General features: G+C 40.6%; 1 long non-coding RNA gene and 1 pseudogene across 1 annotated transcript; one reads left to right on the forward strand and one right to left on the reverse strand.

Moving 5' to 3' along the window:
* Positions 1-29,707: 29,707 nt before the first annotated feature.
* LOC118997462 (enhancer of rudimentary homolog) lies at positions 29,708-30,189 on the reverse strand (annotated as a pseudogene).
* A 3,883-nt stretch (positions 30,190-34,072) lies between these two features.
* LOC118997422 (uncharacterized) lies at positions 34,073-36,241 on the forward strand. Its single transcript, XR_005068663.1, has 3 exons — positions 34,073-34,328; positions 34,585-34,668; positions 35,699-36,241. It is a non-coding gene; the product is annotated as an uncharacterized LOC118997422 (long non-coding RNA).
* Positions 36,242-72,089: the final 35,848 nt, after the last annotated feature.

The following is a 72,089-nucleotide window of genomic DNA, read 5'->3' on the forward strand; positions in this document are numbered from 1 at the left end:
TAAAATCTTTCATATTTTCTCAGGTAAAATTGAACTAGTGATTAAAGATTATGTATGAGAATGCACATCTCAACATTTTATAATAGTAAAAAACTGAAAATGGCCCTGGCTGGTGTAGCTCAGTGGATTGAGCGTGGGCCTGCGAACCAGACAATCCCGGTTCGATTCCCAGTCAGGGCACATGCTTGGGTTGCAGGCCAGTTTCCGGCAGGAGCCAGTTCCCTGCAGGGGATGCATGAGAAGCAACCATACATTGATGTTTCCTTCCTCTCTCCTTCCCTTCCCCTCCAAAGATAAACAAAAATATTTTTTAAAAAAACCTGAAAATGATCTTTCAAAATTTTTTCAATTATACTTTACACTCAATATTATTTTGTATTAGTGTCAAATATTTAGTAGCATAGTGGTTATACCCTAGTATACTTTACAAAGTGATCCCCCAATATTTTAAATACCTACCTGGCACCATACATGGTTATTACAATATTATTGACTATATTGCTTATGCCGTACACATATCTCTGTGACTATTTTGTGACTACCAGTTTGTACTTCTTAATCTTCACCTTTTTCACCTGGTCCCTAACCCCCTTCCCATCTGGCAACTGTCAGTCTGTGGAAATGATCTTGATGCCCATTAATGGGGGAATGGTTAAATAGACCACAGTATATACAGAGTACGGAATGCTGTGCAGTTATTGTTTATTTATATAGAAAGATGTCCAGAATAAATACTTAAAAGTAGTGATTTGGGAAGACAGCATGATGATTTCTTACAAAGCCAAATGTAGTCTTATGATCAAGTCCTTCTAGGTATTTACCGAAAGGAGTGAGAAACTTAACATGCATAGAAAAGCCTGCACATGAGTAGTTACAGCAGTTTTATTCACGATTGCCCGAAGTTGCATGCAGTCAGTCCTTCATTACGTGAGTGGGTAAGTAAAGTGGTGCAGCAATAAACAGAAATGAGCTATTGCATCAGGAAAAGACAGGGAAGAAATGGAGGAACTGTAAATGCATATTGCTAAGTGAGAGGTAGTCTGAAAGGTTATATGATGTATGATTCCAAATAAATGGCATTCTAGAAAAGGCAAAACCATGGAGACAGTAAATAGATCAGCGATTGCTGGGGACAGGGGGAAGTGAGGTCAGAGCCAGGCAGTGAAATGCTCTGTAAGGTACTTTAATGGTGGATACATAACGTTATGCATTTGGTAAAACCCACAGAAGAGGGAATTCCAATATGAACTTTAGCTAATAATAATACGTCAGTATTGGTTCAACAGTTGTAACAAAGGCACCACACCAATGAAAGATCTTAACTGCAAGGGGAATGGTTGGAGGTGGGGGAAGAGTTAGTGTATACGAGCTCTCTGTTCAATGTTTCTGTAAACTGCTCCAAGAAATGAAGTCTATTAGTTAAAAAATAGACTACAAAGAATGTGTATGCATGGTTATCTTTTTGTTGATGTGTGTGTGTTTGAGGGGGAGATGTGTAGAAATAAATTCAGAAGGATTATATCAAAATGTTAACAGTGGTGTCTACCAGTGACTGACTTTTGCTTAGTGGGTTATTGTTAAGCTGAGTTTTGCTTTTTAATTGATGCCTTCTGTACTATTTATTTTGCAGTTGTTTTAATAATGAAGAAGTATTTTTTACCAAACAGCAACAAAAAGAGAAAACCAGCAACAAAAAGGAAATAAAAATAAATAAAGTAAAATAAGCATATCCATAATCTCACCATCCAGAGATAATCACTATTAAGTTTTGGTATATATCCTTTCAGGCTAGTTATAATAAAATATGTAATGTGAAATATGTGTGTGTATACATATACATGTATATACACATATACACACACATACATATATATATATCACATGTAATTTTACAACACAATTAAACTTTGTATATAATTTTATTCCTCTTGCATTAAGCTTTCTAATCTACTATTAACATTTGCCCTGTTGTTAAAAACCTTTGAAAACATAGTTTAAAAATATGTATATGGTATGCCATTCTATGATATACTGTCACTGAATATTTAAGGTTTTATTCTTCAAATATCTTGATGTTATAAGCAACACTGTAGTGCACATCATAAATGAAAGTTTGTTTTATGTCCTTATTATTTCAGGACCAAGGATATTTCTAAGGTGATTCACAAGGAACACTTCAAACCATGGCAGACAAGGTAACCAAACCCTTAAATTAGGAAGGGTTTAAAAAATTTTTTATTCATTTATCTTTAGAGGGGAGGGGAAGGAGAGAAGGAGAGAAATATCAATGTATGGTTACCTCTCGTGCGTACCCTGCTGGGAACTGGTCTGCAACTCAGGCGTGTGCCCTGACTGGGAATCAAACCATGATCCTTTGGTTCGAAGGCCCGCGCTCAATCCACTGAGCTACACCAGCCAGGGCAAAATAGGAAGGGATTTTAAAAAACCATTTAACCTCAGTTCTGTTTGCAGCCAATGGGTTTAGAGTCAAGTTTTCCTCCTAACCTTAAAATTTCCAAATATAACTGATGCCTTTATGAAAAAAGTCCCCAAATGGAAATCTGAGTTTATAAGCATATTTATTAGAAGTGACTATTCAATTTACAAGTCAGGATACCAACATTTTTTAAAAGAATGATTGTACTTACCATTTTTGTGGGTGAGTAAGGAGGAAGAAGGGAAGTGGAGATCCTTGGAGGAATCTCATGGAAACTATGGCTCCTTAACTCAGAAAAGTGTTCATGTGCAGATACACAGATTTTTGCATACTGTGTTGGACATGATGATAGTCCATCAGAGAATCTTAGGTTAAGACCTCTTACTTAGCACTTGAACATGACTCTGAACTTTGGCTCACTCAGGCTCTTCAAACGGAATCACTTCCTATTTATATAAGATCTTACAAAACCTTTCCTATACAAAGTTTCATTCAAACACCCCCCCACACCTGCTGAAATAAACAGGGACATAATATTTTATTAGCTGAGAAAGTTAAGAGCTGAGAGGGAGGTTAAGTGATTTGTTGGAGGCCTCTCTCTCACAAAGTTTGACCTTAAATCTGATTCTCTTTCTCCTCCATTCTGGAGGACCACTCGTGCTGCAGGCTTTGGATTCTAGAGGGTAGTAAAATAGTATGTAGCTGGGCTTCATGGTGTCAAATTGTGGTGTCACTGTAGCACAATATTTTAGTCTATAAAGAGTTTGTACTCAATTGATGTTGGCTAATAGTATTTAAACTCCATTAAGCAGCAAATTCTGGTGTTGTTAAATACTATCATTACTTTACTTATCTCCATAATTCTATGGAAAGTCCAGATCTTAGTAATTATCTGGTTATTTTGATCAAGGCAAGTACCTGATAATTGATGCTTTAACTGGTCAGTTTTTCTCCCTGAGTTGTCAGACGGTGAAACCATGGAAAATTAAATAGCAACAGACATGAGATATGCATATTTAAAAATAGCTATATGTATTTTTATACCTTTATGATTAAGTTTTGTTCTCTTGTCAAGTATTATTTATGAAGAACATTGAGGGCAACTGGAGAGGAGAACTGTTGAGATCCATTCCTTTCAGTTGAGTCTAAGAGGCTCATGTTGTAATAATGTGCCTCTTGTCAGAAAATTTTTTTCATTAAAATATTTTTTTACTGAATTTAAACCATTATTTTCTTCAGTAAAATAAAGCAAGGGTATTTTTAAATACATTTGAGATCTTTGAGTTACTTACTGATATCAGAAAGGGCACACCTGATACACATTTATTCATCTTTTGAAAGTACATCAAGTTCTGTATTCCTGAGGGAATTGTTCCCCAGAAACCCAAGGAATGAGGGTATTTCTCACTTAATAATATTTTCTTGACTATTGTGCATTGAGCACCAACCCAATCTATACCCAAAGATTAATCTGGAGGAAGGGAGTGAGGCATAGACTATGCACAGGTAGAGGCGGGGGAGGTGGCGTCGGGCTGTTTGGGAATTAGAGCCTCTGGAAGGACGTGGAGGCTGCCCCTGAGGCTTCCTGTGCTTCCCATGCTCTGTGCTAAGTGCTCTACGTGTATGTTCTGATTATTCTTGTTAACAAGGCTACCAGGTGGCAGATATTACCCATACCTAAGAAATGAGGAAAGGGGCTCATAGAGGTTTAAGCAAGTTCTCACAATTGGTTAAAGGCAGAATGGAGATTGAACTCAGGGACATTTGGACCCCAAGCCTGTGTGCTTTAACCATGATGCGTGTGTACAAGGTGAGGTTATGATCGTTTTTCCCAATTGGTTTCTTGGTCAACTGCCCCAAATTTTTTTAACACAAGTAGCACATGCTCAGTTTATTTTTATTCAAAGATAAGAGCATATAGAGCGATATAGGTCCTTTTATGGCTTGTTGAAGTTTATCTATATTGAGTCCCTGTTGCACATCTGAATGACCTTATTAGTTGAAAGTAGCTCCTTAATTCCTGTATAGGGTCATAAGAATGTACTCTGTAAATTTCTAATTTTTCTTTTCTGGAAAAAGAAAAAGTGTGGTAATTTGCATTTGTGTCTCTATTCCTGTGCTTTTGGCAGTAGCCAGAGACCTCAGGTATTAACTCTAGTGAACTATTGCATAAGCATTAGTGAACTATTAGTTTTCTATATTGTATGGGAGGAAAAACTGAATCTGAGGGACAGAGCCTAAGGATGTGAGGGTTCAGCTGCAGTCTTGTATTCCTCTGGGCAAGGTCGCAGCAGTCTGAAGCTGTTTCAGATGGCACTCAGCTGCTCTTAGTTTGCTTGGCAATATTTGCCAAAGACCACAGGCAGAACAATATAGCCAGACTGAGTGGTTCCTTTTTTCTGCAGGAGAAAAAAATTCACAAAATCAGAAATTTTATGGAACTACTCCCATGTCCCATAACCATCAAATATTTGTTGAGTAGTAGATGCAGGAATACAATGATAAACTAGTCATTGCTCCTGCTTTTAAGGAGCCCACAGACGAGAAGGGAAGACCATATGTAAGTAAGTTGTAGTACAGGGCACCAGGGGTCGTATCACGGGGCCTTTGTGAGAGCACCCAGGAGAGGCCCTGATTTGACTGAAGGGGTCAGAGAAATTGTTCAGAAGAGGTAGCACCCGTTCTGAGTAGGACTGGCTACATAATTTGTGGGGTCCAGTGTAAAACCAAAATGCTGATCACTTATTCAAAATTGTTAAGAATTTCAACATGGCAACAACAGAGCATTAAATCAAGCAGAGGCACTTCTAATTGATTTTCCCCACTTAGTCTGTAATGCCCATAGTGGGAAAATGACAAAATGAACCCCATCTGGGCACTCAGGCCATTCGTTTCTTTTGAAATGTTACTGTTACACAAGCAACACCTTGTGGATCCAAGACAATATATTTAAATCAGTTTATGTGGCCATGACAATTTTTGGAAGAATCCTATTAGAATAGGTCATTAATGTTTAGTATTTATTCTTTTGATATCTAAATATAGCTTATTATATTCATGTAATATATAACATATTACATATATTGGTATATATTAATGATACATAATATAGTATAATATATAACAGCGTATACTTATTAGTATATACATGGTATAACAATATACATTATTTTGGGTATATTTATACATAAATTAATATATATATATATATAACCGTATTGTTTACATGGGGCAGATTTAAGATAAAAGAATTAGCAAAATATTATCTTTTCTTAAAAAATAATGGTGAGGTAAAGCAGTTTCTCCCTATAAAATTTGTATTTCTTTCAGTCACTTGCCAGTTTTTTTTTAATTGTCCTGATGGATTGGGTCCTTTACTAGGAACTGGGACAAAGAGGGGAGCGGGATGGAAATAGACTTGTCCTCTTGGAGGGAGAAGGCAGAAAGTAAACAATTAGGTAAATACAGAAGTGCAATACTAGGCCAACAGAACATTAACAAATGTATGAGAATGATGGTTAACTTATGGCTGTTTCAAGGAAGGGAAGTAACATTTAGTGAGCACCTAAGTTTCAGCTGGTTTATTTGTCATCTCATTTTGATCTTACAATAACCTTGTGAGTGGGTTCATTGAATAGAAGAAAAAATCCACAGAAGTCAAGGGACTTTTCCAAGATTATCCAGCTGGTAAATTGAAGAGTGAACTTTTTATTTTTATCTCTTTCTTCTTCTTTATGCCTAATGATGATTATTTTTTAGGTAGGAAAACCATGTATCCTTTTGTCTATAGAGAGAAAGTAGAACCACAGTTCTGTCACTTGATAGCATGTGATTTCTGGTAAGTCACTTACTGTCTCTAAGCCTCTGCTTTCTCATCTGCAAAAGGAGAGAGTGTCGGCTTTCAGGTTTTATGATCTCACATTTTGAATCAGTGGGGTCTGACTTAATGAGTTTTACTAGACACCAGTGCTAAACTCTGACGCCGATTCTCCCTGGTGCTGTGCACAGGGTTCATGCAACTCAGGCTGCTTCCTCAGGGAGTAGCTTGGAGGCCTTGGAGATCTAGAGGCCTGAGCCCCTGAGTCTGTTGAAGGATCTCCCTTTCTTCTGTGTCTCACCCTCAACATTTTTACAGGCTGGGGAAAAGTGAGCCTGTAGTACACTTGGCCCTTGAGGGTACAGGGGGTTCAAGGTGACTTTCAAGTCTCAACAAAGGCAGAAGCACCAGGGAGTTGTCATTTTCTTTTTCTTCAGCTCCCTGGATGTGTGTATCAGATTTTGGTACAAAATGACAGAGTACAGTCATTTTGGTACAGAGTACAGTTCAGAGGAGTAAAAAATGACTTTGGAAGAAACCCTGAAAGCGATTCAGTTTCAAGTCACAAGATCAATTATGCAAGGTTCTGAAACTATTGATACTGACTGTTACAACAGATCCATGGCACAGGTTCAGAAGGTGATTCAGGATGTCTCCTTCCTTGGACATTAAAGCTCATTACCTGAAAATTACTCAGCCTTGGCCCTTAGGGAAATGTTAAGTGCCCAGCCCCAGTGGCATAATCCTATTTGAAACACCAACTTTTCACGATGATGTACAATGTAGAAAGAGAAAGGGCACTTATCTGGGTTAGACCTCATCAATTTGATGATTTCCAAGGACAGATTTCTAGGTAAATATATGTCTGTCATATAAGGGATTTGTGGACTTTTAGCTGTGTGCTTAGAATAAAAATATCTAGGCAGCAGGTAGAAAAAGGGGAATAAATTCTCACTTTTTAATGTTCCTGCCTATAAACAGTCTGTGACAGAATGAACTTCATTTGCTGATAATTTCTATTCTTGCCTGCAAACTGGAAATATTAAATCCCACGTCACAGGGGCGTGATATGGGGAGCATGAGGTAATGTAACCAAAGGCTTCACCAGGTGTTTCGCACAGAGTAGGTGTGGAGTGGATGTCAGTTCTGCCCTCATACTCCGCTCATCACATACCTGTCTGATGTCTGCTCTGTGCCGGGCTCCGTGCCTCACAAACCATGGAGGGAGATGTGAGAACTTGCCCTCAACAAGCACGAGCTCTAGGAAGGAAGATTAGACGCATAGACAGACAACTACTTGTGAGGTTTGAGGGATCCCAAGAAATAGCACCCCTTTTCCTGGCTGAGTTGGGAACCAGGAGGTCGAGAGAGGGCCCCAGGGGTCTGGACTCCGGAGAATGTGGTATGAATCTGTTAGTCCAAGGCACCTGGTATTTCTTTAGTGAGCAAGGGGCGGATGTCCCCAGTTGCAGCCACTGGCAGCCTAATGAACCACAGTCCTGTGGCAGGAGAGCAGAATGGCGCAGGAGGCTGCCCGGCAGAGGGTGCAGTGGGAGGGGCTGCATTTAGTGGGCTCAGAGATGGGGGGAGGGGAGCATACCTGCCATGGAGCCTTCTCCCCATGGGAGCATGAGACAGGGGAAAGGAATAAGAAAAATTCTAATAAAGTTTGTTTTTTAGTTTCAATGAAATGACTAATTAATGCTACTAATGCCTCATGATTGGTTGATTTATCTGGTTCCCAATCCAGACTCTGAATGGAAATCACCTATGCAGATTTAAAGTTACCAATACCTGGCTCTACCTGTGGGGATTCTAAATTGGAGGATTTGGGATGGGATCGAGATAATCTCAGTTTTAAAAACCTTCTTCAGGTTATTCCGGTAGACATCCAGGGTTTTGACCCACACTGGTGAGCAATGGTGGGCTTGGTAAATCTTTTAAAAAATATTCTTTGCCAAAAATAGGTGAGAAGATCAAGGGAGTAGAGAGATAGACCGGTAAGTCCTTCTTCTTCTGTATAGTTTTCTTTTTTTGTAGAAATGCCCCCACAGATATATTTTTGCTTATCTTTGTTCTTTACTTTGTATGAGCAAAGCCAACATTTCAGAAGATGTTCTCCCTAAAAACAAATATGAATACAATAGATTTAGTTGCAGATTTACCTAGTTTTTAGTGAGTGCCTATCATGTGCTAAGTAATCTCATATATGGTTTTTCAGATGAGAGAGTTAGGCTGTAAGTGTAATAGGATTAATGAAGATGTTGTGATCTAGTGAGAATGTTTAGAGACCTAGTTAAGAAAAGTTTGTCTGCACATAATACTGAGTGCTGATGAAGACATGTATACACTACTGGAGACACTGAAAATTAATACAACCTTTTTTAAAAAGATTTTATTTATTTATTTTTAGAGAGAGGGGAAGGGAGGGAGAAAGAGGGAGAGAAACATCAATGTGTGGTTGCATCTTGCCCATCCCCCACCAGGGCCCAGTCTGCAACCCAGTCATGTGCCCTGACTGGGAGTTGAACCAATGACCCTTTGGTTTGCAGGCCGGTGCTCAATCCACTGAGCCACACCAGCCAGGGCTCTAGTACAACTTTTTAAAAAAATTAAATTTATTGGGGTAACACTGGTTAATAACATTATATAAATTTCAGGTGTACAACTTTGTAATACAACATCTGTATACTCCATTGTGTTGCTCACCACCCAAAGGCTAGTTTTCTTCCATCACCATGAATTTGACTTCCTTTACCCTATTTGTCTCCCTGCTCCGTCCTCCCCTTTGGTAACAATTATTCTTTGGTACTACTGTTTGAATACATATTTGCTTATGTATCTTAAACACTATATCCATGTAAATGTTCTTATCGTTTCACTCATTAACTCAATTTCTGGTAATTATCTTAAGGAAACACTTTTTCAAAGTGACATGCTATACATGGAAAGAGAATAATTGCTATGTTTTTAAATTATAGCAACATTTAGAAATTACAAAATATTAATTGTCAGGAAAATGATAAGTAAGCTATTGCATAATGAATAATGACTTAATTAAACATTTTACAGGCACTTAAAATGGATAATTATGAAGTCTGTGTAGCAACAGGTACAATGCTCGTGACTAAATGTGAAATGAGAAGTATGTGCTGGGACATCGTAGAAAAGTTGTTCACTAGCAGAGGAAGGGAGGGGATATGAAGACAGAAAGTGGTTTGTGTGTTGTAGGAGTAGAATTCGGAATTTCAGCATTTTTTTTTTCCTTTTTGAATGTGACTGATAGATATTGGTTGGGTTACCCAGCATCCCTTCCCACTCTGTATAGACCCAAGAGGAAAAAGAAACTCCGTAACTAGCCGATGAGCTGTGATGATGTATGCCTGGATTTTTAAGTGGCCTTGTGGGTTTTTTCTTCTTCTCTGCCAAATGTTGAAAACTTGCCTGCAGTAAGAAATAGCCAAAAGTTAGGGAGATAGATCAGGAGTCAGAGAGATGGAAGGATGGGTGGATGGATGGATGGATAGGTAGATTGATGAACCCACCTAGGCAATGTCCAAGACAAACCTCTACATTTGTCATTTATGTGAGCCCACAAAATTCCTTTCTTTATTTTTATTTAAAAAATTTTTAAGTACAGTTTTCTGTCTATTACTCCCATCTCAGCCCACGCCCCCAGTGCTCCCCACCTCCCTCCCATTTCCACCCCCCTTAGTTGTTGTCCATGTGTCCTTTATACTAGTTCCTCTAAATCCCTCCCCTCTCCCCTCTGGTCACTGTCCCCCTGTTCTCTATTTCAGTGTCTTTGTTTTTATTTTGCTTGCTTGTTTGTTTTGTTGTCTAGCTTCCTGTTAAAGGTGAGATCATATGGTATTTGTCTTTCAACACCTGGCTTATTTCACTCAGCACAATGCTTTCCAGTTCCATCCATGCTGTTGCAAAGGGTAGGAGCTCCTCCTTTCTTTCTGCTGCATAGAATTCCATTGTGTATATGTGCCATAATTTTTTGATCCATTCATTTACTGCTGGGCACCTAGGTTGCTTCCAACTCTTGGCTATGGTAAATTGTGCTGCTATGAACATTGGAGTGCGTAGGTTCTTTCCTTTCTTGTAATAGGAATTAGACCTATACCAGACCTCTTGTTAGTCAGTTGCAATTGAAGAAATTCTGACAATAGAACTGATTTAATTTTGTAAAGTTTTTATTCAATATTTGAATTTGCCAAGGTTGTTACTTGTTTGTTTTTAAGTACTCATAAATCTCCTTTACTTTTTTAGAAATTCACTGGAACATTTTGTACTTGTGTGTAAATCCTGCATTTATGAATCGTTTCTTGTTAAATTACCCATAGATATGTGCTCCCTGTTGAACTTCAACTTCCTCCCATGTCTCTTTCTCAGCTTTTCCTGTAGCATCAGCTTTATTAATTGTTTTCCTACATCCTGCTTTTGACAACAGCTCCCCTGAAAATGCTTTCAAAAGGGTGGGCTGAACCACAATGTGAATTCAGATCTGCACAAGGCAGGAATGGATGGGAAATTTTGAAATAATTCAACGTATTTAGCATGTACTATAGGCCATGTACTATACCCCCAGACACTGGGGCTTCTCAATGACAATAAAAGTGGACAGAGCCCCTGCCCTTAAGGTGTTTCTGCCTGTGGGTGCATGTGTATATTCACTGCAGGTACTGGGTGGGAGGGTCTAGTTTGGGAGTTTGTTTAGTACTTATTACTGATGTTCTTAATATCTCTGCACAAGGCAACAGGATAATAACCCACATTTACTGAGCTTTTACTCTGTGTCACACCTGTATGTGGGAGGGCTCTGCCCGCAGGGCCCCCCGGCCACCACAGATGAGAATAAGTCTACCAAGACATGATCTGCTTGGGGAGGACATGTGGCCAATCTCTCAAAGGAGAAGGGCCAAGAGCCTTTTCCTCAATGGGCTTTTATTGGGTTCATTTTGCACAGGAATACAGGTAAAGTTCATTAATCATTTGTCAGGCAGTAAGGGTCAAACAATAGATAACAAACAAAGAACAGAGAGGCCTTATTCTGAGTCGGGGTCTGTTAGCTAAGGGGCTACAAAACTTTGGGAAACAAAGGTGTAGCCTGTTTGGACTCTTATCATTTAATTGAGAGCATTCTTAGCAAAGCAGGTTTCACAGGACTTTATGTATTCTATCTTAGACCAGATCACCCTGGGGAACCTGCCCTTTCTAGCACAGGGCTGCACCATCCTCTGTCATTGTTTCAGGCTTAAGTCAGGCAGGGGAAGTAAGGCAGCCAAGAGATTAGGAGACTTCTCCCAGACAGAATGAGGACTCAGGCTATGTCAAAGCTGAGGGGCGAAGGACCATCTTTTGCTATAGCCTCCCAAGTCCTTCCCTGGGGGCCCCCATGATCATGCCTATCTTAGATCGTCACTCCCTTGAGGAATCTTACCTGTCATTGGTAACCGATCATGCACTGGGGGCCAGGCAGGGTGAAGAAAAAGAGGCAGAGGTGGCACCCTGGCCTAAGAATGCCAGGGAGAGATAAGCTTTGTCTCTTTAGTGGCTTATGGTCCAAAGGTTGCTCACTCAGCCTTAGCCATGGGGGGGTTGCAGCTACTGAAACCAGGCAGGGTGTTTCCCAACACCTATAGGCATCAGTTACTGTCTTCCCGATCTACTGAATAAGGAAACTGAGATGAAACGAGGATATTTAATGTGTCCAAGGGGCAGAGATGCATTTAACTTGAGGCAGTCTCCTCACCTCTGAACAATGCTGCTTATATAATACTGTAGGAAAAAAAAATCTGCTCTGAAATGCTGAATCTGATACTTAAATCAATTTTTTATTTTTTTGAAAAAGATTAATTGAATTAAATCTCGGTGGTGTGGTATACAGATATTGGGGCAGGATGAGATGAAGGGAAATTCCCTTCTCAACATGTTGTACTTTTAGCCATTCAACAGGTGTTTACTGACTTTATAATGCTGAGTAAGTTTCGTAGAAAGCGCTCGGTTTGGTAAAGATGGACAAAAACCAAATACTGTGAAAGCACTGAGGGGAGGAGTAGGGGAAGTGGGAAAAGTCATGAAATGGTTGACAAGTAAGCCGAGCATTGAAATGTGAGTAGGAATTCTTCAGTGGACACTTTAGGGATGGGGTGGGGGATGTGGAAGGGCAGGGGTGGTGCTGGAAGAAAGGCCTTCTGGGGAGGGTCTGCTTCTAAGTGCACTCAAGAGTGTTCTGCAACTGGCTCTAAGTGCAGGACTAGAAAGATAGGTGGAAACTGGGTAAGCTAAGGAAGAGCATTTGGACTTGTCTTTGAGGTGAGGGCTATGTAACCATTTTTACTGGTATACAGTAAAAGTAACTTAGATATGACTCATCAAATATGTAGTCATTTAATAATTTATACATGTTTATTTATATACATATGCTATAATACTAGTCTATTATATCTTTTACAGAATACACAGAGACTATATAGACAATATTTAAAGGTTGTCTATGTAATAGGTGGTCCCACAAAATTATTATTAAATATTAGAATGAGCAATGTGTTTGAAAATGTTATATAGTTTTGAAAACTTTGGTTTGATACTTTGTGATAGGATAATTTAAAGGATTGGTTATAAGTTCAGTTTATTTTGATTTCTATTATAATGAAAAGAAGATATTTCACAAAAAGGTTGAGTTTGTTGGCAGTATTAATCAAATCATTATGGTATTTTTTTTTCAGTCACAAGCGCAATGCTTAGGTTTTTCTTGAAATTTAGTTAATAACGTTCCATCTTCCCTGATGTTAATCATTCCTGTAAGCTGTTTGGAAGGTGTTGCATTTTTGTATTGTTAGCAGTTGGTTTATACCCATGGATAGTCTTTCTGTGGAATATGTAAAAATAGCCTAGGAAAATCTGTTTCTAAATACTTCTTTAATATTCAAATGGGGGATTTATTTTTTGTAATGATTCACATTCATATTATTTTCCTTTTTTCATGACTTTTTTCTTCTTCATTTTTTAACATTTAATTGTTGTTCAAGTACAGTTTTTGGTCTTTTACTCCCATCCCAGCCCACGCCCCCAGTGCTCCCCACCTCTTTCCCATTTCCACCCCTCTTTGTTGTCCATGTGTCCTTCATACTAGTTCCTCTAAATCCATCCCCTTTTTCCCCTAAAATTCCCTCTCCTCTCCCCTCTGGTCACTGTCCCCCTGTTCTCTATTTCAGTGTCTTTGTTTTTATTTTGCTTGCTTGTTTGTTTTGTTGTTTAGCTTCCTGTTAAAGGTGAGATCATATGGTATTTGTCTTTCAACACCTGGCTTATTTCACTCAGCATAATGCTTTCCAGTTCCATCCATGCTGTTGGCAAAGGGTAGGAGCTCCTTCTTTCTTTCTGCTGCATAGAATTCCATTGTGTATATGTGCCATAATTTTTTGATCCATTCATTTACTGCTGGGCACCTAGGTTGCTTCCAACTCTTGGCTATTGTAAATTGTGCTGCTATGAACATTGGGGCATACAAGTTATTTGGAACCCTAAATAATACAAGTTATTTAGGGTTCTTAGGATATAATCCCAGCAGTGGAATTGCTGGGTCAAAAGGCAGGTCCATTTTTAGTTTTCTGAGAAAATTCCATATTGTTTTCCACAGTGGTTGTATCAGTCTGCAATCCCACCAACAATGAATTAGGGTCCTCTCTTCTCCACAACTTCTCCAGCACTTGTTGTTTGTTGCTTTGTTTATGATGGCCATTGGTATCTCAGGGTGGTTTTAATTTGCATCTCTCTGATAGCTAGTGATATTGAGCATCTTTTCATGTGTCTCTGGATCCTTTGTATGTCCTCCTTGGAGAAATGTCTGTTCAGGTCTTTTGCTCACTTTTTAATTGGGTTGCTTGTCTTCTTGGAGTGGAGTCGTGTAAGTTTTTTGTATATTTTGGAGATTAAACCCTTGTCTGAGGTATCATTGGCAAATACGTTTTCCCATACAGTTGGTTCTCTTTTTATTTTAATTTTGTTTTCTTTAGCTGTGCAAAAGCTTTTAATTTTGATGAGATCCCATTTGTTTATTCTTTCCTTTATGTCCCTTGCTCTCGGGGACGTCTCAGTAAAAAAGTTTCTGTGTGAAATATCTGAGATTTTCTTGCCAGTGTTCTCCTCTAGGACTTTAATGGTGTCACGCTTATATTTAAGTCTTTTATCCACCTTGAATTTATTTTGGTGTATGGTGTAAGTTGGTGCTCGAGTTTCATTTTTTTGCATGTAGCTGTCCAATTCTCCCAACACCATTTGTTGAAGAGGCTATTATTAGTCCATTTTATGTTGCTGCCCCCTTTGTCGAATATTAATTGGCTGTAGAAATTTGGGTTTATTTCTAGGCTCTCTGTTCTGTTCCAGTGGTCTATGTGCCTGCTTTTATGCCAGTACCAGGCTGTTTTGATTACAGTGGCCTTGTAATACAGTTTGGTATCAGGTACTGTGATCCCTCTGACTTTGTTCTTCTTTCTCAAAATTGCAGTTGCTATTCGGGGGTGTTTGTGGATCCATATAAATTTTTGGAGTGTTTGTTCTATGTCTGTGAAGTATGTCATTGGTACTTTAATAGGTATTTCATTGAATCTGTAAATTGCTTTGGGTAGTATGGACATTTTGATGATGTTAATTCTTCCAATCCATGAACATGGTATATGTTTCCATTTATTTGTGTCTTCCTTGATTTCTTTCTTCAGTGTTGTGTAGTTTTCTGCATACAGGTCTTTTACGTCCTTGGTTAAGTTTATTCCTAGGTATTTTATTTTTCTTTTTGCTATATCAAATGGGATTTTTTCTTGATTTCTGCTTCTGCTTTTTCATTGTTGGTATACAAAAATGCCTTTGATTTCTGGATATTAACTTTGTATCCGGCTGTTTTGCTAAATTCCTTTATTAGGTTGAGCAGTTTTGGGGCAGAGTCTATAGAATTTTCCATGTACATTATCATGTCATCTGCAAACAATGACAGTTTCGTTTCCTCCTTTTTGATTTGGATGCCTTTTATTTCCTTTTCTTGTCTGATTGCTGTGGCTAAAACTTCCAGTACTATATTGAATAGAAGTGGTGAAAGTGGACAATCTTGTCTTGTTCCCAATCTTAGTGAAAAAGCTTTTAGTTTTTGTCCATTGAGTATGATGTTGGCTGTAGGTTTTTCATATATGGCCTTTATTATATTGAGGAATGCTCCCACTTTGCTGAGTACCTTTATCATAAATGGGTGTTGTACCTTATCAAAAGCTTTTTCTGCATCTATTGATATGATCATGTGGTTTTTGTCTTTGCTTTTGTTTATGTGATGTATTACATTTACTGATTTATGAATATTGAACCATCCTGCATCCCTGGGATGAATCCCACTTGGTCATGTTGAATGATCTTTTTAATGTATTGTTGGATGCGGTTTGCCAATACTTTATTGAGGATTTTAGCATCTATGTTCATCAGCCATATTGGCCTGAAGTTTTTTTTTTCTCTGTTGTGTCTCTGTCTGGTTTTGGGATTAGGATGATGCTGGCTTCATAAAAAGAGTTTGGGAGTCTTCCATCATTTTGGATTTTTTGGAATAGCCTGTGAAGAATAGGAGTTAGCTCTTCCTTAAATGCTTTGTAGAATTCTCCTGTGAAACCATCTGGTCCAGAGCTTTAGTGCTTCGGGAGATTTTTGATTATTGCTTCAAGTTCATTTGCTGTTATTGGTCTATTCAGGCTTTCTGCTTCTTCATTGAGTTTTAGAAGATTATATTTTTCTAGAAATTTGTCCATTTCACCTAAGTTTTCAAATTTCTTGGCATACAGTTATTCATAGTAATTTCTTACAACCCTTTGTATTTTTGTGGGGTCAGTTGTAATCTTGCCTCTTTCACTTCTGATTGTGTTTATTTGGGTTCTCTTTCTTTTTTTCTTGATGAGCCTGCTTAAAGGCTTGACTATTTTGTTTATCTTTTCAAAAAACCAGCTCCTGGATTCATTGATTTTTAGAATTGTGCTTTTAGTCTCTCTGTCATTTAATTCTGCTCTGATCTTCATTATTTCCTCCCTTCTACTTGCTCTAGGCTGTCTTTGTTGTTGTTCCTCGAGTTCTTGCAGGCATCGTGTTAGGTTGTTTGTTTGAAATGTTTCTGTCTTCTTTAGGTAAGCCTGTATTGCTATGAACTTCCCTCTCAGGACTGCCTTCGCTGTGTTCCATAAGTTTCTGATTGTTGTGAGTTCATTTTCATTTGTTTCCAGAAACTTTTTGATTTCTTCCCTAATTTCATTCTTGACCCATTTGTTGTTTAATAGCATACCATTCAGTCTCCATGATTTTGGGTGTTTTTGTTTTTTTCCTGTGGGGTTGGTTTCCAATTTCAGTCCCTTGTGGTCAGAGAAAATGCTTGGTATGATTTCAATTTTCTTGAATTTGTTGAGGCTCGTTGTGTGTCCTATCATGTGGTCTATCTTTGAAAATGTTCCATGTGCATTTGAAAAGAATGTGTATTTAGCTTCATTCTTACCTAAAGAAGGGCCCTATATATATCAGTTAAGTCCATTTCATATAGGGCATTGTTCAATGACACAATATCTTTGTTGATATTTTTTTGGAAGATCTGTCCATTTTTGACAGTGAGGTGTTAAAATCCCCAACTATAATTGTGTTGCTGTCAATATCTTTCTTGAATTCCTCTAAGATTTTCTTTAGGTATTTGGGTGCTCCTATGTTGGGTGCATATATATTTACAATGTTTATGTCTTCTTGGTGGATTCTTCCCTTGAGTATTATGAAGTGAACTTCTGGGTCTCTTTATATGGCCCTATTTTTGAAGTCTGTTTTGTCTGATATGAGTATTGCTACCCCGGCTTTTTTTCCTGGCTGTTTGCTTGGAAAATTTGTTTCCAGCCCCTCACTTTTAGTCTGTGTAGGTCTTTTGTCCTGAGGTGGGTCTCTTGTAGGCAGCAAATGTGTGGGTCATGCTTTCTTATCCATTCAGCTATTCTATGTGTTTTGATTGGGGCGTTTAATCCATTTACATTTAAAGCTATTATTGATAGGTACTTATTCATTGTCATTTTTATACCTGTGCTTCTCATTGTCTCTCTCTTTTCCTTCCTTTCCTTAAAGCAGACCTTTTAGTATTTTTTGCAGAGCTGGTTTGGTGGAGGTGTATTCTTTTAGACTTCTTTTGTCTTGGAAGCTCTTTATTTGGCCTTCTATCTTGATTGAGAGCCTTGCTGGATAAAGAAACCTTGGTTGAAGGTCTCTGGTTCTCATTACTTGGAATATATCTTGCCATTCTCTTCTTGCTTATAGTGTTTCCATCGAGAAGTCAGCTAACCTTATGGGGCTCCCTTGTATGTTACTTCCTTTTTCTCCCTTGCTGCCTTTAAGATTCTCTCTTTGTCTTGAAATTTTGCCATTTTAATGATGATGTGTCTTGAAGTGGGCCTCTTTGTCTTCCTGTTGATTGGGACTCTCTGTGATTCCTGGATTTGTGTGACTTTTTCTCTCATCCAATTAGGGAAGTTTTCCATCATTACTTTTTCAAATAGATTTTTTATCCCTTGCTCTTCTTCTTCTCCTTCTGGTATCCCTATTATTCGGATATTATTACATTTTATATTGTCTTGCATTTCTCTTAATCCCTCTTCATTTTTTCTGAGCCTCTTTTCCTTTTCTTGCTCTTTCTGGGAGTTTTTTTCTACTTTGTCCTCCAGCTCCCTGATCCGATATTCTGCTTCATCAATCCTGCTTTTGATTCCTTCCACTATGTTCTTCAGCTCCAAAATTGTATTCTTCATTTCATGTTGGCCCTTGCTAATAGTTTCTATTTCCTTTTTTGTGTTGATATAGTTTGCAGTGAGTTCATTGTAGCTCCCCTGTAATTTCTGGTAGCTCATTGTGAGCTCTTTGAACTTCCTGATAACCAGTGCTTTGAATTCAATATCTGATAGCTGTCTTGCCTCTAGTTCATCTAGCATTCTTTCTGAGGCTTCCTCCTTTCTCTTCATCGGGGGATTGATTCTTTGTCTTCCCATTGTTTGTGGTACTCTGCTTGTTAGCTTCAGCTTCTTAAATTGATTTGTTCTGGCTTCCTGGATTTATGGTGTGAACTTCTGTGGTATAATACCTCTGAGATTCAGTGGTGTAGTCTCCTTGATCTCCCCAGCTTGCTGGTCTTGGGCTGTCCTTTATGTTGGCTCTGAGTTTGTCTTTGGGCTTTTGTTGTTTCTGGGTCTTTTTTTTGTGGGTCCTTCCCACCAGCTGGTGAACTGATAGTCCCCCTGTCCACTACACATTTTAATTTGTTGTGCTGGTGAGGGCTGGTTGTGTTGAAGCTAGTTTTTCTGTGTGTACAGGGTTTTGAGGATTCTCTTTTGCTCTTGTTCAGTTGTTTGCCCTGGGTAGTTTCTCCTCTGTTTAGTTAAATTTCCAGATAGGTCTTGGGTTGAGGTTTGTGTGGTTTCTACTCCCTCCTTCACCTTCTTCTGTTGTTATCTGTTGGTGGTTCCTTTGTTGTTGGGTTTCCTCTTCCAGTGGTTATTCTGGTGTTCACTGCTTCCTCCTACTCTTCTTTTGTTTTGTTTTTCTGATCAGTTGGAGGGGAAGGCAAAGTGGTTTATGACAACAGGAGAGTATTCTGTGATATTTACAGGAGCAGCTGGTAGAGAAGAGATAGGTGATCCCCTGACTATGTACAGTGATAACTGTAATCTTCAACCCAACTAGCCACTTTTTAGAAAGGATAGAAGGAAGATCAGGCTCTCGTTGGGGAGGGAAGGTTTGTGATTTGGATCTAGAAAGGAGTGAGGTTGAGGGAGGTCAGATTCTGAGGTAAGGTGGGAATAAAGGATGGTAAATAGGTGTAGCGTGAGAGAGAATAGAGTTAACCACTACAGTATTATTGTTCAGGCAACAATGAAGTGGGCTAAGGTCTTGGGGGGGGGTGTTGTGTAATATTTACAATAGTATGTAACAACTATTAGAGCAACAATCATATGACAGAATCTATGATACACCAAGATTAGGGAGTATTGGACCTTCAATAGTGTGCTAACTGGGCAAGGGGAAGTAAAGCACAGTAAATTTGCAATACACTATGATTGAGGGGACAGGGGAAACCTGTCAAGTGATACAATATATCCAGCCAAGGTAAAGAAGACTATACAGAAAGAGGAGGAATACAGAGATACTATTAAAATAAAAGTTGTAAGAATAATGACAAAATAATGAAAAAAATCCAAATATGCAGTAACTTGTAGTTTTTCTATTATAGCAAAGTGAATTTTGTCTCTCTGTCTCTACTGTTGGGATGCCCCCTCTTTGAGTCCAACTCTGGTCTTTTGCCATTCCAAGTCTTTCGTCTCACTTGGGGGGGAGGGGGGCGAAAAGAAAGGAAAAAAGGCAGCAGATGGGAGGAAAAAGCAGTAGGTTTGGAAAGAAAGGAAGAAAGAATAAAGCAAGAAAGAAGAAGACAGAGGGTAAAAGTACTGAAAGATAAAACAATAATAAAGTTAAAGAAATGAAAGATTATTTGAAAAAAAACAAAAACCAAAAAACCAAAAAAATCTCTTGTTGGTTTCCAGCTGGTCAAACTTTTTCTTCTAGTCACACTGGCTGCAGCAGTCTGAGGGGCAATTAGTGTGGCCTTCCTCCCTTCTTGGTGAACTCAGCCAGTCTCACCAGTGCCCTCCTAAGATCCAGACTGGCACCTCTCCCCAGCGCCCCACTGAGAGCAGATTTTCCCCAGGATTCACAGTCCTGGCCTGGGATGTGGGCATGTGCTCCCGGCCAGGCTTCCCTGGTCTTGCAGGCTTGGGCGCAAACCTTTCCCAGTCCTATGGCGGAACACAAAGGGCAACTCTCAATTCTCCCAAGCTGGCCAGCACAGACTGACTTCATGGGTGATCAAAACTCTCTGGTTTGCTTTCTAATGCCCACTCCTCTCTCTGACACTCCAAGCAAACCGGTCTCTCCTGGCGTTTTTCAATCTGCACCTGGCTGGGTAGGGAGGGAGCTGATGACTGACTCTCTCCCAAGGACCTTGCTGCCAGCCCTCGGCTCCCAGAGACCAAGGCGGACCACCCGGGCCCTGGCTCAGCCTGGTAGAGGGCCTGCAGCCTCTGTGCCGTTCCCTTGGACCTTGTTGATCTGCAGTCGTCTCCTCTCCTCACCATCTGGTCATTCAGAGTCCGCTTCCATTTCTGGAGTCCTGCCTTCCTACATGCTGGGTCCCTGTGGCTGTCCGCTGTGCTCCTCCACAGATCAGCCCGGTTTTTCTCTAGCACCTGGGGGAAGCGAAATCCTTTGTCCTACTCGGCCACTATCTTCCCTCCTTTCTTCTCATGTTATTTTCAACCATTGACTCATTAATGATGGGGTGTTTCCTCCATTATATGAGTTATTTCTTGCTTTGTGACAAATTATCTGCAAAATTAGTGGCCTAAGACAACAGGCATTTGTTATCTCATAGTTTCTGTGGGTCGGGAATCTAGGAGTGTCTTAGCTTTATTCTTTTGTCTCAGGGCTGCAAATGAGGTGTGGAACAGCCCCCCAGTCATCGCAGAGTGGACTTGGGGAGAATCTGCTTCCAAGGGCATTCAGATCCCTGTTGACAGGTTTTAGGTCCTTAATGGCTGTTGGCCAGAGACAGGAGTTTCTTGTCATTGGGCTCCTCCATAAAGAGAGAGTGAGAGAGGGTGAATAAAATGGAAGTCACAGTCATTTTGAACATGATCTCGGAAGTCACTTTGGCTCTATTGTGTTTGTTAGGAAGAGAATCCTAGCTCTAGACCACACTCAGTGCGGGGATTGTATGAGAGCATGGATATCAGGACGAGGGGATGGAATGGGGTGGTGGGGTGGGGCAATCTTGGAGGTTGCCTACCACATACCCATTTTCAAAATAGCAAATTAATTTAGAAAAGCAGTTATATTCTCACTCACCATTGAAATGTCATTTTTATCTTGAAGAGACATTAATTTATTTTTCTGAAAATATCTGTATAATCCTGACAGTCACTAGTTGTCACAGGAGAGGTCAGACAACTTGGGAGTCTTGTCTTTCATAAGTAAAAAATGAGGAACTCTTCTTTTAATCAGACAATTCTTTTAAGTATTCTGATGTAAAATAACTAGCAAACTGGTTTGGGCAGAAACTTTTTCATCTAACCTAAAATAATTGTAAAGATTTACTTTAGGAAAGCCTTAATTTTTATAGCTTTAATGACCAGTGGCACTCTTTGGCACGTGGAATGCAGTTCATCCCAATATACTGAAGATGAAGAATGTCTGAGGGTGCCACCCTGGCCCCCGGTTTGTGGAACTCCCCGTCTCCCTTTAGAGAATCTTAGAGGTGTTAGGTGAAGGACAGACTGGGTGAGGGCACCGGTGTCACTCCATGCATTCAATATCAGTCCGTTTAAATTACTTTCAAATTGTATTCATTTTTAACAAAGCTGATCGTTTTAGCTTTGTTAAAAATGATTAAGAATATACGGGGCTAGGCAAAAGTAGGTTTACAGTTCATATGGAAAACAATACAATAATTCATAAATAGTACAAGAACAAACTCTGTGTTTTGTATGCTCACCACTGTAAAACCAACTTTTTGCCCACCCTGTATAAAAACTGAGGTGCTCATATTGCTTTTCCTGTTCCACCATAGATAGCACGCTGTACCTGGGGTGCATGCGTACCCCTTTGGGGGCCTCTGCTCTAGATCAGGGATTTATTATTCATGGGAGATTCACTTTCAAGCAGTGGAAAAAAGTGACCAAAGATCTAATCAAATGTTCAGAAACTATTAAGAACCTCTGGCTAAGTAATGGATAGCCACTGAAAAATTTTAAGGAGAACATAAAGAAATTTAAAATTTAGAAGGCTATGTGGGTAGCAGAGTGGAGGGTGGCTCGGAGAGGGTGAGCCCAGAGGCAGGGAGAGGGGTAGCTGCCAGCTCCTTCAGGGAAGCAAAAAGTAACAAGGGATTCAACCAAAGCAATGCCAGTGGAGTGGAAAGGGGAGGCTGGTGGGTCATGAAAATCAGCATGTTCCATAACCAAAGGAAAGGGGTCTTTAAGGTGCTACTAAGCATGTGTTCATAAAGGCACTTTAGAGAAAATGCACTCAAAAGGGGATTCTGAAATCAGAATTCAGAGATAAAGACATTTCAGGCCCTCTGCCTTTTAAAAAATTGTCCTTTCTTTTTTCTCCTCCTTCCCTTTCTCCTTCTTCTCCTCCTTTTTCTCCTCCTCCTCCTTCTGGATTCAAGCTGGGAAAAATAATCTTTGTTATTAATCTTTATTAATCTTTCAAAGAAATCAATAATCCAGTAATGGAGGAAGGGTATGTGGAAAGAGGGACTAAAGAATGATGTTGGACCCCAAATAAATTTGTGGTCTGATAAACATTTTCTGGATTGAAAAATATAACTTATTTGAATCCCATAGCTGTGTCCTCTTTAAGAAGGGTGAGATGTTTCATTTTCTCCTTGCTTCTAGATGTTTAATTTCTTTCTTTGGTTTGCAGGCCAGTGCTCAATCCACTGAGCCACACCACCCAGGGCTAATTTCTTTCTTTCTGTTGTGATGAACATCATATGGTTTTGTCTCAGTCATTCATATAGAAAATAATCTCCTGGCCAGTCTCTTATCCCTCTCAAGTAATAAAGTCACATTTCTGTAGCATTTCGTACCTCACTCCATGCCTCACTTATACTTCCGTGTTTAACTAGTTCCTTGGAGTATCCAACTGAGCTGAGAGTTATCTCCTGGGTGTTGTTGTCACAGTGGATTCTCAAGGTGTCTTCCTGGGGCTCAGATAAGACAATGAGTGGGGTGCAGGAGCTTGGGCATCATGCTTGAAGCCGTGTGGGACAGAAGGGAGACAGCTCTGTTTCAACAAGGGCCTCTTTCAGTCCTTGCATGGCCTCATGTTTCCTGAGCCCCAACTTGCTAACTGATCCAGAAACAACAATTTGAACACCCTGGCCTTTCCCCCACTGCCTCTGTAGAGGCTGATGTTATTCCTGCACCTGAGCCAGGGCACCCTCCCCAGGAACATGGAGCCAGTGTGCTGCAGGAGTCCAGGCTGGTGTTGAAGTTGGCGGTTCCTCTCCACCCACAGGCACTTCCCATTGCAAGCGGAGCCTAGGTCTGAGGGTGGGCAGGGTGGTGGCTGTGCAAGAGCCATCTTTTTGAGTGGCAAGTGTCCACAAGACATCGTGGATTGTTTCCTATGAAATGATCTTCCCAGTAAGATTTATTTTTCCTGTCCATGGCAGTGAAATGAGACCTCAGACTGCAAGTATTTTCACCCTGGCTGGTGTTAGAGACCTCAACAGCTGAGCTCCTGGCACAGGGGTGGAGGTCTCCGGGGGCCTGAAGAAACCGGACCTCCTTCCCTAACTGCTTCTTGGGGAAAGAGCTCTTGGTTGGCTTGAGGATGTGATTACAATCTTCTGTGGTGACTGTTGGGTTTATTTATTGGGTATTTAACTTAATTTTCTATTTCCAAAACTACTTAAAGGTCTATAAAGATAGTATTTCTTTAAGTTAAGGTATAGGTTTAAGAAGGTCTATGTGTAATCTGCCTGAGATATTGAGTAAGACCTCCACGACCATAGTGTGGAGTTGGAGAGAAATGGCCTATTGTGTCCTTTCAGCAACTTATTAATTACATAACCTGGGAGCATTGCTCTCCCCAGCCCTGAGCTCCTGTTTTCTCATCTGTAATGCTGTCTGCTTTGCCACGGAATGAATTCCTTATTTACCAAGGAGTGGAAGTGATGAGTAAAACACTAGGATAGTGACAGTCCCATCGAGTTGCTCATTAAGGGAGAATTAGTATTTACTCTATAAATTGTCAGCCACGTGGCCTTTGTGGAGGATTGAATCAAGGTTTCTCGAAAGGGATATGCATGTGAGTCTTATGACCTGAGTGAGGAGCATGACCAGCTTAGTCAACAAGTATTTATAAAAAAGTATCCACTGACAACATGGGACTGCTGTATTAGACATCGTTATCCAAAAAGCAAAAATACAAACTTTCTACTCATGAAAACTTGAATCATATATGGCAAGACATATTAACAAAAACATTTACAAAATTTTTAAAAATATATTTTAAAATATATTTTTTTAAAATATAAAAAATATATAGGTAGTTTTGTAGTTCTCTAGTTCCTCTTGCAATTTTTAAGAGTAAAAAATAGTTTTGCCATTACTCATAGATGTTTCTACCTTTCAGTGATCTACATGAGACCAATGACTTACTCCTGGGGTTGTGAAGTTGTTTGGCTTTGGGCTTGGGGCATTCACATCCCCGTTTGTGATAGTTATAAGTAGAAAGCTGATTCCTGACCTGATTAATACAGATGAACAGGAGAGGGAGAACTGTGCAACCTAATTTACATCCGTGTGGTTTCCAGAGTGTTCTGGAGAAGTTTGCAAGTTCCTTCGCCCTTGCGCCTGCCACTCTTCTGTCTCCTACTATCTTTCCTTTGCTCTGTCTTGTCAACTCTGAAGTCGGCTGGCCCATCACTGCCCTTCAGCACTCTTTTCCTGGAAGCCTTTTCAAACAGGTGCTGTCTTGCTTCACTTTTGACAGTCATTCTGCTAAGCCCTGTGTCTTATGGATGTTCTCCCTCCTGAACACTGACATGCCTGTCTTTATATAGCCCCATCTGCCTTTGTGTTTCCATGCCTGTCACTTGGCGTTTACCGGTATTTATCCTCTCTCCTCCAGCAGAGCTCATGAGGATAGAGATCCTGTGTTCCTTTTCACGTAATGCCCCATATTAAATGAATTATGGAGACAGTGAATAAAGGGTGTGTTGGGGAAAGCTCTCACTCAGTACACTTTTTGTATTTTAATTTAGCAATTTTCATCTTAGTCTGGTATCTTATTATTAAATACTTACAAGGCAAGGTTCTGCATTTTTTCTTGCAGGAATGTGTGCAAGTTTGGACTGGTAGATGAGTCAAAAACTGTAAGGAATTTAAAAGCCATGGTTTACTGAGAAAGTTGGCCTGAGAGAGAGAGAGAAAAAGAGGGGGTTAGAAAGCCCTGCAGATGGAACCTAGGAAGTGAGACCTTGCAAGGCTGCTTGTAACTTACCAGTAATGCTCCCCGTTGATGTGGTACAGATGGCCCTAGGTGAGCGTACTGAAGTTACCTGAGGGAAGAAGGAAGAAAAAGGGACTAGAAGTACTTTCCCCATTCTTAGCCCAATTCAGTCAGTAGTAGTGGTAATTGCTACCATTTAGTGAGCTTCTTACTATGTCCAGACACTATGTTAATTAAAAAAAAAGTAAACAGTCTCACTTAATCCTCATAAAACACCACTGAGGGATTTTCAGTTTTACATGGAGGACAGAAACCCAAGGTCACAGAGTGAGTACAGAGTAAAAGTATGTCTAATCTTAAAGCCTGTGCTAAGGCTTGTTCTCACCTCTATACCTGTTAATTTTGATGTTTGATCTCCACAAACTCCATTGGGAGGAATGGAAGAACCTAACATTTTTTTGAAGATAAGAATTTGCCTCACACCTGGGGCTTAGTTTAGCTATGTGGTCTTGGGCAAGTCATTTAAACTCTCTGGGCCTCGGGCTGTTACCTGTAGGATACAAGGGCTGAGGGTTAGTGTGGCCTCTCCAGTGCTGATTCCTATGAGGCTTGGGGAGGAGGCTACTAGATCCCCCGTGGGTGAGTGTGTCACAGGAAAAGAGGGGCGATGAAGTCATTCGTCCGTGCCTGGGGTCCAGGGATTCTGCTCTCCCTCCTTATCTCAGAAACCTGTATTTGTGATTTATGGTAAACTGGTTCATTTTCCTCTGCCATTTCTTCCACTTGATAAGGAGACATAGCAAGACATGCATCCATCATTGCTTAATATGTTTGTTATGATCATCAGAGTTATATAGGTGAAAATTTAGCAATAATATTATGATGAGGCTTAATAACCATGAAAAGTCCATACATATCATCTAATGAAAGCCCAGCTATAGTATTTTCCTCAACCAGGGAAGTGCTGATCTGAATGGCATACAACTTTTGACTTCCCAAAACTTCACTAGTAATACCCTACTGTTGACAGAAAACCTCGTTGATACCATAAAAAAGTCCATTAACACATGTTTTATATGTTATATGTATTATAAACTGTATTCTTACAATAAAGGAAGCTAGAGAAAATAAACATTATAAAGAAAATCATAAGAAATAGAAAATACAGTGATAGTACTAGATGTATTTATTGAAAAAAAATCTGTTTGCATGTGGACCCAATAAGTTCAAACTCCTGTTGTTCAAGGATCAACCGTATTACAAGGGTCAATCGTATGCTTCCAGGTGTCTACCTTAGAGATCTACGTATCTATTCTTTCCTGTTCCTTGTTAGCTTTAAGGTATTCAGAAGGTCTTTAATATTTCTGACCTACACCCATTCTATTGTAATTTAAGCTATTTAAGATGATCCCTCACTCAACCCTGGTTAACTCCAAGAGCATCCCCGTTTGGCCTGGTTGTCTTCATGTTCCCTTTTGTAAGGGACAGGTTATCTTGGTCTCACCCACAATTGGTTTGGAAACCTGCTCAGCTGCATCCGTCTCTCAGTTCTTCAACTCCTTTGAAGTAGATCCTACGTCACTTTGTCATCAATCAAGTATTGAAACAGGTGAAACCTGCTAATGGTAATGTGACCCGCCATGGAAAGAAAGTGACTCAGTCCTGGCAACTCGAGTCAGGGTGCAAGAGGTGACCATGGCAGTCCAAATGCCTTCTTGTGACCTCTGCAGCAAAGGGCCTTTGAATGGCCTCATGCCTGAAGATGGTAACATTCCAGTGTCATGAATGTGACTGCTTCAGCACAACTGGACGTACCCCTTTGCAGCCTCTCCACACAAACCCGACTGCCCGAGTTGGCTCTGATGGGGGTTGGCATGAAGGTGTGGACGTAAAACTCAGTGCTAGAGCCGTGAGAGCTTCAAGTGAAACCAGTGGAGAAAGAAGTTTGTTACAAAGCACTCTTATTTATTACCTGTTCTTATACAACTTCCCTTGGCTGATCCGTTAATGGGCAGGTACGTGTTGCTCACTGCGTGTCCGAAAGTACATGCACAGTTCTCTCAGCCTCACTTCTCTTTCTTCCTAGTCTCAGAGCTACTGCTGCAGCGGGTTAACCCAACCTCCGAAACTCTGGGAATTTGTCCGGGTAGTCAGTCTCTCCTGCCCAACTGTCCACGGTGACAGCTCACATTTGTGTAAAGAAGAATAATCTAGTGGGAAAACACCCTACTGTATTCAAAGAAGGCATGAGTTCTAAGCCAAGTGTCATAAGTTCATAGTTATGAGGCTGCCTCATTTGGGCAAATCGTTTCGTCTCCAGAATACCTCCAGTTTTAACTTTATAAAATAAAGATAAAATACTAGTGACATGCTCATATACAGGAATGCTATGAAAATGAATAAACCAATGCTTTACAACTCAGGAACTCCTTTGAAGTAAATCCTACATAGTCAGTAAATTGAGGTTATTGTTACAGTGACGTAAGTGGATGGAAATGCTTAGCAAGTCTTAACTACATAAACACAGGGAAGTGGAAGAGATGTGTTTTTGTGTTAAAAAGAATAAATGGCCAACATCCTCCCCTCTATTTTTCTTATTTTTCAGGGTGTGTGTGCATTACTGTTTTTTAATTGCCCAACTCTCTTTTGTGAAGCGTTTGCTAAAAACAGTAAGTTTAGACTGCTGAAAAATCATATCCTCTTGTTTGATGTTTTAAAACATTTAGGTATTTTGACCTAAATGCTAAAGAACAAAGTCAATTGTTCAACTAAAAATGCAGAATGTAAATATTTAGCTTAGGTATTCGGAGTATCTCTTTTCACAATCATAGTGCTTCCTTGCAAATATTTGAGGAAGAGTTATGATATAAAGCTCTTTGAAAAGTGTGGGAAATTAGGATGAAATAAAAACCTGACTGCAGACTTCCTTCCTCACTCTTGAGAGAGATCTAAGTAAGTTTCTTTTATAATTGGATGGGGAGTTCATTACTTTTTAATGTGACTTCATAGTACTTATTTTTTGAAAATATGTAATTGCATTTTAATGTAGACATGGCTTACAGTGAATTAAGTGAAATGCAATTCTTAGAAAGTAAAAAGAATATGCTTTCCATTTCATTCCTCTTTGGATTCACTTATTCCCAGGTTGTGAATATGAACTTAAATTTTATAATTTTGTTTATTAGTTGTTCACTTTCTTGTTTGAGCTTTTGATCATTTATCAAAAGCTCTTTCATTTATGGTCAAATATTCAATGACCTAATAATATGTGCCAGTCACCATACTATGTGCATTTAGAGATGAAAAAGGCATGAGTTCTCACTTACACATATTTCTTCTGTATTTGATAAAGCAGTATGTTTTAAAGCACCTATTGCATAAGGAGGCACATGACTATGCCTTCGTGTGGTAATCACTGTGTGCCTGGGACTTGGGTGCTTGACCGTGTTGGGAGGGCAGGCCGCCCACAGCGGCAGTGACAGCAGCTCACACCACAGGACCTGCCATGGGCACTTGGTGCCAATTACAGGTGTTTTCCTTGAATAAAATAGTTTAATCCTCACGATAACCATTTATGTCTCATTTTAGAGAAGAGGAAAGTGAGGCCAGGGCCTTAGCACAAGTAATGGGATAAAAAGTTACTAAGTTTATTAAATGCTGGACCTAGAAGAACAATATTACAAATGTCAAAGTCCTTTTGTGAAAATTAAAATGGAAAAATCATGTGAAGTCATGGTTTTATCTCAATAAGCATTAAATAAAAAGACTACAGAATAATTGTTTTTGGAACTGTATTAAATGACATTTAAAATGTGGCTCCCAAGGGCAAATTTGAGTCTGCCACCTACTAGCTGTGTGACCTTGGGCAAGTTGTTTCACTTCTCTGTGCCTCAGTTTTTTCATTTGTAAATTGGGGAGTGTGATTATGAAGATTAAATGAGATAATGACTATAAATGATTCAGTATGTTTCTGGCACACAATAGACATTTAACAAACATTGACTATTATTTTCATAATTACTTAACTATCACTGCATTCTCACTCTTCCCCATGAGAGAGGGGAAGGCTGATAAAACAGCAAATTAAATTAAGATAAAATAAAAAACCATATAACTAAAGAACATTTATTTATTTTGTACTAAGACTTCATTTAGGACATAATTAAACCGTGGCACCACTCTCCACCCCAACCTGAAGAAGGGTTAGTACAGTGAATGTCATAAAGCAGGTACAAATATTAACTGACAAAGAAAAGCCCTTCAAAATCATCATAACAATGTTTAAGTTAAAAAATGAAAAGAAAAAAAGGGGGGTGATGGGGGAGTTTCAGATTGAACAAGATTCTCACATTTCATCCAACACAATTCAGTCCTGACTAGGGTGTACCAAAATGGAAACGAGATTCCTATCATACAAAACTTCCACTGCAGATTGCAGTACACACCTGTGTTCCAAGCCCACCTCCACCCCCCTAATGCTTCCAGCGCAGCTGTTTCCCGGCCTGTTGGGTCTGCCAACAAAGGGGCACGTAGATCTTCTTCTCATAATCCAGTTTCTGCTGTAGGGCTGGTATGTCTGGGCATCAGCTCCGTGAACAAGGCAGCTGAGGTCTGCCAGCTGACTAGAATCAAACAACTGGCTGAGATCATATATGGGAGAGGGGCTGTGGCGATTCATTCTCTTCAGATGTTCTTCGTACATTTTACAAACGCCTTCCGTGCACTTCCTCATGGATTCATAGTCAGCCTAGGTTCTGCCTTCTGGCCTCTTGATTGGCTATACAAGTAAAATGGTGTGAGACCTGGCGCCAAACTCTTGCTGCAGCCGCTGCTGACGCCACCACCTCACACGACCTGAGCCACAAGCGAGTTAAAATTGTGATTAAAGCAAAGTTGATGACTTGAAATTCATGCCACTGAAATATGTTTTCTGAATTTAATTAATTTCCTACAGTATATCATACAGATGGTCATAGTGCTCAAATTATAAAATGCCCCAAAGCAATTTTTCATGGAGGAACAGAACCAGTTGTAGAGTGACTAATTCTCGGCAATTCAGTTTGTACTTGGAGAGCGTCTTCTGTGTGTTGAGCACAGAGCGTGGCACCGTGAAGGTAAGGCACGTGGCTCACAAGGGGCCCTCGGGGTGGGGGGGCCCTCCACCCCAGAGCACACAGTTGTACGGGTGAGGCAGCTTGTGCGCAACAGGGAGATTAAACAGCAGAACCTGACGGGATGTGGAAAGAGATGATTCTTTGCTTTAGACTGAAACAAAAGCATGGGCTTTGATTAGATTGGTTTCACATCTCAGTCCTGTACTTTTTAGCTGTGTGAACATATCAACATATTTAACTTTCCTGATGCTCAGTTTCCATGTCTATAAAATGAGTATAACTCCTACTCAACCTAAGTAGGTAACGATGGGACTCCAGTGAGTAACAGGTTTGACAGTGCCTGGAGACGATAAAGAATTCGCCCTGGCAGGTGTAGCTCAGTTGGTTGGAACGTTGGCCTGTACACCAAAAGGCTTGGGGTTCTATTTCCAGGCAGGGCATATACCTAGGTTGTGGGTTGGATCCCCATTTGGGACACATATAAACAATTGATGTTTCTCTGTCTCCTTTCCTCTCCAACATGAATAAACATAAAAAAAAGACTAAAGAATTCTGTGAGTGCAGGGATTTTGCAGCAGCGTCTGTTTTTCAAGGTCCTACCCTTTGCTGGCCACCCCACTTCCCACTTGAAGAACATGTGTAGCCTAAGTGTATTCAGAGCAAGCCTTTCTCTGTGTAGTAATTTTTTTTCCCATTAAACACTTCTGGGTTCTTGGTCATTCTTTGGTAAACCACTTCCTTTTGTTGAAATCTTGAACTAGTTTTGATGTAGAAACTGGCTGTTAGGGCAATGGTGAATGAGCCAGCTTATTAAAATCCTCCTCTGATCTTCGGAGACTGGTGGTCTCTTCTGGTTCGTTGTCTTAGATTGCAACTCCCAGTTGGAGAAACTCATCCTTGAATACTTTGAATTGACCACATCTTGCTGTTCTGTAATTCTAGCTTGCAAAATAAGCTCTCCTAAATATATCGTCTGATGACTACTCCAGCTTGCTATGCTTTCAATTTCTCACATCTTGGGTTATTTGAAGACGTTTATATTTACCTAATCCCCCAAGTAGCCCCAAGGGAGAGCAGGCTGCCTCCGGGCTCCATGCATGCTGTCTGCACTCACTGGCCAGGAGGGACAAGATTCACTTCCCTTTGTTTTTCACAAAAATCACCGACATGTTTGACACAGCCACACATCCCTTTCTTTGTTATACTCTTATTTGAATTGTTGCTACATTGATACCCCAGTACTGAGTTAGTTTTATTTCACTCCAGGTTCTTTTTTTCCCCTACTCACTGGAAAGTCCGATACCTTGCCTTTTTTTTATGCCCTAAAAAGAGTAAAAGCTACTATCAACTCATCTTCAGGTTCTAGGACTGTACATTTAATTAGTACAGTTGGTATCATTTCACATGGAGGAGGAAAGAAAGGTGTTCCTGTGAAATTGTAGTATATGTTTAAAAACAAAGCTATACTGTTTATCTTTTTCCTATGCTTTAAAGTAATGCATTTTGTACTTCAGAGCTAAAATGTACCTTCCTCTCCTAAAATCTTGGATACAAACCCTGCTCCTTACTTTTTTTTTCCAGGACACTTTGCAGCCAAAGCAGAGGTTGGATTGGCCAGCAAAGGTTAGGAAGCCTTTGTTGTTGAAGGAAGATCTTGATGGAAGGACTGAAGCTTTAACTGTGCTGTTATGTCTGATTCATCCCCTTTAATTTTTCCTCTTTTCCCCTCTTCTGACTTCTAATGCTCTTCAAACGCCTTCTCCCCTGGCCCCGTGGGATGTAGAACTCCAGCGTGGTGCCCCTGTCCTCCTGTCAGCCTTGGGTGAAGTAGTTTGGAGCTGGAGGGCTCTGTCTGAGCAGTCAGACAGCTCTGAGCACCGTGTTTTGGTGTGTTTGCACAAGCATCCTGTTGCAGAGTCTGGGAAGTGAGTCTGGTAACTGCCTGAGCTGAAACTTCCTCTTAACTCTCTACATCAAAGGGAAGTTACCTGACGCAGATGCCAACTTTTAGGACTAAGGACAAAACACTGTGCTTTCAGGAGTTTCCATGAATAGGGAAAGGACCTCTGCTTCACCAGCTGCACCTGGTTACACAATTTAACTGCAGTTTCCTCTTATGTGACAAGGCAATGCTATCTCCCTTGTGTAATTGTTCTGAGAAGGTCAATGGGATCATTTAACTGAAGGGCCAGGTGCTTGAGTGGCACTCACTAAGTGGTAGCCATTTTGCTTACGCAGAACATATTCTGTTTCGTACATGTACATGTTGTACATTTTACCTCCTGAAGTTTGTTTTTTAAGTTGCAGTTATGTGACTCATATTTGCAGCAGAGCCCCTGTTCTCTGAGTAGGTGTTTATCTCTGCCTTCCTCAGTGCAGTAAAAGCTCCTGGAGGGAGAAGGAGCTTGGTGGGCCCATCCTTGTGCCCAGTGGAGGGGTACGGAGAGTAGAGTCTGAGAGCTCAGGCTGGAGCTGGGCTGTCTGAGTCTGAGTGCTGCTGCTCCATTGCTAACTTTGGGACTGTGGATAAATTACTCGGCCTCTCTGGGCTCTAGTTTCCTCATCTATAGGCTAGGGATCATGCTGCACACTGCCTCAGAGAAAGGTGGTAAGAATGAAGAGCTAAAATTTCACAGATGTATGTGAAAGGTTTAGGACAGACCCTGGCTCGGGGTTTGATTTTATTATTTACAGCACACATCTGACTGCCCACTGCATTGTGAGTGCTTCCCAAATGCAAGCTTGCCTGTGAGCAGGCTGTAGAGACACCCCTCCCTCCACGGGGACCCCCAACCAAAGTGCGAACTACACATACTGATAGGAGATAAAGAGTGCTGAGTAGAATTTAGGTTTCTGTTTATGGGGGAGCACTCTTGGAGGTGTGACAGCATGCAGAGTCTCGCTCCACACAGTGTGCCTCCATGCGTTTCCTATAGACATACTTAATATTTTAGCCAAGACTGTCGCTGGCAAACGGGCACTGGGACACGCTGCAAGCTCAGCCAGGCCACACTGTCTCTCTTGCCAGAAAGGTTCTGTTTCTCTGACGCTAGCCCTTCAGTTGGTGAATTCCTACTCGCCCTGTTAGTCTCAGCTGAGATGGAACTGTCTCCAGAAAGTTTGCCCTGGACCCTCTCCGACCCTCCCAGTTGGCACCCCAGGGGCCCTGCCGTATCCGTTTTTGGCAGTCTGTTCCGTGGAGACAGGACTGTGTCCAATGTGTTTAATGCTATATCTGCAACTCCTGGCCTCTGGCATAACAGATTCTAAAAATACGTTTCACAAATGATACATGGAACACTAGAAAGTGCTATGGGACGTAAGCAGTTTCTGAGAGTTGATATCCTGGCACTCATTAAGGTCACAGTGCTGGCAGGGCTGGGGAAGGGGGAAATACATGAGGACATGGCTTTAATGGGAACATACTCACACTTTTACAAGTATAAGAAAAACAAATAGGCACGCTCATAATGCCTGATTTAGAAAATAGTCCTGTTATAGTAGTGTTAACCCAATACCTCAGTGTTCAGTTTAGGGTGGGGTTTGGGGATAGAATGAAGGGGACTGATTACACATGGGACTTTTTTTTCCTCAAAGCTATCTTATGATAGCTGTTTCTTGCCTATTAATTGATGGTCTGGTGTCTAAAGGAAACAAGCCCAGGAAAGCTATCATGGCGTATTTTTAGAAATACTTAAGTAAACTTGAACAACTCCTTGAGAATTATGGTAACATCCAGGATGTTTCATATCTTCCCAGGAGTATGATATATTACTGCCTGCTGGGCGCAGTGTCTTTTAAGGAATTCTGCAGATCAAGTTCCAGGCCACGACTGGAGACTTACTACAAAACAGTCATCAGTTGGGTTGACACAACATGAGAAATATTTGTAAGTTTGCTAACAGCATTGCTCATGGATCTGCGCTCCAGTGTTCCCCTGTGCATCCCGGAGTTCCTTTTCAAGAGGCCACCCCTCACAGCATGCCTGCCACCCGACAGGGGCATCACGTCGGGTGGAGTGGTCTACTGGGATGCTTTTCTATCTTTGGAAGAAAATTTTAAAAGGAAAAAAAGAGACAATCTTTCTTGATCTTTGACTCTGGGTTCATAAAATTTTTATATCTAAACGAATTTATATCTTGCAGATACAATGTGAGCTGCAGTACAAAAAAGCCATGAATATCAAATGTGAAACACACCCGGCCCCTGGAGCCACTGTGAGGCCTTCTGTGAGTGCATATACAGTTTTATCATTTTAACAAATGACGTGGAATTTTGTCCTTACTAATGAAATCCCTAATTCTTGTTTTTCTTTCTTAACTAGAGGAAACTAGAGAAAGAAAGACTATTTTTGCTTTGGGATGAGATCTGGTTTTGGCTTATTTGTTGATGTTGGGTCATGTTACAAGCCCCGGTGGGGAGAGGAAGGTCCTGCAGTCCACAGGCCCAGGCTTCCCCGCCACCCCCCCACCCCCACCCCCGCCCCGGCCTCTGCTCGGACCAGACACATGCACTGGCTCAGGACCCTGACTTTCCAATGGGCAGTTTTCTCGTCTGGAAAGCAGGATAACATATCTACATACCTATCTCACATTGTTGATGTCAGCATCCAGCACATACTGGGCAACAGGAATTTTAAAATCTGAACTTAGTTTNAAGGTCCTGCAGTCCACAGGCCCAGGCTTCCCCCCCCCCCCCCCCCCCCCCCCCCCCCCCCCCCCTCNCCCCCCCCCCAACCCCCGCCCCGGCCTCTGCTCGGACCAGACACATGCACTGGCTCAGGACCCTGACTTTCCAATGGGCAGTTTTCTCGTCTGGAAAGCAGGATAACATATCTACATACCTATCTCACATTGTTGATGTCAGCATCCAGCACATACTGGGCAACAGGAATTTTAAAATCTGAACTTAGTTTGCTTCTTCTACGTTCGTATTTGTAGAAAGAAAACTGGGCTTGAGTGATAAAACCCAAATCTTGGTCCTGCTGCTATTTAGTTTTGAACAAGTCAACTTAGAAACTAAACCATAGCCCCAGAGGATTTGGGGGGATCGTCGTGTCCAGTCCCTTGATTGACAAATGACAAAACTGAGGTCCAGAAAAATGAAGGGCTTTGCCGAAGGCCAAGCAGCAAGCTGGTGATTGGGCATTGACTGAAAACCGGGAATCGGGGAGTGCCGGCTGCACACATTACCAGCATGCTGTCCTGCCTTTGGTAAAGACCTATGTAGATGTGTTATGATACAATCATCTTTTTTCAGTGTCACCTAATTTCATGGACATCCTGATGTCCATGAAAGCTGCTCTAGATCAAAAGAGAAAAATGGCAACCAGGACTATCTGACCAGGAGAAAGTTATAGAACCAAGAACCTTAGGGCTCAGATACAGGCTGGAAAATGGATGCTCTGACAAGTGAGTATCAGCAAGGACTCATGCATCGACACACAGGGCCAGGGCTCCTGGTTCTCCCTCTTTCCCCCATCTCACAGTGCCATGTATTATGTGTTGTTGGAATCCTCCACAGTGGCTCCACAGTGCTTTGTACCCCATAAGGCTCTCTAGACACCTTGTAAATTACAGGAATGGTGAAAAACTGCAACCAGAGTTTTTTGTATAGAGTGTTGAGTGGCATTTCCAAACTGAGCATATTAATGTAATCAGCATCCTGATCCAGACACAGAACTTTATCTTCATTCCAGAGCATCCTGTGTGCCTCCAGCATGGGTTACCTCTATCTCACTTCTAAACGCATAGATTTTCTTCCTTCTGTTTTTGCACTTTAGGTATAAATGGAATAAAACAGTACATCCTCATTCGTGTCTCACTTGTTTGGGGGAATGTTTTGATGTTGGTTTAGGTTCACCAGCAGAAGCATTTCCAATTGGGGGTGCCCTAAGTGAAGGAGAAAAGTCTTTTGCACACTGTAGTTTCATTTTTCATGAAAAACTGCTATTAGTATAGCAGTTGATTAGTAAGAGTGTGTAGGTGTAATTGAATTGAAACATGTCCTTTATTGCCAAGATTTTTGTACCTTAAGTGATTCATTTTATACTAAATTGAAAATTTTACTTAGGCCAATTGATGTAAATATTACAAAACTGAGAAAAGTGGAAAATGAAATGTGCTTAGCTTGAATTTACTCTTTAAAACAAATTTTTGGTTGTATGGTATGTTCAGAAGAGAAGATGAATTTTCTGAGTCACTAATCCAAATAAATAGAAAATCTTGAATAAAGATTCCAGGTAATTCTGTTTTAGTTATCTTTATATTTCTACTCTCTAACAAAATGTCTAGCATGTGGGAGGTATTCAATAAATGATGTCTGCTAGGCTAAATGAGTAAAGAAATGATTAAGTTAAAACAAGATGAGAAACCAAGCGTCACAACTTTCTTATTCTGGACAGCATGCGCCATCTGAGTGGGGGGCAACAGTTAGTGTCTTAGCCTGTAGTCCAAGGAATATGTACAGTTTTGCCTGCTGTCAGTTTCAATACCAGAAGAGAGAAACCACTTTACTTTTGACAGGAAGAGATTTAATACAGAGGATTAGGCACTTACAAAAGAATTAAAAGCGTCAAAGAAGCAGGTTTTAGGTGGTTTCAAAGTCATCCAGGAATGACCACAAAACTTCGCAAAACTGACTCACCAGGGAGTTACTACCTTTGTGGCCAGCATGTGAACTCTGCCAGGATCAAGGACTTGTTGCTACTATTATTGCTGCTGCAGCCTCTGGAAACCAATCCTTTACAGAATGGGCCCTGGAATGTGATGCCAAGGAGCCCTCACTTACTTTGATATTAGGGTTCCACATAAGTTAAGCAGAAATATTTAAGAAGGATAAAAAGGTCTTTCTGCCTCACATCTATTTTCTGTATCTCCATGTCTCCTTGTGTGTATACACCTTTTAGAACCCAATTTGCCTCCCGAACCCTTAGCTGCAAAGGAATCTGGGAGATGTAGTTTTGTGTCTGGAAGAATGAGTTTTGTGTCAATGAGAATGAATGGACACGGAGTGAGCAAACCCAGTCCTGGCACTCAGTTATCTTGTCTCTAGAAGGGAGATGCTATGTTACCTACCTCAAGGGGTTAGTGGGAAAATTAGATGAGAGTGAATATATACCTGGCAATACTAAAAACTAAAAAAATAATAGCCATTATAAAATCATCTAATTGCTTAAAATTTCACACCTGTTTGCTACATTCATTATGCTACCTTTCTCCAAAATGATTGGTTAGGGATTGGTAAGCTTAATTAAATGGCTTTTTCTATATAATATTGGGTTGGCCAAAAAGTTCAGTTTTAAAGTACAAATAAAGACACATTTTTCATTTTCACCAGTAACTTTATTAAACAACAAAATTTACCATTTTGTTCCGCTACTTTCTGCCATCTTTCAGGCATCTTTATAATTCCATCTTCCCAAAACTTTTTATCTCTTTGAGCAAAGAACCCTTTCAGGTGCCTTTTGCAGTCTTCCAGGGAATTGAATTTTTTCCCATTAAGAGAGTTTTATTATAAAGGCTGAAATAAATGGAAACCTGAAGGTGTGATGTCTGGTGAATATGAATCAGCTTTCCAGCCAACCTGTAATAGTTTTTGCTTGGTTAGCAAAGACACCTGTGGCCTTGTGTCATCCTGATGGAAGATTATGTGTCTCCTGTTGACTAACTCCAGTTGCTTTTCTTCAGGTGCTGCTTTCAGTTGGTCTAATTGGGAGCAGTACTTGTTGGAATTAATCTTTTTGTTTTCCAGAAGGAGCTTATAATAGAGGACTCCCTTCCAATCCCACCATATCCCCAACATCACTTTCTTTGGATGAAGACCAGCCTTTGGTTGGTGGTGGTACATTTCACTTCCCCCACGATCTCTTCCATTCCACACTATTGTCAGGTATCTACTTATCATTGCTCATCACAATTGGTTTTAAAAACACGATGCTTTCATTGCATTTATGTAGAGAATGGAATGTGAAAATGCAGTCAAGAAGATTTTTTTCCATTTCTCTGATTCTGTTCCTGTTCTGGTTTTTTGCTTAGTTTTTGTTTTTATTGTTTTTCTTTTTGTTTAGGTTCATTTGTTGATAGTTGTGAGTTTATTGTCATTTTATTGTTCATATTTTTGATCTTTTTCTTTTTTAAAATATATTTCATTGATTATGCCAGTACAGTTGTCCCATTCCCCCCTTCATTCCCCTGTACCCTGCACACCCGTTCCCACCCACATTCCCCCCTTTAGTTCATGTCCATATGTCACAAGTTCTTTAGCTTCTACATTTCCCATACTATTCTTGCCCTCCCTCTATCTATTTTCTACCTACTATCTATGCTACTTATTCTCTGTACCTTCTCCCGCTTCTCCTCCTCCCACTCCCCTCTTGCTAACCCTCCATGTCATCTCCATTTCTGTGGCTCCACTCCTGATCTAGCTGTTGGCTTAATTTGCTTTTGTTTTAGGTGGGGTTGTTAATAACTGTGAGTTATTAACATATTTTTTATCTTCTTTTTCTTAGATAAGTCCCTTTAACATTTCATATAATAAGGGCTTGGTGATGATGAACTCCTTGAACTTGACCCTATCTGAGAAGCACTTTATCTGCCCTTCCATTCTAAATGAGAGCTTTGCTGGATAGAGCAATCTTGGATGTAGGTCTTGGAATACTTCTTTCCAGTCCCTTCTTGACTGTAAGGTCTCTTTTGAGAAATTAGCTGACAGTCTGATGGGAACTCCTTTGTAGGTGACTGTCCCCGTATCTCTTGCTGCTTCTAGAATTCTCTCCATTTTAATCTTGGATAATGTAATTATGATGTGCCTTGGTGTGTTCCTCCTCAGGTCCACCTTCTTTGGGATGCTCAGAGCTTCCTGGACTTCCTGGGAGTCTATTTCCTTTGCCAGATTGGGGAAGTTCTCCTTTATTATTTGTTCAAGTAAGTTTTCCACTTGTTGCTCTTCCTCTTCCCCTTCTGGTACCCTTATAATTCGGATGTTGGTACATTTAAAGATGTCCTGAAGGTTCCTAAGCCTCTCCTCATTTTTTTGGATCCTTGCTTCTTCATTCTTTTTTGTTTGGTTGTTTCTTCCTTCCTTCTGGTCCACTCCATTGATTTTAGTCCCAGTTTTGTTTCCATCATTATTGGTTCCCTGTGCATTTTCCTTCATTTCACTTAGTGTAACCTTCATTTGTTCCTCTAATTTGCAAGTAAAATCAACCAGTTCTGTGAGCATCTGGATCACCAGTGTTTTGAACTGTGCATTTGATAGGTTGGCTATCTCTTTGTCGCTTAGAAGTATTGGCTCTGGGGCTTTGAGCTGTTCTTCTGTTTAAGCCATAATGTTTTGGTCTGTTCGCACCTGTTATGTATGAGGGGTGGAGCCTTAGGTGTTCACCAGGGCGGGACAAACCAGGTCACTGGGTTGTGACTGGGGGAGGGGTCAGAGAGGGAGCAGTGGCGTTTGTCGGGCTCTCTCTCTGATTTCGGTCCCCTCTGCCACTTCCCACAAGCAAATTAGGTCTTTCTGGTGCTGGTTCCCAGGTGGGTGGGCTTGTGTACATTCTAGGACCCTGTGAATCTCTTCAATGAACTCTCCTGTGAGGCTGGGCACGTCTCCTGGCACCTCAGCCCCCCAAAGTTTTTCCAATTGGTGCTTTTAGGTTTTGTTTCCTGTCTCTGGGGCCCTGTCTCTGTCTCACTGACCATTTTTAAACCTGCCTGGTTTATCTGCACACGAATGTGTGGCTGTGGTCAGCCAGCCGCCTTGCATACCTCACTGGGTTTGCTCATTTCCTCCCTGCGCCTGGGTCTGCCAACCACCTCCTTTTTCTGCCAGGACCCCTCTCCACTGGCCACTGACTCTGCCCCTATTACCAGTCTGGATGAATGGTTAGTTGTTGTCGGACTTTGGTACAGTTCAATTTTCTGTCTGTTTTGGTTGTGTTTTTGTTTCTAAATCTTTGTTGTTCTTAAATTTGGTTGTGCGAGGAGGTACAGTATTTCCACCTATGCCTCCATCTTGGCCAGAAGTCCTGATCTTTTTTTTTCTTAGATAAGTCCCTTTAACATTTAATATAATAAGGGCTTTTTGATGATGAACTCTTTTAATTTGACCCTACCTGGGAAATACTTCATCTGACCTTCCATTTACAGAGGGAGTTCATTGGGGAGGGGGAAGTGAGGAATGGTGGGGGAAAGGTACAGGAAAGAAGAAGCATAATTAGTAGGCATAAAATAGATGAGGAGAGATAAAAATGGTATAGGAAACAGAAGACTCAAAGAACTTACATGTACAACCCATGGACATGAACTAAGGGCGGGGGGAATGCTAGAGGCATGGGGGGCAGGGTGAAGGGGGGATAAAGAGGGAAAAATTGGGAAAACTATAATAGCATAATCAATAAAAAATGCTTAAAAAAAGAGGGTTTTTTCACTTAACTTGTGTGGAACCCAGATATCAAAGTGATTGATATAACCAAGCTGGTGCAAATGATTTTCAGTGCTTGATTTGGATATTTTGAGTATATTGGTTATCTTCCTTGTGGTATAACTTTGATTGTTCTCAATTAATGTCTCGTTCTGATCACTATCAACTTCAACTGGTCTACCCGACCATGGAGCATCGTCCAATGAGAAATCTCCAGAATGAAATTTCCCAAACCACTTTTGACACGTTTGATCAAACACAGCACCTTCTCCAGACACTGCACAAATCTTTTTGTGTTTCAGTTGTGTTTTTACCTTTCTTGAGTAAGTAAAGCATAACATGCTGAAAATGTTGCATATTTTCTTTCATCTTTAATATTAAAATGGCTACACAAAAACTCATCAATTTTGATAAGTTTTTTTAATGCATGCTGATATGACAGCTGTCACAATACAATCTAACAAAACTGTTTTGAGGGAAGGTAAAGACAACTAAGCACTGCTAGAATCATCTTATGGAAAAACCTGAATGAAATATTTTGACCAACCCAATAGTATATAAGTTGTCATCTTTCTATTGTTACAAAAGCTAACTGCTACCCGAACAAAACTTTTCTGTAGTGAATGCTCCAGGAAGTGAGAACACTCCGTGGTTTGACAGTAGGGTGAGGCATAAGGCAGGAGAAGGCAGTAGGAATCCAATAATTTTTAGACTATCTTCAAGAGTCAGCATTCTGTACCAGAGTCATGGAAATGAGCCCATGGAAGGATTAGGTTGGGTGGAGGCACTGTCAGATTCGTTTTCAGGAAGCTGTCTCCGTGGAATGGAGGATGCATTAGAGGAGGGTGAGATGAGCAGTTAGAGGGCAGTTGGGGTAATTCAGGTGAGCGATGACAGCAGGTTGGATCATGGGAGGAGTGGCACCGGGAAGGGAGAGAAGCATTTTGGCAGGTGTCCTCAGAAGGGCTTGTTGGTTTCTACCCCCAGAATCCTCTCAGGGGAATTTTAGGTAATAGGATGAGTTTATGTATTTCAGGTAAGATATGCATGATTCCATAGGTGCATTTGGATTCTTATTACTTGGTGTGAATTAAAAGCCTGATTCTGATTCATAGAATTAAATAAGAGAAAAGGAAGATGATATCATCTTTTGTTGGCTTACAGTTATGAAGGAAGCCGGTATTATACAATATTTTCAATAAACTGGGTCCAAAGTTATTCAACAGTTATTTAATGGCTGCAAGTAAAAGACTTTGAAAGCATAATTATGGGGCACTGTCACCCCATAGTGACCAACACGTCAGTTGTTTTCTGTTACATGACCACACATTTGGATGATTTAGACATTTTACTCAGGTTGTCCTAATAAGGTAACTCACATGGGGAGGCGTCGAGTCATTGCATGGAGAATGGTCTAGGTGTATGTCCTGAGGACAAGCTTGCTAGATTGGATTTCATTGATGTTTGGCTCTTCAGTAAAGGATAGGAAAACCATAACAGCATTCTTACTGTTTCTTTTAAAACCGAGTAGATGATAAATATAAAGTGTGGCAGCCCTGTTTTAAAATTGGTAGTTATCTGGAAAAATTATAGGACATTGAAAACTGCCAGGACAGATAGCAGGTCAAATGAAAAGAAGCCGTCCATTTATCCAGCATGGCAAATGTCAGTGTCACTGGTATCGTCACAGGGAAAAGGTCAGCCGCATTCCCGCTTCCGTAGGCCTGAGTGCTTTCTGTGAAAGGATACTGGGAGAAAGTAGGCTGAGTTCACAGAGTAGAAGCAATCTACTTTTTTCTAAGCACAGGCTGGATTTTGCTCATTCAATATCTAACTGTGGAATATTAAAGGATATTAAGTCACTTAAACAATCCCAAGACTGTTTGCTTCTATTAAGAAAGCGGTTATTGGCTCTGGCCTGTGTGGTTCAGTTGGAGCATTGTCCTGTGCACTGAAAGGCTTTGGGTTTGATTCCTGGTGGGGCATGTGCCTGGGTTGCAGGTTCCTTCCCGGCCAGGGAGCATATGGGAGGCAGCCAGACAATGTTCCTTTCTCACATCGATGTTTCTCTCCCCTGCCCCCTTCCTCTCTAAACGTAATTAAAATATATACTTGGGAACTTCCGCCAAGATGGAGGCATAGGTGGAAACACTGTGCCTTCTCCCACAACCAAGTTTGAATAAAACAAAGGTTTGGAGAAACAAAGACACAACCAAAGGACAGAAAATTGAATTATACGGAAGTCCGACTACATCTAACCGTTCAACGGGGACGGTAAGAGGGGCGGAGCCAGCAGCGAGCAGGGTCGGGCAGGACAGGGCCCCCGACCCAGGCGCGCAGGCAGACGGGAACCAGTTGGGGTGCGGGGCAGACCGCGGGCGCATATTCGCGCACAGTGAGACAGACCACGCAGGCCCCAGGGGGCGAGGGCTGACGGCGGTGGCACACTCGCGTGCAGTGGGACGAAACGCGTGGGCCCGGTGACGGCAGCAACTGCGGCACCGGTGAGGGCCGTGGCGGCAGGCGGCGGACAGGACGCCATAGTCCCTCTTTGACCCCGCCCCCACATACAGCGTCACAACCCAGCGACTTAGTTGCCCTGCAATACCAGTGAGAGCCATTGTCCCTCTTTGACCCCGCCCCCACATACAACGTCACAACCCAGCGACTTAGTTGCCCTGTTCTAGTGAACACTTTAGGGCTCTGATCCTGCTATGGAACAGGCACGAACAACCCGAAAGATGGCACAAGAAGAACTCAAAGTCCCAGAGCCAATAACTCTAAGCGACCGAGAAATTGCCAGCCTCTCAGAAGCACAATTCAGGACACTATTTATCAGGATGCTCACAGAACTGGTAGATTATAGTCACAAATTAGAGGAACAAAGTCACAAATTAGAGGAACATATGAAGGCTAAACTAATTGAAATGAAGGGAGATGCACAGGAAACCAATAGTGATGGAAAGGAAACGGGGACTCAAATCAATGGAATGGACCAGAAGGAAGAACAAAACATCCCACCAGAAAGGAATGAAGAAATGAGAATTCAAAAAAATGAGGAGAGGCTTAGGAACCTCCAGGACATCTTTAAACGTTCCAACATCCGAATTATAGGGGTACCAGAAGGGGGAAAGAAACAGCCACGAGTGGAAAACGTATTTGAACAAATAATAAAGGAGAACTTCCCCAGTCTGGCAAAGGAAATAGACTTCCAGGAAATCCAGGAAGCTCAGAGAGTGCCAAAGAAGTTGGACCCAAGAAGGAACACACCAAGGCACATCATAATTACATTAGCCAAGACCAAAATGAAGGAGAGAATCCTAGAAGCATCAAGGGATAAGGGGACAGTCACCTACAAAGGAGTACCCATCAGACTGTCAGCGGATTTCTCAAAAGAGACCTTACAGGCAAGAAGGGGCTGGAAAGAAGTATTCCAAGTCATGAAATCCAAAGACCTACAGCCAAGATTGCTTTATCCAGCAAAACTTTCATTTAGAATGGAAGGACAGATAAAGTGCTTCTCAGATAAGGTCAAGTTCAAGGAGTTCATCATTACCAAGCCCTTATTATATGAAATGCTAAAGGGACTTATATAAGAAAAAGAAGATGAAAAATATTAACAGTGAAAGGACAGCAAACTCACAGTTATTAACAACCACACCTAAAACAAAAGCAAACCAAGAGGACAGCTAGATCAGGAGTGGAACCATAGAAATGAAGAACACATGGAGGGTTAGAAACAGGGGGGTGGGAGGGGGAGAAGGGGGGAGAAGGCACAGAAAATAGCATAGATGGTAGGTAGAAAATAGATAGGGGGGAGGGTGAGAATAATGGGGGAAATATAGAATCCAAAGAACTTGAGACACGTGGTTATAAACTAAGGGGGGCAGAATGGTGGGGGAGGGAGGGTGCAGGTGGAAGGGATTGAAGGGGGGGAATAGAACAACTGTAATGGTATAATCAATAAAATATATTTAAAAAATAAAAAATATCCTTGGGTGATGATTTAAAAAAGCAGTTATTGGATTAGGTACCTGTTAAGATGTTCCTAATTCTTTTACTTCTATTCTGATAATCTAAGAGTTCCATCCTCCTAATTCTTCTTGAATTCGGTGAAAGAAATACAATTCAGAATAAGTGCGCTTTCTGAATTACTATCTTTGAACTGTTACTGTTTTTAGAAGTTTAATTCCTAAAGGTGTCATATGTCAACATTACTTCATTTCTTTACTGAGTATTTACTGAATGCCTGCTATGAGTGGGGCTCTCCTGAGCAAAGTTTTTCAAGCACATACATTAGTGAGGACAAATTTTCCTGACTCCTCATAGTCTGCATGTCGCAGATACAGAAAATGACTGCTGCCCGGCCCAGAAAAATGAGCTACCCCGTGGTTACGGCAAGGGCCACCTGACTGCATGAGCAAGCCATGTGAAGTAGTGACCAACCCGTTCCTTCTTCATTAGTCATTCTCATGTCATGCTTCCAGGGTTCAGAATAATGTAAACTAGCTAAGGACTGAAGATGTTGTTTTAAATAAGTATTGTTAGTAGGTTTTAGAGAGTCCCTAGAAAGACACACATTTGATGATTTTCTTTAAAAGAATACACAAAGAGACAGGAGATACAATAAAAAAAAGCAGGCTTATTTCTAAAAATTTAAAGTGTTTTACTTATGAATAAATAATAATTTATTAAAATTTTAAGAAATCTGTTCCCTGTTTAAAATCAGACAAAAAATTAAAAAGGGAAACACAGGAAAATTTAGAAATTTGATTCAGAGTTGCTTAAAAAGTATGCTGATAAGCAGGCAAGTTTTCTTCCTCTAGCTTTGATATTCCCCCCAAATATTCTTAAATGTCAGCTTTCTAGTTCAATTTATTTTTTCAAATTTATACTTTTTTTAGTTGCAGAGGAATACATGTTTATTCTCATTATGTTAAAAAACTCATGAAGTATTTACAATAGGAAACATCGGATTACGCCGCTTCTCCCCATTCACATCTCTTTCTACCAAGTCTACCCGGGAAGTAATCACTGTTCACAGTTTAGTGGGTAGCTCTGAATTTGAAAGTCATTCAGTTTCTAAAATACTACTGATTTTTGAGATGAGGGTATTGCATAACCTCATCCCATTTTGGTGAGAAAGTCCCTGCAGATGGAAGAATAGAAATTAAAAGTAAATTTATATTGGATTAAATAAAACCACAGAACACTTGTTTCTGAAATTAGCTTTACAGTTTCTCATAGTCTGTTAGGGACCGAATTGTGTCTCTCCCCCCTCCCGCCTGCCCATTCTTATGCTGAAGCCCTTACTCCCAATGTGACTGTATTTGTGAATAGAGCCCATGAGGAGGTAATTAAGAAGAAAGGAGGCCATATGGGTTCGGCTCCAAAATGATAGGATTAGTGTTCTTTTAAGAAGAGACACCAGAGTGCTCTGTCTGTTTGTCTGTCTGCCTCTCCCTGCACAAGCAAAATGAGTAGAGGGAGTGAACACACAGTGAGATAGCAGTTGCCAGCTAGCCAGGAAGAGAGGTCTCATAGTACCCAGCTGTGCTGGCATCTTGTTCTTGGACTTCCAGCTTCCAGAACTGTAAGGAAAGAAAAGTCTATTTTTTAAGCCACTCTGTCTGTGGTGCTTTATGGTGGCCTGTGCTAATACATAGTTCAATATTGTTTCTCCCCCATGGCAGTGTATTAGGAACCCCAACTTTCCTGCTTGATCAGGTAGGATAAGTGATATTCACTTGACACAGGAGGTAAGTGCATTTCTGAGAGAAGTGGACTAGAGAGTGTATGGAAGGAGAAAGGAGAAGACTGGTCCTAGAGAGGAGTACACCAAGATTGAGAGGCAAGTACGGAGAAATAGACACTGTCAGGAAAGAGGCATCTGAAGGTTTCCACCAGAGGGACTTTCCACTTTTTGGGGGACCATCGACGATGTCCAGAATCCTCCTCCTTTTCAACTAGTCCGACAAAGACAGTGCATCACTTCAGGATGAAATGGCCCCAGTCAACTCCAATCTTACTATGTTAAGAACAAAATAATATCTGTACCCATGTTGTCTGCTTGCTCAATCCTCAGGGTTGTATTCCCCACAGGAAAAGAGCCCGGATGTCCCTCAGGGAAAAAAAAACAGTTTCTGTGGAGCCCCCCCCTCCCCCGCCAGCAAGGATGCAGTGGTGCCTGCAGCTAAACGACGTGAGTCTGGGCAGCAGAACTGAAACGAGGAATCAGGAGCGTAGTCTGCCCTCTATTTTGTTATTCTTTTGAGATTTTCCCATTTACAAATATTTCAAAAAAGATATTTCCATAAGCAATTGAAATTCCATTCCCTAGTTTAAAAAGTGGTGATGTGGAACAGAAATGACAACACAGGATGGTATCTTGTTCAGGCGTGCAGGAGCTCCAATTAATTTCTGGGAGTAACGAGTTTGTTCCTATTTTCTTTCTTAGAAGAAAAATGATCATTTTAATGAAGGTTATGAATATGTTAACATGTATTTTTGATATTCACTTTTAAAAATATTTTATATTTTATGCAATTGTTATTTATAATGTAAGCTCATCTTTTGGTTTTCAGTAATTGCTAGTGTTTTTTAAAATATACTTTAGCTTTTATCTGCTCTAGAATTTAATGTTTGATAATGTGGTTATTTTCAGTTTTGTTAATGTTCTTTCACTTACTTTCATTTTCCTTTGGATGATTCTTCTGTTATTTCCTTCATATGAAGTTCAATGGATGTTTAATTTAATCCTTTTCTCATTTTTATTACTAATAACAATGAAACTATATTTTAAAAAACTAAGAGAAAAAATAACACATTAGAATAATATTTTAACTCTTCTAAGTGTTTTTATCATCTCATTTGATTTTTAGATTTTTCCCTGAAGTTGATTTTATAATTACTATTTATCCCCACATGTCAGATAAAGAAATACAGAGCCTAGTAAGTTAATTAAATGATTTATTTAAGGTAGAATAGCTGATTAGTGACAAAGTAGATGTCACAACAAATATTAAAACGAAAATACTGTAATGATAATGCAAAAGCCTACTTTGGGAAGGCTCGTCAAAATTATAGTGGATATACTTTTTGATCTAAAGATGTTTTCATCTGTTTGCAAGCCTTTACCATCCGCATGCTAATAAATCCCACATTTCTCTTTGTGTCCTGACCTCTCCCTTGAGCTTCAGGCTCATATATCTAAGTGTTCACTTGAAACTGTTCTTGGGTGGCTTACAGGCATCATAACTGCAACAGAACCAAACTGCAAGTCCCATCCTACCTCAGCCTGTTCTTCCTGCAGAGTTACCCATGACGCTAAATGGCTAGTTGGTTCTTTCTGTTGTCCAAGATAAAAATCTTGGCGTTATCTCTGCCTCCCTTTTCTCATACACCCTATATCACATCATCAGAAAATCCTGTTGGTTCTACCTGCAAGACATCTAGACCAATTCTGTTGTAGGTTGGGATCCTAGGAAGCTGACTCAGAAAGTTATTAATGGGTAGGAAGTTATTAAAGAGTGCTCTCAAAATCATGCATCTGTGGATGGGAAGGGGCAGAGAGGGAAGTTGGGCTGCACTATGGTCTTAGGGTAGGTCTCAGCTGATCCCATGGGAGCTCTGAAACTGCAATGACCTTTCAGAGATGCCCTCATTGTGGAGAATGGGTCCTCCTTTATACTGTTGCATGGGCCAAACAGTGGACACAAACTTATCTCAAGGAGATGTAGCCTTGGGTTAGATAGCTCTTCCAGCCAAATCCAAAGAATGATTACTGCTATGGAGGAAATAATCAGGGTGATGTAACAAAGAGTTTTAGAAACTTTAGGAAGAGTGGTCAAGAAACACTATCTTCGAAAAAGTGGTCAGGAAATGGTGCTGACATTGAGTTGAGACCTGAAAAGAACAAATGATGGGCAGGATCTAGCCCTTCCGAGAGCTGATGAAAGAGAGTAGGAATAAGCTTGGTGTTTGAAGGGTCAGAACAAAAGCCAAAGTGGCTGGAAGGTATGAAGGAGAAGGGACAATGATAAGAAATGGAATTGGAGATATAGACACTGGCTTGACTGTGAAAGGCCAGGCTAGGCCAGGGAGTCTGGTTTTTATCCTGTGTGCAAAGGAAAGCCGTGGGAAGTTTGACTTGTAACGATTGCCCTTATTGCTCTTGGGGGATGGCTTTGAGTGGGGCGGGAAGGGAGGCAGAGAGACAAATTTTGGCAGCTGTTGCAGTGGCCCAGGAGGGAGATGATTTTGGCTCAAACTGGAGTGGTGGCCAGAGAACTGAGAGGGGTGGAAAAATATAGGATATAATATATGTTAGAGCTAATAATGGGTTAGATACAGAATAGAGAGAAAACAAGGAACCAAGGATATTGTAAGTTTGGGGGTTAAACAACAGAATGGAGGGTGATTTGATGGAAGGATTATTTTAATAAACATTAGTATATATATTTTGCAGTTTCACATTTTAATGTCTCCAATGGAACTTTAAAAAAATAGGTGGACATTCATTTACATTAGATTTATTCCTCCACAGCAGGAGGCAAATGAGAATAGAATCTAGCTGTCTATCTTTAGGTCTCACATGAAGTAACTGCCTGACTTCCTTGCATTGTCTCAGATTAAGTTCACACTTCTACATTAATTGAAAAACTCTATGGAAAATTTGCCTAAACAATATGGGTTAGCCATATTAAACATTCCAGACATACTTATGTTCCAAAATTTGCACTTCTCACTAAATTCTGCCCCTCTTAAAGGAGTGGGGAGTGAACACACACACATTTCCATTAGGTCCTGAGAGTAGTGTGGTTCAATGTGGAGAAAAAGGAGGCACAGTGGTACCTTGGTAATCATTAATTCATTCCAGAACTCCTGCAAGTGCTGAAACCAGTGACTACTGAGCTGTTCATGAGCTACCATGAGATAGGTGCTAAGTACCGAGCAAGCGTCAAGTGCTGAAACATTTTTTTTCTTGTCACAATGTGACAAGTACAGGGTATGACAAATTCTGAAGCCAATGAGTGCCAAGGTATGACTGTAATTCTGTTTGCTATTTTATGTGAAGAATCTCAAGAATAGGAGCAGAAATTGGTACAAACCACCAAAGGAACCCGAGAGAGGGCTATCAAAGGGTAACCTTCCTGTGATAATTCCACTGACTCTTCTCACCTTAATTCTGGGCGTGGCAACTATTGCTCATAACAGGTATGGGAAGGTCATAGTATGAAAGTGTGGTTCTGAGGGATTCTGGATCATGTCCCAAGTCTGTCCAAAGTTCACGGTGCCCAGATGATTAATGTTATTGCAATGTTTGTTTAAGGAGGTTTTCGTGACAACTCTGAAGATCAAAGTCTTTTCCTCCAGAGAGCTATCTGGCACTTGTGACAGCATCGGAAGTGTCCTTAAGAACAGGTCAATGTTTGGACTGAGTATTGATTTTGGGGGGGGATTTGAGGGGATGACAAGTTATACTCTTTTGATCTTTGGCTCCTTTGCTGGATTCTTAATTAAGTTTTCAGTATACATTACCAGCAATGTAAAAGTGATCTGACCAGGAGGGCTTTTATGCGTGGGTTCATGTTGCCAAGGTAGGCAGACCAATTCATTTTCCTGATTGTTTTGGCACAATCCTTCCTGGCGTAGCAGTGACAGGCAATGCATTGTTACATCGGCTCTTATGCTTCATTATAAATCAGGGTGGTTTGGGTGGACGCAAAGAAGAGCATGGAGAGGGACCACTGCGGCGGGATGTGTTGTGGGGCAGGTGGGTGGCAAACCTTCTCTCAACTACCCATCTGTACAGAGTTGCCAAAGGAAATTTTGGTCCTGTAAGAAAACTAATCAAATTTCAGTCTCATGAAGATTTCCTTCTATCAGTAAAGTGTTTATTAATTTCTTGCCAAATGTAAAAGTTTAACAGAATATAATCAAGTGAAACTGAGTGCAAAAAAAACTTTTGTAAGATTCCACATGGTATTTATGTAGACTTGGGTATGAACTCTTGTAGGATTCTGCCTATTTTGAAGGGACTGTTATTTATTTTTCATATATGTATATATATATTTGCTAATTTCAGAGTTCTTTTGCCTGTGAATCAGAATCATGGAAGACACTAGGTGTTGGCTTTCTGGATCCTCTGAGGCCTTCATTCATCTCTGATCTTCTTACTCCCATTTGTTCAGTAAAGGAAATGATTCACTAAAAGTCACAAAACAACCAGAGGCAAACATTGACATTCTCCCTTTCCAAACCCAGTTAGTCAGTCAACAAACAACACCATGTGCCCGTGCGTGAAGCACTGAGCTAAAACCTGGGGCTGGAGAGGCAACACAGGGTGACTGTGCAGGAGCAACCTCTGTTTGCATGACGTTGTTTGGATGGTAGCAACGAGGCAGAATGAGAGGAGATGGACAATTTGTACACAACTTATTTTCAGTTAGGTTTCTTTGAAAAGTACATTTGAGGTTTGGGATTCAGCATCCCAAACCTAGAATAAGGGACAAAGCAGGCTCCAGCTTGCTTTATCAAGATCACTGATAGAGTGTTCCCATGGTGTCCTGTGGGAAGGGGGTGACTTGTAGGTGGAAAAGAACAAGTAGCACAAGAGAAAACCACACAAAAAAAGAAAAAAGAAAAGAGGAAAAAAATCCCCAAAGCATGTATATGACCGCCATTTTGATTTTTATGAAATTATCTATTTATGTAGCGTAGGTATGTTTTTAAAAAGATTAATGATTGCTAGAGCTGGAAATGACCTTAGATATGATTGGATTTAGATATTCTCTACCTGGTGTGCGTCAGAATCTCTTGGGGAGTTTGTTAAAAAAATATATGGATGTGTAGACTCTACTCCATTGGCCAACATGCCTGCTCCCCAGGTGATTCCAAAATATACTCTAGTTTGAGAAACACTCATATTTGTCCAGTTTTCTTATTTTACGGAGGAGGAAATTGGCATCCTGAGGGGTTAACATGCTTGCCCAACATCATCAGTTCTCTCCCCGGTTTAATATTCATTGGCTGTATGCCCAGACAAGAAAAAATACATCAGCTATGGGAAGCATCCAGAGATAATTTTTTTCTGTTTTGTGTTAGAGAAGAATGGAAATGTGCAAGCAAATTAGAGAAAAATTAACTATACGTGTATTTGTAGGTATAGTTGAGTAGATGTCATTTATAGTTATAAACATTAATGATAGATGAAACTACATGTTTAATATTTTCTCATTTTCACCTATAGTTTTTAAAAGTATTTAATTTATGAGTTACTCCCCCCAGAGCTTACTTGGTGCTAGGCACAGCAACTGAATTTCACCACGACCCCAATATTGGTAGGCCAAGCTTTCTTTTTTAGATGAGGAAACAGGGAGCAGATATGTTCCATCTAGCACAGCCAGGTAAATTATTAGAATTATAATGGAAACAGAAAGATTCTGACATTCACGTGTGTACTGGGTGCTGGGCCCACAGCTTCATTGTTAACGTAAGACCTAGAGTCCAATGTACCAAATTTTATCAAAGTAAGTTTGGATTTAAGTTCATCAACCTACTTACATCCTACTTGCGCCTTTCTGGCAATGATTAACATGTGCTTAATGCATGGTCTAAAATATGTTCTTTAAACTTATTTACTAAGTGGAGGGTTTTTTTCCTCTTCTCTTTCTTTTTTTGGTCATGAGCCAGCTCTCCAGGAGGTTGTAACACAGGGAGTTGTTTATCCAGTGCTAAAGTATGAAGCCCAGCTGCCAGGGGAAAGAGCCGCTTCCCAATGTAATTTCCCAGAAGTGCTGGAGGAGAATATTTAAGAAAAGAAATTGCTTCCCAGTCTTATTAACAATTAACTGTGTTTTACAACAGGGTACTGGGCTCCAAATCATTCATCAACCCGAGTAACTATGGTTGAACGTCAGTTAGCTGTAGCTGGGAATCGCATTAATCCTTCTCTTTTACCTAATGTACCAGATTTCTCTGGTGACATGCAGTCCACCACGGGGCCTAAGGAGGCCTTGGGAACAAGATTTTAACCAGGCTTGAGTTTAACTCAGAGGCCGTTTCGGCTTCTCCTTGAGGAGCCAGAGGATGTGCTCCTCTAGGATTGACGTGGGACAATTTAGGATTTTTTCCCTTGGTTGTTAAAATTTTTGTAATCACATCAATACAGGTTATTCAAAATTAACTTTCAACTAAGACTGGAGCTAAGCCAGAGTCACATAATGGTGTCTGGTGGGAAAGCTTCTCTGACCTACACACAGGCTGCTCGAATTATTCTATTCTGCCTAACAGGGGCAGTGGGGTTATTGGCTGCTGCCTCTCTGTTTTTTCTGTGTCCACAGAAAATTAAGCAATAATGTTCAGGCAGAATTTATTTAGGATTCCATATTTTGGGCTCTAATCCAGTGATTTTCAACCGGTGTGCCACAAGAATTAATAAAACACACAATACCTGAGTATTTAGTTAGGGGCACTGGCCTCTTTTCCCTTAGATTGTCAAATTAGAAAAAAATTACACCAGCCAACACAACAATAGCCATCTGGTGCAAATAAATCAAAATTATACTTATTTGCCCTGACTGGTAAGGTTCAGTGGGTTGAGTGCCAGCCTCTGAACCAAAAGGTCACCAGTTCAGTCCCAGACAGGGCACATATCTGGGTTGTAGGCCAGGCCTCTGGCTGGGGGTGTGTGAGAGACAGCTGATCAATATTAATCTTCTACTGGTTAGTGCCTATTAAAAATTCAAAATGTTTACTTACGGTACATAGAGTATGTTGAATAGCAAATCTTCTTTCTTCTCTTATTTTCTAGCCGTCTAATGCTTCTCCCAGTCACTGTTACTGGTTTCTTGTATATGTATTTCCAGGGATCTGTTGCATATTTTCAAACATATACACATGTATGTATATGTATATGTGTATATATGCACACACATATTTGTTTAAATACTGATAAGTATTTGTTAAGTGTGTGTACACACACACACACACACACACATACAGGGTCTAGCACAAATAACGCCCCTTTTTATTACAAAATCTTTTATTTTATAATCATAAGCATGCAATTCTTATGACATGAATTTTTCTGTGTTACAGAATTCTTATTCTGTAACATAACAATATCACATTCAGACACACCATGTGACGTTTTACATGAAGTGTTCACATTAAAACTGTAAATTATAACACCTGTATTTTTATTGCCCCACCAGCCACACTGCAGCAGGCTGAAGCCTGTGTATTTTCTTATCCTACAGATGGTAGCATACTCTACACTGTTCTTAACCGTCCTGTTTTCCCTTTGATTATATATTGGAGAGCTACCCATCTCAACATGTAATAACATTATCTCAGTCTTCATGGAAGGGCATTTAGGTTGTTTCCAAACTTCTGCAATTACAAACAAAGGTACATTTTCACCTGTGGGAATGTATTTGTGGGATAAATATCAACAAGTCAACTGCTGATTCAAACAACATATGTACTTTTAGTTTTAGTGATTATTGTCAAATTGCCTTGCAAGAGGTTATGCTAATATATATTTCCACCTGCACTGCAGAAGTATATCTGTTTCTATCTACTTGCCAACATAGTGTTTTCTCTTTTTAAGTATATTTTACTGATTATGCTATTACAGTTGTCCTATTTTTTCTCTCCCTTTGCGTTGCATTCCCCTCCCTCCAGTACCCTGCCCTTAGTTCATGTACATGAGTCATACATATAAGTTCTTTGGATTCTCCATTTCCTATATTATTGTTAACCTCCCCCTGTCTATTTTGTACCTACCACTTATGCTTCTTACTCCCTGTACTTTTTCCTCCATTCTCCCCCCTCCCCCTCCCCACTGCTAACCCTCCATGTGATCTCTGTTTCTGTGAATCTGTTCCTGTTCTAGTTGTTTGCTTAGTTTGTTTTTATTTTTGTTTCTTTTTTTAGTTTCAGTTGTTGATTGTTGTGTTTGTTGTCATTTTATTGTTCATAGTTTTGATCTTCTTTTTCTTAGATAAGTCCCTTTAACATTTCATGTAATAAAAGCTTGGTGATGATGAACTCCTTTAACTTGACCTTATCTGGGACATACTTTATCTGCCCTTCCATTCTAAATGATAGCTTTTCTGGATAGAGCAATCCTAGATGTAGATCCTTGCCTTTCATGACTTTGAATACTTCTTTCCAGCCTTTTCTTACATGCAAGGTTTCTTTTGAGAAGTCAGCTGATAATCTTATGGGAACTCCTTTGTAGGTAACTCTCTTCTTTTCTCTTGCTGCTTTTAAAATTTTCTCCTTATCTTTAATCTTGGCTAATTTAATTATGATGTATCTTGGTGTGTTCCTCCTTGGGTCCAACTTGTTTGGGATTCTCTGAGCTTCCTGGACTTGCATGTCTATTTTTTCACCAAATTGGGGAAGTTTTCATTCATTATTCGTTCAAATAAGTTTTCAATTTCTCGATCTTTCTCTTCTCCTGACACCACTGTGATTGGGATGTTGGAATGTTTAAAGTTGTCCCAGAGGTTCCTAAGCCTCTCCTCATATTTTTGAATTCTCGTTTCTTCACTCTGTTCTGATTGAGTGTTTATTTCTTCCTTCTGTTCCAAACCATTGATTTGAGTCCCAGTTTTCTTCCCTTCACTGCTGCTTCCCCAATATTTTTTTTATTTCCCTTAGTATAGCCTTCATTTCTTCCTTTATTTTGCATCTGTACTCAATCATTTCTGTGAGCATCCTGATTACCAGTGTTTTGAACTCTGCATCTGACAGGTTGTCTATCTCCTTGTTGCTTAGTTCTTTTACTGGGGATTTGCTCTGTTCTTTCATTTCAGCCATATTTCTTTGTTTCAAAGCACCTGTTACATTGTAAGGGGCAAAGTCTTATGTATTCACTGGGGGGAGGGTTGTCAACCCACTTTGCTGTGTTGTGGCACTGTCTGTGGGGCAGAGGTTAGAGAGGGAAGAATGGCACTTGCTCAGCTCTTGCCCTGCTTTCAGTGACTTTCTCCATTACCCACAAGTGAATTGCTCCCTTCTGGTGCTGTTTCCTGGGTGGGTGGGTTTGTGTATGTTCTACCAACACAGTATTTTCAAATATTTTGATCTTTGCCAGTCTGATTATCAAAAGCTGGATAATCTCTCATTGTAGCTGCATTTATATCTCTTTTATTATGAATGATATAGCATGTATTTTTATACATCTAAATCATTTGTTTTCCAAGAACTATATATTCCTATACTTTGCTTTTTTGATTTTTTTCTTCTAATTGATTCATAAGAGCTCTTTGTTCATGGAAGAAATTAGTTCTTAGTCTGTGATGTAAAGTAAAATTCCTTGTGATCTTGCCCCTGGGCATTTTGAGATATACAGAAATTTAAAAATTTATGTAGTTGAGTTGCTCTATCATTACTTTTATGGATTCTAGGTTTTATCACAGAATTTAGAAATGCCCTCTCTACCTTGAGGTTATTAAAATATTCTCCCATATTTCTCCTTTCATTCTTTTTATTGTGTTATTTTACTCATTTAAATCTTGACCTCTCTGGAATTTTTTGTGGGTCTGTAGTGTGAGGTAAGGATCCAACTCCCCCCCCCCCCCAGATAGTTATGAGGGCCTTTTGTGTATTTATTGAGCTCTATATTTTGGGCAGACTGGGGCAAGGCAAGGCAGGGTGTGGCTGCAGCATGGAGCCCTTATTGAGCTACACTGGGCTCCAGAGGGCACAAGGTAGTGTGGCATTCTATTGCCACGAGTCTGCAATGGAGATAATGAGAGCTCTGCAGAGAGAACGCCAAGAGTCTTATGGGAAGGGAAGAATATTAACTCACTGGGAGAGAGGGAGCTGGGGTGAGAGACAATGAGGGTGGTATAAGTGGAACAGAAAAAACACTTTAGATAAAGAGAAATAGCAAGGGCCGTTTTTACCATTGGCAGTGGAATTCATTTTCATATTTTTATTACTTTTACATTACCACACAATGATGAAAGTGGTTTTTAAAATTTGATCTAGGATAATTGTGAGCCAGTTTTTTAAGGGTGCAAGATAATAGAAAAAGTATATATTGGTCCCCACCTCCAGTTCCTGGCACAGGGTTTCTAAAATCCCTGCAATTTCTAAGTGATAAAACCACTAGGAGCATCTCTTGTTTTAATGAGGTGACTCTGGGTGGGATGAGGGCTGGTTACCTGAAAGGCCACATCATGATTAGAAGCTTGGAATTTTCAGCCCCAATTGCCACCATCCAGAGAGGTGAGCGGGGCTGGAAGTGGAGTAAATGATTGGTCATGCCTACATGAGGAAGCCTCCACAAAATCCCAATAGTAGTGGATTCGGAGAGCTTCCAGGTTGGTGAACAGGGGGAGGTACAGGGACAGTGGTGTGTCCTGGGAGGGCAGGGAGGTACCCTGCCCCTCCCCACGTGCCTTGCCTCATGTATTCCTTCCATTCTGGATGTTCATCTGTACCCTTTAGCATATCCTCGTATAATAAACCAGTAAATATCAGTATACTGTTTTCTTGAGTTCTGTGAGCCACTCTAGCAACTTAATTGAACCTGAGGAGGGGGTTGTGGAAGCCTTTGATTTGTAGCCAGTTGGTCAGAAACACAGGTAGCAACCTGGACTTGGAACTGGCATCTAAAGTGGGGGATAGTCTGGTGGGACTAAGCCTTTAAGCTATAGTATCAGATGCTACCTCCAGGTAGACAGTGTCAGGATTGAATTAAATTGTAGGACACCCCGCTGGCGTCATGGAGAACTGCTCGGCAAAAACCTCCACACATTTGATGACCAGGAGGGACGTGCTTTGTGAGTAGTAAGGAGACAGACAGTAAAGAAACACAAAGTAGAAAAGAACTGGGTTTTTTATCCTGCTCAGGAGATAAAAACTGCTTTTTGATAACACAGAAGGTTTATGTTTATCTAACTTTAAATAAAACTTGTAATACTAACATCATCTTAAGAACCTATAAGTGCAAGATTGTGAACTTTCAATGAATGCATAAGGCACAAAGGAGGGTGCAAAAAGGGTACGGCTTTAGTTTAGGTTTTTATGTACTTGAGGGACTGATAAGCCCCACAAAATGGCTATATTTATTATATTTTTGTTCTCTTGGCTGGATGTTTGTTTCTTTCAGTTTTTAGTGTTCACAGGAGAGATGAGGTCAGGTTCTTATTGCTAAAGGTCTGATGCATTTAACAGCTCAATTAGAGTAAGAGATTATCCAGGCATTTTCAGGAAGTTTGCTGACTGGAGTCACTAAAAGTTCACAGGCTCCAGCCTCCACTGGTTCTCTCCATGCTGCCCCCCAAGCCCTGCTTTCTGGGTCGGCTCTGTCTTCCGTTCCGCCTGATTAGAGTCCACTTCTACCAACATTCTATTTTCACTCCTTCAGTGCATGGCAATGGAAGGAAGCTTTAGCTTTCTGATTTAAGAGAACTGTGAGAGGTTTTTGAGAATTTATGCACACCTGAATGTCAATAAAGCCTTGTTGTTTATTTTTTAAAAACTACATTTTCCACCCCATTCTACTCTTTATTCACAGCACATGATCTCTCCTTCTGCTTCCCAGGTTGAGAAAGAGAGCACTGGAAAGGAGCTCCTGCCAAGTCCTGCTTCTCATTGATCTCTGTCTACATTCTCTGGCCTCCAGTTCCTCCTGGTTAAAGTAGAGAAGGCATTCTTCCTTTTATCCAGAGCCAATCTCTCTGTCTCTTACCTGGATTTTATCACCTCCCATCTGCTCAGGAACTTTGTTGTGTTACTCATCCCTCGTTATGTCAGCCTCTCTCTTCATATCAATGTATAATTATGCTCAGAATGTCCTATTTTGAAAATAAATAAATAAGCAGAAACTCTGTTTCGATTGCACCCCATTGCCTCTCATTCACAGCTGAACTTGGAGGTTTTCTTTTTCTTTTTTTTTTTAAGATTTTATTTATTTATCTTTAGAGGGGAAAGGAAGGAGAGAAGGAGAGAAATATCAATGTGTGATTGCCTCTCGTGAGTCCCCTGCTGGGAACTGGCCTGCAACCCAGGCATGTGCCCTGACTGGGAATCGAACTGCGATTGTGTGTTTCACAGGCCCGTGCTCAATCCACTGAGCTATGCCAGCCAGGGCAACTTGGAGGTTTTCTACATTTGCCTCCCATTTCCCCTTCAGCCTTCATGGTAGGTTCTGAACTGATCACTTCACTGAAACTACTCTTGCCAAAGATTTTTTTTTAAAGATTTTGTTTATTTATTTTTAGACAGAGGGGAAGAGTGGGAGAAAGGGAGAGAAACATCAATGTGTGGTTGCCTCTTGCACATTTCTAATGGGGACCTGGCCCGCAACCCAGGCATGTGCCCTGACTGAGAACTGAACCAGCCACCCTTTGGTTCTCAGGTCAGCACTCAATCCACTGAGCCACACCAGTCAGGATGAAATCTTATTTAATGTTAATTTATTTTGAATTTACAAAGCCACATGTGGCTAATGGCTATGGTATGAGACAACACAGTTTTAGAGCATGGGTGACAAACAAGAAAAAAGCAAAAGATAATTTCGCACAGTGATAAGGGCAATGAAAATGCTCAAGAGTGATTGAGAATGACTTTGGGAAGACTTTAGGTGGGGTGGTGAGAGAAGACTCCTCTGTGGAGGTAATGTCTGACTTGATATGTGGGTTACCCGGAGCCAGGCATTTGGCCATCTGAGAGAAGGGGATCCCCAGGAGAGGGAACAGCAGATACAAAGGCCTAGAGGCGGAAATGAACTTGGTGCATTTGAGGAACAGAAGTCGTGTGTGGCTGTGGCATAGTGGCAGTTAGTAAGTACTAGAGGAAAGTGGCTAAGACAATGATGATCCAGGCCTGATTAGTCAATGCATTGTGGATACTTCCTCCCAAGAGTCCCACAGGTATTCAAACTCAGCTTATTAAACACTGAACACTTAAAATTGTTTCTCCTCTGCGCCTCCTGTCTCCAGAAGTGGCACCACCTGCCATTCAGTCTACATTCCCCCTCACTCCACCTTTCTCTCAACTGCCAAGTCCTGTCATTGTCTCTTCTGAATAGTTCTAGAATACGTCTACCTCTCCACAGCTGTGTGGGATTAATTTTTTTTTTTATTTTTCAAGTTACAGTTGATGTACAGTATTATATTAGTTTCAGGTATACAATTCAGTGATTAGACATTTATGTAACTTACAAAGGGATCACCCTGATAAATCTAGTACCCATCTGACCTTATACATAGTTATTACAATATTATTGTCTATATTCCCTATGCTGTACTTCATATCACACGACTATTTCATAATTACTAATTTGTAATTCTTAATCCCTTCACATTTTTCTTTGTTGAGTATTTTTATTGATTATGCTATTACAGTTTTTCCAGTTTTTACCCCTCCACCCTGCCCCCACAACCCTCCAGCCTTCCTTCCTTTTAGTTCATGTCCATGGATTGTACATGTAAGTTCTTTGAGTTCTCTGTTTCCTATACCATTTTTTTAAATCTTTCCCTGTCTATTTTATGCCTACTAATCATGCTTCTTCTTCCCTGTGCCTTTTCCCCCCCATTCCCCCTCCCCTCTGAACTCCCTCTGTGTGCTGTCCATTTCTCTGATTCTGTTCCTATTCTGGTTGTTTGCTTAGTTTTTGTTTTCATTGTTTTTCTTTTCTTTTAGGTTCATTTGTTAGTAGTTGTTAGTTTGTTGTCATTTTATTATTCATATTTTTTATCTTCTTTTTCTTAGATAAGTCCCTTAAATGTTCCATATAATAAGGGCTTTGTGATGATGAACTCCTTTAACTTGACTTTATCTGGGAAGCACTTTATCTGCCCTTCCATTCTAAATGAAAACTTTGCTGGATAGAGTAATCTTGGATGTAGGTCCTTGTCTTTTATGACTTCAAATACTTCTTTCCAGCCCCTTCTTGCCTGTGAGGTTTCTTTTGAGAAGTCAGATGATAGTTTTATGGGAAGTCCTTTGTAGGTTACTGTCTCCTTTTCTCTTGTTGCTTTTAGGATTTTCTCTTTATCTTTGATTTTGGGTGACTAATGATGATGTGCCTTGGTGTGTTCCTCTTTGGGTCCAACTTCTTTGGGACTCTAAGCTTCCTGGACTTCCTGGAAGTCTATTTCCTTTACCAGATTGGGGAAATTTTCCTTCATTATTTGTTCAAATAAGTTCAAATAATTTTCCATTTCTTGATGCTGTTCTCCTTCTGGCAGCCCTATAATTCAGATATTGGAATGTTTCAGGTTGTCCCAGAGAATCCTCAGCCTCTCTTCATTTTTTTGAATTCTTGTTTCTTCGTTCTGATCCAGTTGGATATTTATTTCTTCCTTTTGTTCCAAATCACCGCTTTGAATCCTGGTTTTCTTCTTGTGGCTGTTGGTTCCTTGAATATTTTGCTTTATTTCATTTTGGGTATCTTTCATTTGTTCTTTCATTTTTTGACCAAACTCAACCAGTTCTGTGCGCATTTTGATTGCTAGGGCTTTAAATTCTCCATCAGATAGGCAGATAGGTTGGCAATCTCCTCATTGCTTAGTTCTGAGGTTTTGCTGTGTTCTTTCATTTGGGCCATTTCTTTGTCTTGGTGCACCTGATAAGTTGTAAGGGGTGGGGCCTTAGGTATTCACCCAGGCAGGGCAACCCTCTTTGCTGCACTGCCAGTGTGGTTGCTTTGGTTGATTTTTTCTTTAATTCCTTGGTTGTCAGAGTTCCATACAGTTTGATTTTCTGGTACTTTTGGTTGTTTATTGATTTTAGATTGGTTGTTTTCCTCCTTTTGGTTGTGCAAGGAAGTGAGGGGTTTGTACCTATGCCTTCATCTTGGCTGGAACTCCCTTTCATATCTTTCAACCATCTCCCTACCCACCTCCCATCTGGCAAGTGTCGAAATGTTTTCTGTGTTTCTGAGTCTGCTTCTGGTCAACTTTTTTGTTTAATCTGTTTTCTAAATTCCACATACAAGTGACATCATATGGCATTTGTCTTTTTCTGTCTGACTTATTTCACTCAACAGAGTACCCTCTAGGTCCATCCGTGTTTTTACAGATGGAAAGATTTTATATGCACCACTTCTTTATCCATTTTTCAATTGATGGACACTTAAGTTGCTTCCATATCTTGGCTATTGTAAATAATGCGGCAATGAACATATAGATGCATATGTGTTTTGGATTTAGTGCTCTGGGTTTCCTTGGATAAATAACCAGAAGTGGAATTGCTGGGTCCTTTGTTGTCTCTTGTTATAGCCTTTGTTTTATTTATTTTTAAATCTTTATTTATTTACAAGTCACATACACATATACTTCTGTATTGTACAATATATTGCAAAACCTCCAAAGAAGCTCCTAAGCTTCTATCATTAATTTTAGTGATATTGATTTCTACATCACTGAAAACACAGAAATTTTTCTTCGTGTTGTCATTGAAAACATGTCTTGCCAGTTGTAATAGATTTATACTATGTTATCTTTTTTCCCACCCTTTCCTTTATTTTATTTATTTTTATTTTATTTTTACTTTTCATTGAATTTTGGGGATGACATTGGTTAATAAAGTTATATAGGTTTCAGGTGTACAGTCCTATAATACATCACCTGTGTATTGTATTGGGGTGGTAAACACATAATATAGCCATCGTTTTAAAGTCTATTTTGTCTGGTAAAAGTATTGCTACCCCAACTTTTTTTTCATTTTCATCATGAAGTATCTTTTCCCATCGCTTCACTTTCAGTTTGTGTGTGTCTTTCCATCTGAAGTGAGACTCTTATAGATAGCATATGTATGGGTCTTTTAAAAAAAAAATCCACTCAGCCATCACATGTCTTAATTGGAGAATTTAATCCACTTGCATTTAAAGTAATTGTTCATAGATATGTGTTTATTGCCATTTTATTCATATTTTAATATTTTTCCCTTCTTACAAGAAGATCTTTCAATGTTTCTTCTGATAACTGTTTTGGTGGTGATGAACTTCTATAGCTTTTTATTGTCTGGGAAGCTCTTTATTTGTCCTTCAATTCTAAATGATAGCTTGCTGGGTAGAGTAATCTTGGTAGCAGGTCCTTGCGTTTCATCACTTTGAATATTCTGTGCCAGTCCTTTCTGGCCTGCACACTTTCTGTTGAGAAATCAATTGGCAGTCTTATGGGAGATCCCTTATGGGAGATAAGCAGTTAGTTACCTAACTGCTTATCTCTTGTTGCTTTTAAGATTCTTTCTCTGTCTTCAACTTTTGGTATTTTAGTTATGATTAAAATACCAAAAGTATTTTTTGTATTTTTGGCAATAATTATGATAATTTTTATTCATAATTAAAATAGTGAAAATTAAAAGTGTCTTGGTTAGTGTCTCTCTGTGCTTCTTGGATTTATATGTCTGCTTTCTTTACCAGGTTAGGAAAGTTTTCCATCATTATTTTTTCAAGTAGCTTTTCAATTCCTTGCTCCTTCTGTTTTTCTTCTGGCACTTCCGTGATGCAAATGTTGGTATGCTTGACGTTGTCTCAGAGATTCCTTAAGCTATTCTCATTTTTTTGGATTCTCCTTCTTTTGCCTCTCCTTCTCCTTTTTCTTCTCCTCCTCCTCCTCCTTTTTCTTCTTGCTGTTCTGATTGGATGTTTTCTGCTTCCTTATCTTTCAGATTGCTGATTTGATCCTCTAGTTCATCTATTCTACTGTTGATCCCCTATAATGTATTCATCATTTCAATTGTTGTGTTCTTTGTTTCTGACTAGTTCTTTTTTATGGTTTCTAGCCTTATGTTTCCTATCTTTTTTGCTGACATTCTTACTAGTATTCATCTACTCTTCTCCTTTAAGCATCCTTATAACCAGTGTTTTGAACTCTGCATCTGGTAGATGGTTTATTTCCATTTCATTTAGCTTTCCTTCTGGAGTTTTATTCTGTTCTTTCATTTGAGAACATGTTTCTTTGTCTCCTCACTTTGGCTGCCTTCCTGTGTTTGTTTCTGTGTATTGGATAGAGTTTCTAGGTCTCTCAGTCTTGGTATGTGGGCTGTGTGTACTCTCCTGTTGTAGTTGAGCCTTGATTGCTGCTGTCACATCAGTGGTCAATCCTGCTGGGAAGAGTTGACCCCCAGGCTGATCTGCTGTGAGGATTGGCTGCTGCTACACGGAAGAACTGCTGTGCAGGGGCCAAATGCACAAAGCAGGACTCACTTCAGCAGGGCTCTGGTGCCTGCTGAGTCTGCCCCTTGAGCATGTGCACATGGAGGTGGTTGGGTGGTGCTCCATTGTGGTCTGAAGCTATCCATCATGTATGCCGGCTCTGGGACCTCCTGGGTGGTACAGGCGAAGATTAACTGCTGTCTGTGCCCTGCTCCTGGGTCACCTGGCATGAACTGTGCAGTGATCTGAAGATGGCTGCTACTGATACTGGGCTTGCAGGTGCCTGGAAGGAGCTAAGCTGTGAACCAAGGCCAGCGGCTGCTAGTGCTGGGCCTGGGGTCACTTGGCAAGAAGTACAGGTTCAGGGCACCCCAAAGCCAGATGCTGCATATTTGGGGTTTGTGAAACTTTGAGAGGTTTTAGGGGAGTCCACAACATGAACCAAGACAGGCCGTTTGTATGGAAAAGCCACAGGTAACAGCTTAGGTGGGCCCACAGATTGGGTGGGGTGAGGTCTCAGAATCACCAGTGTTGGTCAGGTTGATGGAGACTCAGATATGATGTCCACCTGCTGGTTCTGTGAGGGGAGGGCTCCGCAAAGAACAATGGCCTTTGCCAGCAGCTCTCTTAGGGAGAAAGCTGCCCCTTAAACCATTGTCCCAAAGCCAGATGTTTCAGTAATAGGTCCCTGGTGTCTTTCAGGCTGCTGCTCTAGTGCTAGAGCTCAGAGGGTTCTTTGAGAGGGATGCCTGGGACTCCAGGAGCCCTTTGTGCCACTCAGCCACATTCTCTGCTGGTTTTCCCAGCCAGAAGTTACAGGGACTTCTCTTCCCAGCTTTGGAAATCTGTGCTAAGGGGATCTCGTGTGGGACCGGGACCCCTCGCTTCTCGGGGGGGACCTCTGCAGCTGAGATATCCCTTCTGACTTTTGATCACCACAAATGGACATGGGACCAGCCCTTTCGGCATCTCTGCCCCTTCTCTCAGTGTCTATGTGGCCTCTTTCCATTCTTAGTAAAGGACCTCTGTTCCACTAGATTTCAGGAGGTTCCGAATGATGTTTGTTCTGTAGGTTAGTTGTGATTCTGAAGTGGTTGTGGGATAATGGGAGTACTGCTTTTAGCTACGTTGCCATCTTGACCAGAAGCTATGGGATATTTTCTTAATCCACAGACTCATAATGGTTTCTCTGATGAATCTGTTTTCCACATGGCAGCCAGGGCTATCATTCTGAGACTCAAATATGACCATGCCACTCTTTGGCTTTAAATCTTACTGTGTTCCCAATGACTCTCAGATTAAAGCACAAACTCTTTAACAAGGACTTGCAAGGACCCTTACTACCAGCCTGTTACTACCAAGGACCCTGCTCAAGCTTGTTTTCAGCAACTTGAAAATGATTTGCTCTCTGTTCTTTGAGCATTTGTGACTAGTATTTCTTATGCATACAGTTTTTTTGTTCCATCCTTCCCAGTCTTTGGATGACATCCTTTGGGTATAGCTTAAGCATTACCTCCTCCAACAAGGTTTCCATGACTCTGTGGCCCATGTTTGGTGTCCTCTCCAGGCATTTTCAGTGCACTCTGAACGCCACTTACTATGCCATACTGTAATTACCTGATCACAAATCTGTTGACTGCTTGACAATAGGGATCATGTACCATGTTCACTGATGCAGCCCCAGCATGTAGCACAATGCTGAGCAATAAGTAAATGTTCAATAAATATTTGCTAGGTTACTAAAAGGAAAATAAGTTGAATTTAGTTATATTTATTAACAATTATTACCTGTTAATTTAATTAATAGGTAGCATTTATTGAGCACCCTTAGCATTTTACTCTAGCTCCTTTTCCATAGTCTATGAAGGTAGGCATTATCATTCTCATTTACAGATTAAAAACCAAAGCCCCTGATGACTTTTGAGTAATTTGCCCAAAATTACACAAGTGGGAGGTGACAAAGTCATGGAAAAACCTGGAGCTATCTGAGTAAAAATCCATTTTAATCCCTATACCAGAAAGCTACGCTTTCTGGATTTCCTTGTGCTAACAGAGGCCTCACAGAAGGCAATGGGTATGTAAGTGGAGAGTGATCCAGCTCAAGTCAGAGTAACCCTGCACTGAGTCATTATCCTGCACTTAAAAAGTCAGCTTCCATTTGCTGGGCCTGAAGTGAGGCTCAAAACTAAGCTGTTTTCTTCACTTTGGTTACTGTATATCTCACAAAGGTTTTCAGAGAGTGAGCCTCTTCTGGGGTGCTGACGGAACACTCCAGCGGTGGGCCCCAGTGTACTGGAGGGGCATTGACCGGTGGTGTCCGCAGAGGGAAGGAAGCCAGGAGCCTGGGAACTGAGCTGCTGACCATGCTCTGGCAAACAGCGTTTGCCTTTTCTTTGTGATCACTAATCCATTTAGGGAGTGACCTCGTTTTTCACCATATTTCAGGAACTGCCACACTGAACTGTGATCCTAGGGTCTACATGATCACTGCAGCTTGGTGGAGATTCTGATAGACTGTTGTTTCAGGGCCATTTGGGGATTTGTAGCCCAGTGATTTGATGTGACTTTGGGGAGTTTGATTATGCTGTTTTGGCCTGTGCCTGTCATTTTTATGGTGGGTTGAACAGTTAAGCAGAGTGTCTTCCTTCTGTAAATCTGCAGGTACCTGCCAGATTTCACCTTGCTTATTCTTCACTACATCCATCCTCATCTGGAGAGTGGCAGTTGTTGGCTCTCTTGTAATGAGAAGGACAGTGGAGGCCAGGGAGGCTAATGGGCTTACCTTAGTGAAACGTCCAGGTCAGAGTAGTTCATTATCACAGGGTTATGTTTCTGAGGTAGACTGTTTCGTCTTACTGGGGAAGAGACACAAGCCTTATATTTAAGGGTCAATGCACTGCCATGTTTATGCATTTATTCAAAAATTACTTATGGTGATAATACTATGTGCCAGGCACTGGGGATAGAGTGGGGAACAAGGCAGACAGACCATCAAGAAATTGAGATTCTAATTAAAGAGGGAGAACAGACCAAAAAACAGAAATATATCCGTGGCATTTGGTTTGCAAATGCTAATTTTCTATGGACAAAATTAAAACACAGTAATGGTATATGGAGAGTGCCTGGGGTGGATGAAGAGGGAATCATCACGAGGCTTCTATAAGATGGTATCATGTAGGATAAAAGCAGTGGGATGAAAGAGAGCCAACCTCGAGAAATCTGGGGAAGAGCTCCCCAGGCAGAGGGAATAGCAAATGGCCAGGCCCTGAGGCTAGAACGAGATTGACATGTTCCAGGAAAACCGTGCTGAGTCCTTAGAGGTTTTTCAGCAGAGGAGTAATGAGAGTCTCTTTTGTTATAACAAGATCTCTCTGATTGCCATGTAGATGTGAACTGAGGCAAAGGATGGCAAAGGATGAAACATGGGAACAAGAAGAGAGTATCGCAGTGGTCCAAGGCTAGATCATTTTGTTTGAGTGGTTACTATGTGTAAGGCACTGTGAGTGCTTTCCACACACAGTTCATATTTAATAGTCAAAAAATCCTACAATTTAATTACCACCTTCTTCTTGCAGATAAAGACACTAGAGTCTGAGAAGTTTAAATACCTTACCAAAGGCCACTTGACCGGAGTGGCAGAACCAGGGTCTCACTTCAAAGGCTGTGCTGTTACTTTTTCTTTTTTAAGGCTCTGCAGTAGGTTTATGCTCTGGTGGTGCTAGGCCCCCTGCCACTGCAGTGCAGTGCCAGTGCTGGTCTTCTTTTTCAGAGTTTTACTAGTTGTTCATATTTGTTTTTCTTCTTAATTTTTAGTTGTATTTTTTCCAGTACCATTTGGCCTGCTTAATGGGCTTCCACATGGAAGTCTCGTAGAAGATCCTCATTGTTATACCAAGACTCACTCTAAAACCAAACTCACTGTTTCCTCTCCTAACCTTTCCTTTTGGTTCCTCAGTTATTTTATTATATTATATTTTATTTTATTTTTTTAAAATATTTTATTTATTTATCTTTAGAGGGGAAGGGGAGGAGAGAGGAAGAGAAACATCAATGTATGGTTGCCTTTCGTGCGTTCCCTGCTGGGAGTTGGCCTGCAGGGAACCAGCCGGCAACCCAGGCATGTGCCCTGACTGGGAATCGAACTGGGAATCGAGGTTCCTCAGTTATTTTAATGGCATCACCATTAACCGACGATCTAGGCTAGAAGCTCTCATGTGTTCTTAACTATGTCTTTGCATTGTGCTTTTCTTGATTGGTCTGCATCAAATCTGTGGCATCATTTTATCCATTTTTACACTGTTATCTATCCAATTTTCATGCCTATCATCAATGTCCTGGCTTGGGTCAATTCACCTTTTCCAATAGCTTCCTATTAGTTCCCTTATTCCAGCCAATTTCTTCCCTCTCCAATTTATTTTCATCCAGCTTCTAGGTTGAGTTCTCATCTTAAACCTAAGTTACATTGTCCCTGTTCTCCAAAATCACTCCATGGTCCCATTGACCCCAGAATCAAGTTCATTATCTTTAGTATGCTAATTGATTTACCAGTATTGAGTAGTTCATTTGTTGCTGGGCAACAATAATTGCTTGTTATTGTGATATTCAACAAAATTTGTTTTTGCAGCTGATAACTCTGACTACATATAACCAGTCACGTGAGGAGGAAGGTTAGAAACACAGGGTCTGGCATATTCCTGATTGAACTGTTTAAAAGTCCAGCATGAATCGTGCTAACTGTCCACTGAGTGAGCTCAGCATGCAAGGGCCCATAACATATTTCCATAGCCTCCTGGTAGAGCTTGTTGACCCAACAGCTCTGGGAAGTCATTCAGCTGGATATGTTTTTGTTGGATTAAATCGTGTGGATGGGACACAAGGAAAGGCCTGAGCTCTAAGGCAGATGATGTACGAACTAGCCGCAAACTCTCTTAACCTCTTAATGGGACTCCAGAGGGCGAAGGCAGCCAATTATTATGGATAGGAATTATTTAATTAAAAAGTAAACGGAAATTTCTGGACAGAAGGAAATGCCTATTCATTGTGACTTTTCCCTAACCCCATATTGTGCTGTTAGAGGCAACAAACAGATACTTATGGGTGAAGCAGTGAATCAGTAAGAGATTAAAAAAACAGGGGAACTGTGTGGTTATTTTCTGAGCTGAATTTGTAGATCTGTAATTCAGTGATTCAAATCTGTCTGTAAACACACAGCCAGCATTCTGTCTTTAAGCCCTTCGAGTTAGGAGGCAGATATTTGCTGAAGCACTTTCTGACCTTGCTGACCTTAGATGTATGACAGTTTTTCTGGCCTAGTAGATAATTAGTGAAAAAATTAATGAATATATTTTGTTCTATCATTTTTCATTGAAGAAAATAATACACTTGAGGCTGTTGTCAGTGATGCCAAGGGAGAGAAATTAAATTTATTTCTGTCCATTTTAAGAACTATGCTAGCTGTTTCCTGTTTTATTTTATAGAATAAATAATAGTTTTTTAAAGATAAGGTAGAATAGTTCCATTATTTCCACATTTAATTTTAAGGTACAGTATGATTTTAATGTCTGTACTACAAGTGAATTATGATTTTCCACAATATCTTAAGCACTATATACATATGTAGATATAGATATAGATATACATTGCTGACAAACTTGTACGAATAATACTATAACAACAATAACAGAAATCAAACAAGAAAAAAAGACTATATATCTTTAACTTTGCCATCCTGAAACCCAGCTATTTTAATGTTCCCTCTTCTAGTTACTGTCAATATGTTATGTAATTTTTGTATAGTTGTAATCTTAGCACAGATATAAGTTTACAATCAGTCTTTTCCTTCTAATGTCACATAAGCCTTTTTTTCTTAGCCACTTTGCATTTTGAAATCTCAATGTACTTTTATAATAGGATTGCCAGGCAATAATAGATTTCTTCAAAAAGATTCACCAAGTTCTGGAAGCAAATGTTTTCATTGCTATTCTCCACATTATCATATTGTACTTTTATTGTTTCAACTAAGACAGCAGTCTGCCCGAGGCCAAATGAACCTCCTATGATGAGCAGTCACAGGAGACTGAGGAACCCGCCGCAATCTCTGAGTGCTAAGATGACTCCAGTTCCCCTTCCAAGTTCTGTAAGTGTAGAAAGCACTTAGATTTTAACCTCCAGGCGTTGAAACTACTGCTGAATTGAATGACCAACAAAGGGATGCCACGCAGGGCCTTGAGGTTCGCTACCTCTCCTAGGTACTCCATAAGGGAAAGGCCCTCGATGGTAGTGTGAGTTCTAGTGACAAGGCAGAACCTGTGGCTCACCGTCATCCCAGAGCTGCCAAGCTGCTCCACCAAGGGAAAGAACGGCCTGTTAGTAGAGGTGAAGGGAGATGTTAATGAAAGGGTTTACCTTCCTTTGGTACGGCAATCTTAGGGGATTAATGGGATCTTTCACCTGCTTTTCCTCATATTGGTCCAGGATTATATAGGACTTCCCATGAGTAAGTGTTTTCCCATTAGCAGACACCAAGAGAATTATTCCGAAAACATCCTCTAGAACAAAATGTGATCTGATTCAGTGGAGAGAGAGAGACCCGGGGGGAGGTGACTTGGTAGGAAGGGAGCTGCAGGACCATGTGGCCTGCCCCTTGAGCCCTTACGTCACAGTTCACGGTTCGAAGACTATGGAAGGTCACATCTTGGTGAGAGGTCCAGTTAGTCATCTGTGTGTGCATCTACGACACAGAGAATTAAGACGGGCTAAAGGGGGCAAGGGAGATGGCCTCTCTCAGTGTTTCTCGTTTGACACATGAGATGACCTTGAAGATCTCTGTTCTGTACTTCCCACTTACTAGTCCACTGTGTTCTAGGACTTAATGTACCAATTTTCATAAGCCTTGTTAATTTTAAGGTTATCGTCATTGCTGTTGTCACCGTCGTCAGCCTCAACTATGGATTACCAAATGTCCTTGCTCAACGAGGCCTGCAATACTACAAATTTTACCCCAGATTCATCTAGTGTATGAAAAATGAGTATTGTTAATAACGGTTTACTAGTATTCATGGATGAGACTAGTAATCTGGCCCCCACTAAAGCAACAATGAAATGCCTAGATGACAAAATACTGGGTGATTGCATAGAAGACAAGCTGATATGCTAATCCTTATGTACGCTGACCACAGCTGGGCTGCCCCTGTTTCCTTGTTCACTCATTCATTGGACAGGTTTTGCTGAATGTCTCCTCTGTGCCAGGCATTGAGCTATAAGCATGAGCAAAGCAGGCAAAGTCCTGCTCTGAAGGAAACTTCAAACTGGTGAAGAAGACAGACATAATCTAAAAATCTTGTAAGAAAAGCAAAATTAAATCTGTGATGGGTTCAAGGAAGGAGGGTGCAAAGGGGCTGAGAGGAGGCGGAGGGCCAGTGACCTATCAGGGAGGCCTTCTCCAGGAGGGGATGATTGACCCAGGTTGAAAAAAGAATAGTGAAAAATAGCTGACATTTACTGGATGGTTGTTATGTGCCAGGCCCAGATTGTAGTGCTTTATATGAATTATCTGCAAGGTGTGGACTCCAGTTAACAGAGTTGAGAAAGCTTAGGTTTGAAGACATTAGCAGGCATCACCCAGCTGGTGAGTGGAGGCATGGGGATTGGACTTCAGTTTGATTCCAAAGCCTGAAGTCCTAGCCACTCAGAAATCTCCCATGTTGCCTGAAACAGAAGTTAACCAGGTGAAGAGAATGGAGGGAAAAGTATACTGGGTAGGTGGAACAGCATGTGCAAAACACAGAAGTGGAAGAAAGTTGGAAGTATCTACAGAAGAGAAGGGAGGGCAGGGTGGCTGGGGTTGCAGGTGGGCAGAAAGTGTGAGGGAGGCTGGACGGGCACAGGGCCAGGCCATGCAGGGCCTGGGCAGTCATGTCAGACTTTGGCCCTGCCTAGTAAGAAGCCACTAAACAGGGGTGGCCGCAATCAGACTTGAATTTTGAAATGGTCACTCTATCTATAGTATTCTTCTACAGAGCTTAGAAGGGGGCAAAAACAGATTTTGGTGAATTAAAACCCTTTGGTGGATGTGGGGGTGTGAGGTTTGAGAGCAATGGAGGT

The sequence above is a fragment of the Sturnira hondurensis genome, unplaced genomic scaffold, assembly GCF_014824575.4.
Source record: "Sturnira hondurensis isolate 20B ecotype Veracruz unplaced genomic scaffold, ASM1482457v3 Scaffold0013190, whole genome shotgun sequence".
Classification (NCBI taxonomy): Eukaryota; Metazoa; Chordata; class Mammalia; order Chiroptera; family Phyllostomidae; genus Sturnira; species Sturnira hondurensis.